We start from the raw sequence: 72089 nt of genomic DNA on the forward strand, positions 1-72089 counted from the left end.
GGACCTTTTTTTGCAACATAAAGTCGGCAAAACGCTTTCCGGTTTTTGAATTCAAATTCCAGATCGCGAGTTCCAAGGAATTCTATGTTGTTCCCCGTGAAGCTTCTAGCGATGACCTTGGGTTTTTCCAGAGTAGGGCCGATTTTATCCGTGAATTGCTTCCAAACATTCTCGTTGATAATCGTGAAGGGAGAACCAGAGTCCGCCATCAGATTGATTGTCACACCTCCCATATTGACATCACACATGGGTTTTTTCTTCTTTGTTGTCGTGAGTTCTAAGACATCATACTCAATGGAGAAGACATAGTTGACATTGTCGGAGTCAGAATACTCCGATTCTTCTTCGGTTGAATCACTTTCCTCATGAATTTGTCGTACTTGTTTGCTCTGTTTGTACATTTTCCTGTTGCACACCTTGGCGATGTGACCAGTCATTCCGCACGACAAGCATTTTTGGTGTAGAGCTGGACATCTTTTAGAGTCGGCTAGATGGGTCGGGGACCCACAGCGATAACATTTGAGTTCAGGAAAATCATTGTCTCTTGTTGTATTGCGTCTATCATCACTACGCTTTGATCTGCTTGGTTCATTTCTCTTGTAATGATCATTACTCATCTCTTTTTTGTTCCCTTTCTGTTTGAATTTACTTGCATTGGAGGACCTAATAGCTTTTATTTCCACAGGTTCATCGATTACTGCTTTGGCACATCTGCCAGTAAGTTCCGCTTTCTTGACAAGGGCAACAACCTCCTTCAAGGAAGCCTCACCATTAACCCAAAGTTTATCTTGGATGTTGGGGTTGCTAGCGTGCATTATTATTTGATCTCGCACAAACTCTTCCTGCAGTGCTCCGAATCTGCAGGTCAAGGCCAAGTTGTTCAGGGCAGCAACATAATCCTCAACACTCTCGTCCTTTCCTTGCTTCCTTCTAGAGAATTTGTACCGATCAACAGCAACGCACACAATTGGCGAGAAGTGATCGTCTAGATCGTCTAGGACATGTTGGTAAACATCATCACCAGTTCTTACCTTCTTCTCTATGTTATTATAAGTCTTAAGTCCACCAGGACCCAAGCAGTACAAAAGGACTTTTTTTTTCTTAATAGCAGTGAAGTCATCATCCTCAACTGTCTCAATGTAATTAATAAAATACTCTTTCCACTCTTTCCAAGGCATGCAAGGTGCACCTTTGAGAGGTAGAAATGCCTGAGGTTGCGAAAGGTTCAAGGAACTGAGAGCGCACATGACGATAGACAATTATGTACAGGATTGAAGATTCAGATGTAACTTGGTACACTATGCTGGTGCGGAGTCTTCAAACAATGGGATTATGCCAAGGTAATTGCACTGTATATTGTGACCTATTTTATTGTCTATATTATAACATGCGGTAAAGTCAACAGATACCTGGCATAGGCCAGGCTCGAACCCTGACTTGAAGAACCGAACAATTTCACTCGATTTTTTTTTTCAAAATGGCCTCCAGCGCTGCGTTCCAGTGACGTCACGCGTCACCAGGCATGCGCAGAAGCGTTCAATTGCTGGCGCGAAAACAGCTGACAGGAATTTCCGTACCGAATGCGCAGGGGAGCGCTTACTCACTGGCAGGAATGGATGAGCGCCAGGAAACCTCAGCCGGAGAAGAGCGTCGAGCACATGCAGGTGGCACACGCGCAGGGGAGTCCCAGAAGCAGCGGTCCTACCTCCGTGTCGCGTAGCAGGCGGTCGTTGCGAGATGCTCACTTCTCACATGAATACCACGGCCACTTCACCCTCGACATCTATGTGGTGCGCTTCCTCGTTCGCCGTGAAGAGAGGCACCAGGATTCCCAGGTGAGAAGAATTTCTTCAATGAAACGAAAGGTTAAGAAAGCCCATCAGCTGTGCCACGGTGTGAGGCTGTAGTTCCGTCGTCCGTCAATGACCTCGTCGCCACTGTTAAAAAGTAGTCAGGACGCTGAAGAAGGGTGAAGTAGGGTTTATTACAACAGCCCCACACGGTGGTGGTGCGTAGGTCAACGGAACTTCTCTAATGACAGTTGGTGTCAACATTAACAGATGGGAGAGGGATGGAATGTGGGGGAACCAATAGGAGGGGAGAGCGAGGGAAGGGTCACGCGCAGGGGAGAGGATGGTACCATGCGCTGGGTTGCAGGAGGGGTGGCATGGGTAGAATACAACACCTATGTAATACTGTATTGCAGGGTTGCCCACGATAAATAGATAAAGTAGTCTGTAACAAGACCACAGAAACAGCATGGCATAAACCATAAATGCAGATGCAGTAAGAGCAATATGGTATATACTACGATTATTGGGTGAGAGGAGGGGCGCCCCAACCAACTCAAAGCTTCACTTCATATGAATCTGGCCCTTAAGAGGAGGGGCGCCCCAACCAACTCAAAGCTTCACTTCATATGAATCTGGCCCTTCTCACACTCAGCAGTGATAGTTAATCTCTATGCATCTGCATATTTGGATCTGGTGATTTAATCTTCGCTTTTTCTACTTATGTACCCCTCCCCAATGGATTTCCTATATTTATTTATTTTGAGTGCACAATTCTCATTTATAGATGTTTATTGCATGGAGTGTTGTTTGCACATGTGTAACATATAGCATGTGCTTTATTATAGTTTGATAGTGTATCAATTTTCCACATATATTTATTCACATGATTTGTAAAGTTTTATGGAATCAAGTGAAGGTGCAACAAATGCTTCTGAAACCACAGATTTTCCACGAAGAGAGAACAAGTAACAGAGCCTTCTCAGGCATTGCACCGAAGATTTGGAACACTTCCTCCAGAAGTCTGTCGAATCTCCTCCACCGCTTCTTACAAAAAAAGAAAGTGAAAAAAAATCCTAACGCTCACGTTTCTGCCATAAAGGCTTCAGGCTCCTAGGCTTCATTACTGCCTTCTATTCAGTTTTCTTGATTGACTTTTGCATGGTTATATACCTGGGAATAACATTATTAGCATGATAGGTACATATATGTGTTGAATGTTCTTCTCCAATTACTGTATCTGCCCAACCCTCATGTGAAGCGTTCTTATATCCACAGGGGTCCTGCACGCACCATGCATATATATATGTAACAAATGTTTTCTTCCCAATATTGCATCCTACTTACCCATAATTGTGACGTGCTCCGATACCCGCATGGGTCATGTTCTCGCTATACAAAACTTTAAAAAGAAATAAATAATACAAGATTAAGCTGTTACTTCATGCATTTAACATCATTTGCTGTGAGTCCTGTCGTTTAAAAAAAAATTGGGAATGTGTATTTAAGTGACGGATAGACAAGTACAAGGCAGAGATTAATCTTCGACTTCCTGGGAGACTGAGACTCTATACGTCTTTTGTGAAGGGCACAAGAAGACACCTCACAGCCAGCCTGGCCTTATCAGCTTGCTGGGATGTCATAGCTACTGAGAAAAGGGAAAGACAACAGTCTTTTTTTTACAGAACAACATTTATGCTGTTCCAATAAGGTATGCAGATGAGAGGCCACCTTATCAACTCACACAGTTTTGTTGATAAGAAAGCTCAACTAGAGGCAAGAAAGGAGGAGTTGGAGAACAGAGACTGCTTCTATTGTTTTTGTGTAGGTAAATTATGAAAAAAGATTAAAATGTGATTTGAAATATTTTCTATATTAGGTTCTTACATTGCCACTGCTTAGCTCATTTTTACAGTTATAAACATGCACATTGTATGCTCTAAGATAAGAAGTTGATTTTGATAAAATCATAAAACATATTGGGGCCCATTAGCATGGCGGGCGGATTGCCCCTGCTGGGCCGGCGGTATCCACCGCTGGCCCGGCGGGGTCGATCCGTCCTCCATCCATACTTGAAAGACCCCCCGCTATATTACTATGGCTGATGGGTCTGTGGTGGACGGCAAGACCGTTCGCCGCTTTTCTGGCGGAAAAGGGGCATGATATGGTGGTGGTATCTGCAAGACACCATGATGCAGGTGGAGAGCAGCCTTTCCATGGCGGCGTTGCCGCCACCGAAAGACATGCGTTTTTTGCTGTTGGGGGCCCATTGTGGGCCCCCAGGATGTTGGGGGGCATGGGGTTGCACATGGGGGTACCCATGTCCCCCCTGCATTTGCATGTACAAGGTGGCAGTCACCGCCCGCCACCTGTCACACTGTGCATGCAAATGCACAACATGCATTTCCTACATTGCGGCGGGTGCTGCTTACAGCACCGACCGCTGCAATGTAAAAAATGCAGGATGCGCCCGCCAGTGTGGCGGGCGCATCCTAATTTGAATGGAGGGACCGCTGCAGCATGGGCGGTCGGCCTGCCATTGTAATAGGCCCTATTGTTTGCGAATTCTTGAGTATGTCTATTCTTGTGGAACTCACTCACAACAAATAATCCTGTGAGCCTCATAGGTCTGAATATTATTTAGAACGCACCCCAGTGGTTCGTGGCCTATAGTCCTCCAGATTTTTTCTTTCTATTTGGTAACAGTAGTGGCTGCTAACGATCAGGCATAATGGGGCGGTGAGTCGGGGGGAATGAAGGAGGGAGGGGGTAATAATATAAAAATGACGTACCTTTTTACCGCCGACCACCGCCACTTCTTTCTCCGTCCTCCTCTCTGCACGGCAGGAAGCACACCGCTTCCCAGAATCCTGCAGTGTTGTGATTTGTCTGAGTGCTGTGGCTCGGCACCCAGGCAGGGGCTGGCAGGTTGTGCATGCTCTCCATCACAGCCTGTAATACAGCCTGCTTGGAGAACAGCAAAGTGCGCATGACTCTATGGCCAGCCCGAGATGGAGGAAAAAGCGTCATGCACAATTTAGGTGCTGCTGATAGAGCAAGATTTCGCATCGCGACTTGCTCGAGTCAAGGACCTCGAAAAATCCATTATAATCTCGTAACTTCAATTGTTTGTTTTACTAATTTTATGTATTTTGAAGGTGCGTGGGTATCATCGAGATGCTTGCTTATGTGTTTTACTAATACGATTAATTCTTGTCCCTAAAATGGCCGCTGCTTGACTTTCCTCTTCTGCGCATGCGTCAGTCACACTCACGTGACTTCGCGTAGAGATAGTTTTGGAGGGAAAGGGTGCGCATGCGTAATAGCCACAAGATGGCGTTTCCCTGTATTAACGTGGTGAAGCTTGTGCTGTTGCTCTCGTGAAATTATATATTGCACTAATATTTAACTTGCATAGTATATTTTTATGATGATAAACGTGAAGTACGAAAATATGACATGTAATGCCTTCAGTTATTTTCATGTATTAATTTGTTTTCGCTTACTTTTCATGTACCACGATAACTGGGGGGTCTGACTGAGCCAAGAACCATCTTGAAGGTCCCTTCTGCGCATGTCATACAGCCCGGGGAAATTCAGCCTTGAACAGTGGAACTCAGCCAGCTGGCAGAGATGGGCAAGATGCTCCTGAGAAAGTGACCTGCGACCCAGCAGGACGGAGTCATCTGTACCCATATTGAAACAAATGTTAACAATTCATTGTATTCCACTGGCTAGTCTCATGAGAACCCCAATCTTGCTAGGCGGCACCTTAGGATGCAAAGTAGGCCTTAGAATAGTCTGTTCTGATTGGTGTGTTAACCAAATCCTACCTTAGGACCAATCCAAATTGGGGATTCTGACACTTTGCAACAATTGGGGGGTGGTACCCTGTCTCAAAACAGTATATCTAGCCTAGGTTTAGCTAGAGAAATGGTCCGACTTGTCTGAATAGCTGACCTGTCACTGACCCAACGCACTCAATAGGTGACTTGATACAGAGGTGCTGCGGAGCTCTCTGTCCGAAATTTGACCATAGACTCTGAGGGTTTTACTGAACCTTAAGTGCTGGCGGAGCACTTTGCTGGGGAATTCGCTGACCCAATCGGGGTCCTGACTGATAGCTGCAGAGAGGGTGGAGCGCAGGCGTTGCTTCCGAACTGCGGGTGCTGGTCGTATCCTGGTGGTCCTGTCCTGATCCGAATCTGGGTTTCCTGTCCTGTCCTGGGGTGTCCATTCTGCACCTGCTGTCCCACTGAGGGTTATCCTTCCTTGAGGGTTTTCCTGTCCTTAACTGACCCGTGGCCAGGGTTGGTTTTCACACCAGTCTAGGTAAATATCGCTCTGAGTTCTTAAACTGCACCTTTCTATTTTTCTGTCTTTGCTTCAATAAAGACATACCCTTTGCATATGTTAATTTTCCATGTTTTTCTCTGCAAATCATTGCATCTCATTAAAGTCATTTACAGTTTGCATTTCATAGCATGTTCCTATGTTCCCCTGCCTTTTTAGTATAAATCTTTCCATACTGTTTATGAATTAAATAATGTTTTACAAATTTCTCTTAAATACTGAATCGAAGTAATAACGTTAGAATTATAGCGTGTTGCACTTTTCTACCCTTCACTAGATGTATAGGTTTCCCTAGTGTCTTTTCTCTCGAAATATGACCTAATGATAAAATCCTAAAACGTGCCTAAAATTTTCCTAGCATTTAGTACCCTCACTCGAATTTCATTTCCGTTATTTCTAAATTCCCTCATTATAAGGTTAGATGGTTACCTGTATACTCTTCCTGTATGGTTATGTGCTCTTCGTTATTCTGATTATAGATTGCCTCATTACTATAAACTGTATGATTGGAGAATCTGAAATCTAAGATAAACTTTTAAACTTCTCAGTTGTCCGTGGTCATTTCATGAAATAAAATACAATAAAGTTGGGTTTGTATTTTGCTGCCTTTCCTTTTACAGCTAGCTCCCTGACCCATCGTGGTCATAGGTACCCATAACGGTGAATGGTAAGTTGGGTACACTGGAAATAAATCGAAAGGGAACTCACAATTATTGATAGTAGATTGTGTGGTCATCTGATCAATGTATATGATAAAGTAAAGTATATGGGCCCGAAGCCAGAAGTGGCGAAATTATTGGTCGGGTGACCCGCGATCTCTAGCAGTAATTTTCTGGTAGCAGAGGATGGTTAGGGAATAGTTAAAGGTTAGGTAGGACTAGTTAGTCTAGCTAAGTCGGATGCTGCTATAAGAGTAGGCGCTTCAAGAGAATTGATCACTCGCTTGAAAATTGTTTACTTTGAAAAATTATGAAATGTTTTAAAATTGTTGTTCTTGTTATTATACTGTTATATGTATTAATCCATTCGTACGTAAACCGTTTTTTATGTTGTTAAGAATCCCCGGGGAATTGAATAGCGAGTGGTGAATAGAATCCACTTGCTTTGAGGTCACTGGCCCAAGGAAAGTTGGTGCAGGTTAGGCAGAACTGGAAGCACTAACTAGGGTTTTCCTGAATATATGATTGAATAAATGTTAGTAACGAGGTTCATTGGCAAAATTCCTACTGTGGCATAACCTAGTGAGGGTCGCACCGGAAGAGTAGCAGGTTCATCGGAGCTCGAGTGAAAGCAAAGGGGTTCGCTAGGGAAACTTTAGGCTCGGATATATCCCGGAAAGGTGGATGAGTCTAGGGGAGTAACAGGTTCTCCAATGCTAGTGTGAAGGGTAGGCAGAAGAGATCTACTCGTAGTGAGTGAAAAGTAAATGGAAGTAGTTTACTTGCAGTAAAACAAATCTTTCTTGTCTAGACACTTGAGCACAGTGGCGAATGTGTATTCGTTGTTAAATAACTAAGCACTGAACACTTTAGAAAGTAAGAAAGTTTCCGTTACCTTGTGAAGGAGGGAGTCAGTCGCGAAGCGGCTCTGACGTCATTCCGTGCCGCGCTGGGATTGGTAGGCGTAGCGAACTGGTAACAGAGCTGAAGAATTGTAAAGGAGGGGCGAGCGCCAGAGCGTGGGAACTGTCTCGCGAAAAAGGCCGCGCACCCATTGGTCGAGATTTTTTGAACTCGTGCATTTCATTGGTCGCACGAAAATAATAGACGCACTCGGATTGGAAGTGATTTTGTAAACAAAATCACTCGTAAAATCGTATGTGGCATTCGTATAGACCGCATACCAGACCTGATCCACGTTATATGGGATTTGAGAACGATCAGTGGAAAGGCGTCAAAAACGACATTATGTACGGAACTAAGAGAAAAGTGTCTCTTGTAAATAAAGTGAAGAATTATTTCAAAAAGGACAAGCCGATTAAAACTAGAGAAGGTGTTGTCATACCGCAACCAAATACTCCCGCATCTTTCATGATGTTCGATAAAGGGTACAACACATGTGTATGGTTGGAGAATTGGGTGGAATACACGAAAGATGACGGAGTATTGGCCTTTCCGTTAGATGGAACATTTAACAGCAGAATTCTATTCAATTTGAGAACCCGAATGAATGATTTACATCCCAGACCTAGATTAACGCAGTATGAAGCGCTAGAGGAATGGGAAATCGAGGCTTTCGAAAGGGATAAGCCACGGATGGATAAAGGGTTAACTAAATTTTATCCAAAATTGAAGCAGGAAGCACGAGTAAAAAGATGAAACAGTGGAGGCAGAACATGATAGTGGAGGGATTGTTTCCCATGCTGCCAGCAGATGATCCTTCTGGGGGAAAGAAACGGTTGGAAAAATCTAAACATTGGGTACCCATCGGAGAGTCGGATGATGAATTATTAGATGACCTATGTACGAGAAGTCCGCCTCCTTATAATGAAGGACATCGACCTTCCAGTGCAGGAGATATTTCCCGAAGACTTCCTCCTCAGGAAGAAGTTAGGTCCGCAAGTGTAGGAGGGGGTTACCACATACCTCCCTATACCGAGAGTCTAGGACCAGTGGATACCAGAAACATTTACCCCAGAATGTCAGCTAGTGGGGAGATAGGATATTCTAATGAAAGAGATTTTTGTTCTCGACCTCCCTACGGAGGCGAGATGAGACCCTCAAGTTCAGGAATGCCGTTATTACAGCCTCAGTATGAGGAAGAACGAAGATCCCTAGGTACAGGAAGTTTATTCCCAAGACCAAATTATGGTGAAGGACCTAGTGAGACTCATCCCACTGCCCCAAGTTATGCTCCCACACTAACCCCGCAGGTGTTACATGACAAATACATAGAGAGATTACTGGAAGAAAAGGAGCGGGAGGTTCTAGCAAAACAGAGAGCTGAGATCATTCAGAAAATGACCCAGTTAAATACCAGTCCTGAAGCATTGACAATCCCAGTAACAATCGGACCCGTAGTTTCATTGTACGGGGATCGGCATGAAAGTCCAAAACCTCCAGTCATTACTCCCGTTATAGCACAGCCCAGACCAGAACCATTAATTATAGATGAACAGACGAGTGAGTGTGAATCTGAGGTCTCACTGATGGATCTGCCCATTAGAAATACAGGGAAAAGGATGCAGAAAAGACATAATCCTTTCAATGCGAGGGAGATTCAAATGGAATCGACTTCGGGTACTAGAAGTGTCACTTTGGTCACACCTGAGGAAATCGAAAGATGGAGTCAAGAATTAGAGAAACAAACTTCGCAAACAAAACCTTTAGACCTCTACAAACTGAGAGTAGAAATAGAAGAATTAATGGCAGGAAACGTAGGATTAGACAGATTAAATACCTACTCTGAAGAAGGGCTGTTGTTTATGTGCAAAAGTCTTACCCGCAATGTCCAAGTACTTCATGAAAAATTGACAGATACTGCTGCTAGTATGGGAATAGACATTTCTAAATCGAAACCCTTGCAGAAACCATACCGAGCAGAATTTTCAGACAAAGATTTGGAAAACCTGAATATATCAGGGAAAAAGGCACAGGTCAAAGAACTATTGACAGTGTTGCAGAAATGGGGAGACGTAGAAAAATGAAAAGCCAGATGGGCTAGGAAAAAAGATGAGGCCAGGTCTAGGCAGGTAACTCCTGAATTTGTCCTAAAGGAGGTAGACAAACCAGAACAGTTATGCCCTATGCGGGAAGTGCCCGGAGGAAAATATGTACATGTTCCATGGTCCCGACAGGATATTGTGTCCTTTACCAATGACTTCCCGAAATTGCGAGAAAAGCCAGTCAATTGGTACCGGCAGGTAGAAAGATTCGTAAAAGTGCAAAAGTGCTTGTGGAAGGACCTGGATGGGTACTTCGACATAGTGGTCCCTGTAGATCTGTGGACTGAGTGTAAGATAGCCATAGCTTGGCCTAGTGAGGAATACCCGAGAGATGACAAAACAGGGGAACCATCGAAGGAAGTGATGAGGAAGTATGAACAAGTAATTCAACATTTGAAAATAAAAGTACCTGCAAAGGAAACTGATTGGACCAAGATAGATAGAACCATGCAGGAAAGGGACGAGACTGTGCATTCCTTTTATGAAAGGCTGTTGCAGGTATTTAAAACATACAGTGGTATAGATAACATCGAGATGAAGGACATGACCCATTTCATTTACAGGTTTGTAAACGGTTTAAGACCCGAAATTTGTCAGTGGATAAAGGATAATAAAATCTGTTGGCATACCAAAAAGATAGATGAGGTCCTACGGTACGCAAAGTACTGTGAGGACGAAATGGCAGAAAAGAAAAAGGCCCTGAAGGAGAAGGTGATGTGGGCTCAAGTAAAGCTCGCAGAACAGCAGGAAAAGCAATTGAGTAAGTTAAACAAAACTACTCAGAACCAAGGCCCTGGGGCAGGGGGTGGAGGAAAACCTAGGCCTAAAATGAGTAGAGAAGAAGCGAAAAAGAATTTTCCCTGCCACCAGTGCGGAGAAATTGGACATTGGCGAGACGAGTGTCCGTATTTACAAGGTGATAATGCCCAAACACCTGATTTAATTCCACAGACGCCGAATGAAAAGCAAAGAAAGACCCAGCAGCAGGTAAAAACGATTCAAGTGCCTCGAGCGCCAAAACCTATTTTTAAAGGGAAGTCACCACAGGGTGATGATGTAGAAATCTGGGGAGGCAATGAAGATAGAAATACAGCAACTTCGCAGTATTTGTTGAACGACACTTTTTTCTGTGATGACCAGTACTGACGGGGCCTGAGAGGGGAGGACGAGGAGTGCATACTTGGCGCCTCTTTGCCGGTAGACCAGTCAGGGCCATACATTGAAGGAAAGGTTGATGGAAATGATGTCACCTTTCTATTGGACACTGGTGCTACCCGTTCTACTGTGAGAACAGTGGACGTTCCAAACCTACCCCTCTCGGGAGAAGCAATCCAAGTAGTAGGAGTATCTAAACAATTGATTAGTACACCTGTTACCGAACCCATGGAGATCTCAACTGGAAACTTTAAACAAATGCACAGATTTGTTGTCTGTGATACCAGTCCGGTAAATTTACTGGGACGTGATTTGCTGTGCAAAATGAATTGTACCATCTTTTGCACACCAAAGGGCGTCGAAATTCAAACCCCAGATGAAGACGGTATCTACAAGCTAATGTTAATTAGACCCGACTCAGAAATAAAACGACTGACTATACAGGACTTACCTGAAGAACTCCAGCAGACGGTGAAACCAGAAGTGTGGGACTTTACAGGAAAGGATGTGGGATTAATGAAAAACATAGACCCCATACAAATAGCCATGAAGGAAAATGCAGTATACCCCAATACCAAGCCTTACAGAATGAGTGCAGAAGTAAGAGCAGGTGTTGCTATTGTAGACAGGGGCGTCCGCCAGGGGTGTGTGCTAGCCCCCACTCTGTTTTCACTATACCTAAACGGAGTGGTGGAGCATCTTCTTAAACTACCAGCAGACGCACCCTCCCTGGCGGGCAGGAAGATACCAACTCTCCTGTTTGCAGATGATACCCTGTTGATTTCGAAAACCCCGAAAGGCCTCCAAACGTTGCTCTCAAGGTTTCAGGAGTTTTGCGACTCCAGGGGCTTGGCCATTAACATCAGCAAAACCAAGTTCCTGGTTTTGAACCCCCCTAGGAAGACAGTACATCCTCCAACCCTTGACTCAGTCCCACTCGAAAGGGTAAGGGAATTCGATTATTTAGGCATCCGACTCTGTGACTCTATGAGTTGGAAGGCGCACCATCAAAAAATCATTCTGACTCATAGGAGGGTCACAGGTGCATTGTTAAAAGAACATCGTGCCTCACCCCTTAAACCCATCGGGGTGATATTAGATATTTATAGGGCAAAAGCAGTGAGTGCAGCGTTGTATGGGGCAGAGCTCTGGGGTACGCAGAAATTTGACACTCTGACCCATCTTGAGAACAAATTTCATAAAGATCTAATGAGGCTACCTCACAGCTGTCCCACTCTTCCTCTCCTACTTGATACAGGCACACGCTCCATATCCGAGCAGGCAAAGCTACGCCCCCTTCTACTATGGGCCCGCATATGGAATGTTCCTGAACTCTCAAGCTACGCAGATGCCCTGCGTGAACTCCTCTCAACCCCGGGCTGGTATAGGATCGGTTGGCTCATGGAAGTAAAGCGCCTCCTTTGCGAACTGGGCCTGGGAGACGCTTGGGCCAATAGATCTTCACCACCTAAACAGCTGTTAAAGAAAATATTCTGGTCGTGGGTGGGAAACGAGAGAGCGAGCCACTCCAACCTATGTAGATCTGCTGCTGAGTTTTTGCTTATTAAAGATCTCCCCCTTAGAGAACCCTACCTGGACCTGATCTCCAACCCGAGAGATAGGGCACTGTATTTTAAATTTAGGGTTGGAGTCCTGCCCCTAGGTATATGGACAGCGAGCTGGAAACCACCCTGGCAAACCATTGCGACTTGTCCTTTCTGTGCCAACAGGGATGAGTCCATCGCCCATCTAATGTTCGAGTGCTCAGCGTATGTTGCACCTCGCCGCAGATGGCTGAAACCCCTTTGCTTGAGGCTGGGCACCCGGTCACACTTGGAGGCCTTACAGATTCTAAGATCAGATACTCACCCCTTGTTTGCTTGCTGCCTGGCAAAATTTCTGGGATGGGCTTGGAGGATAAGATCTGTGAGGAAATTGCTCCTCCAGTAAAAGGTCATCCATCCTGACTCTTCTGGTTTTAGCTATTTTGATGTTGTGTTTTTTTTCTACTCCTCCTAATGATGGTATATGCTGTTTATTGTATAAATGTATTTTAGATGGTTGAATTGCACAATTGTTGCACATTTTAAACTGTCCTGTACTGTATTGCCTTTCTGTATTAGATGGTCGAACTGCACAACTGTCCTATATTTTAAAATTGTTTTTGTACTGTAATGCTTTTAAGAAATGATAAATATTTCGAAATAAAGCTATTCAACAACAAGAGTGCAGAAGTAAGAGCAGGTGTTGCTATTGAAATACAGAAATTGCTAGAAGCAAACATCATACAGGAAGTAATGAGTAGCCCGTGCAACTCGCCCATTATGGGCATCAAAAAGCCTAATGGCAAGTACAGAGTAGTGCAGGACCTGAGAAAGGTAAACAAGATAGTGGTCCCTTGCTGCCCTATTGTCCCGAATCCAGCAGTGATTCTGTATCAGATCCCCTGGGATGCTGAATGGTTCACTGTGATAGACCTATGTCATGCTTTCTTTTCGATCCCATTGCATCCAGATAGCAAATTTATTTTCTCATTTGCTTTCAACAGTAACGTGTATGTCTGGAACAGGGTCCCCCAGGGGTACACAGAAAGCCCCTCTATCTTTAATCAGATCTTGAAAAAATGCCTTGAAACTTTAGTCTTACCGGGAAAATCTGTTTTGGTACAATACATTGACGACCTATTGGTGGCGTCTAAAAGCCATAGGGATTGCGTGGTTGACACCATTGCCCTACTGAATCACCTGAGTGAAAAGGGACATAAAGTGGCCCCTGAGAAATTACAGTTCTGTTCGAAATCAGTGAAATATCTGGGACACCAGATAGAAAAAGGTATCAGAAAAGTCACCTCAGAGAGAGTCAGAATAATTCAAAATATGCAGTTACCCCGTACTCAGAAAGAGATCAGAATGTTCCTCGGAGTTGTAGGTTACTGCAGGCAATGGATTGTGGGATTTGCAGTCCTTGCAAAGCCTTTGATACAAATGACAAAGAAAGGAGCAAAGGACCCAGTTGAATGGAATGATGAGAGCTTAACAGCTTTCACACAGTTGCGAAATTGCCTGTGTACAGCCCCTGCTCTGGGAATGTCTGACTACTCCAAGGAGTTTGGCTTATTCTGTGACACTCGTGACAATTGTGCATTGTCAGTCCTGACTCAGGAGCATGGTTTGACCAGAAGGCCTGTGGCATATTTTTCTGCCACTTTGGATCCAGTGGCTGCTGGACTACCTGGATGTCTAAAAGCAGTAGCTGCAACCTGCACCAGTTTAGAACAAAGTGAGTCTATTATTATGGGACATCCTGTAACTGTGTATGTTCCACATGCAGTTGTAATCCTATTGACTCGTACAAAAACTCAGTATCTCACCCCTAGTCGGCTGACTAAATATGAGAGGATTCTCATGGGTGCTTCAAATATTGTCATTACCCGATGTAACATTTTAAACCCTGCCACTCTACTCCCTGACTCAATGGTAATGGAAGATAAGGGAGATCATGAGCATGACTGTATTGACCTGACAGAGTTTAGTACTAAACCTCGCCCAGATATTAAAGAAACTCCTTTGCCTGTACATGATGAGGAATGGTTCGTGGATGGTTCATGCCTAAGGCATGAACTCGGAGGCCTGAGTGCTGCCTATGCTGTGGTCACGTTAAACAAAATTGAAGAAGCCTCTTATCTATTTGGAGAAAAGTCTGCACAAGTAGCCGAATTGATCGCCCTGATAAGAGCTTGCAAATTGGGAAAAGACAAAAAGGTAACAGTGTATACTGATAGTCAGTACTGTTACGGGGTTGTGCATGACTTTGGCCAATTATGGCTACATAGAGAATTCCTGACTTCCTCAGGTACCCCCATTCGGAATGGAAAGGTTGTCCAAGACCTTTTAGAGGCAATCCAATTACCAAAAGAATTGGCAGTGGTCAAATGTGTTGCTCATAAGAAGAGCCTTGACCCTGTATCTTTGGGAAATGATTTTGCTGATCGGGTGGCAAAACAATGTGCTATGGAACAAATGAGAATAAATCCCAGCAGGGGTGGGGTTGGAAACAGCTGCCAACTTAGAATGTTTGAAGAAGTGCCTACATGGGATGAAGTGAGAGAATGGCAGCATGTGACGCCCTGGGAAGAGAAAGAGAAATGGAAAGAACAAGGTTGTAAACCGAGACGTGAGGATGGTGTCATTGTAGGCCCAAATGGTATGCCTGTGTTACCCAGACACCTGCTTGCCCCAATGGCTCGATTGATACATGAGGGATCACACATTGGGAGGGACGCCATGGTTCTGGTATTTCAACAGACTTGGTACAACAAGAAATTCAGGAAAGTAGCAGAATCTCTCTGCCAGAGGTGCTTGACCTGTCAGCAGTTCAACGCTGGCAAAAGAACAGTAGTTGAACTAATAAAAATTGGGAGATCAGGGGGTCCCTTTGTGAGAATACAAATTGATTTCATTACCATGCCTCGTTGTGAGGGAAAAAGGTATGTCCTTGTCATTGTCTGCCTATTTTCAAAGTGGGTAGAAGCTTACCCTGCCACACAGAATGACGCCATAACGGTAGCTAAGCTCCTACTAAGAGAATTGATACCTAGATTCGGGGTTCCAGTCTATATTGACTCAGATAGAGGCGGACATTTTCAGAATGAAATTTTGGCCCAGCTTTGCAAAGCATTCGGGATCACCCAAAAGCTGCACTGTGCATATCATCCAGAGGCTTCTGGAGTGGTAGAACAAATAAATGGCACTATAAAAAATAGATTGGCAAAAATGTGTGATTCTACTGGCTTGAATTGGATAAATGCCTTGCCTCTTGTTCTGATGGGACTCAGAAGCATTCCAGATCGAAGAACAGGCTTGAGCCCCCATGAGATATTGATGGGAAGAGTGATGAGACAAGCTTGGGTACCAGGATACAAACTGTTAAGCATTTCTGATGATTTGGTACTTGAATACTGCAAGCAACTGGGTGACCAAGTGCGTTCTATCTCTCGCCAGATTGGGGCAGACGCCGTCGCCAACCCGACAACACCAGTTCACAAATTGGTTCCTGGTGACTGGGTTAAGATAAAGAAGCATACTCGTTCGAGTTGCCTTGAACCGAGGTGGGGACAAAAGCGCCAAGTAATCCTGGTCACCACGACAGCGGTGAAGTGTGCAGGCGTTCCCAGGTGGATCCATGCCAGCCATACCCAGAAGGTGATACCCGACGAGGAACCTGGAGCCGAAGGTTGTCCAGCTGAGGGGTCTACAGACGTTGGTCCTGAAGTAGCTGATATCAGACGGCCGAGCACCAGTCCCGTTGAGGGTCCTGTAAGCGTTGGTCCAGAGGTAGCCGATGACGTATGGCCAAGCACTAGTACTGCTGAGGATCGCACAGATGTTGGTCCGAAAGTAGTTGATGACGAGCTGCAGAGGATTTGGCCAGAAGATTGGATACCCATAATCGACCTTCCTGGAGACCCACTCAGAACAAGAGAGCGAATAAGAGAAGACAGAGAGTGGAATAGAGAGGTCGAGCAAGGCACAGGCGAAGACCCTCAGATCATTGAGATTCACATCAAATCTGAGGACGAAGAAGAAGGTCAGACAGGGACAGAACAAGTGATCGATACTCCTCCCCTGACTCTGATATCGAAAAGGGACAGACTAGACATAGTGTAATAGTTCGAGCAGAAGAAAATCAAGGGATCGAAGTGCTCGAGCAGGATCAGGCAGAACTAGGAGAACATGTTCAGGACGTAGAAACAGAGACATTTGAAAACGAAACGCAAAATATACCTGAACAAGGCCAGCTTAGTAACCAGGCAGAAGAAATAGATACAAGACCTGGGACTAGTCAGACAGAAAGGGAGAAGGCAGAAATCGAAGTGCCACAAACAAGTGAAAATAAAAGGACATTAGAAGAAAGCCAAATAACAGTGCCAGCTAAAAGACTCAAGAAAAAGAAGCATATTGAGCCAAGGTATATTAAGAGACTAAAATTAAGAATAAAAACAGTCCAAGAGAAGCTTGCAGACATAAGAAGAAGTCCCTGAATTGCAGAAATACCTGAAGATAGCTCCAAGAGAAGGAGTGAAAGAATAAAAAGACAAAACGAAAAATACAAGGATCCGGAGTGGACCTACTTAATCTTGGAAAACTTTGAAGATCTTGATATCACTGACGAAAGCGACGGAGAACAGATTACTAATTACTCTACAGAGGAAGAGGAAGAACCGCCGTGAAATTGCTCAGCAATAAAAATACCTGGGCAAAGCCACAAAGAGGGGTTAAAATTTTCTTCTGAGCTAAAATGTCTGATTTAAACGTAAGTGGTAGACCTAGCCGCAGTTGTTGCAAAACGTGCTGCAAGGTGTGTATATGTAGTATAGTTATAGTTATATTAATTTGGATAGGATTAACAGTTTTCATACCTTTTATGGTAAGCAAAAATACTAATGTTGATCCTACCAAGACTACTGATACTGAAGAACTGACAACACGAAGTGTAGAAAGACGTGAAAAAGCACTCAGACAGACAAAACGAGACTTAGAAGCATCAGATGAGGAAGGAGTACATTACCACGGAGTTAGAAACCAGACTCATTTAAATGTTTTCGCAAACCTGTTAGTGCATTATGTAGAAACTATGGAAATAGAAGATTGCTATGTCTGCATGAAGCTACCTACTTCTGTGGCTGAAGGCGTGACATATCATCATCTACCTCTGACCTATGGAATCTCCTGTAGTATTTTAGCAAGCTTATTTTATAAAAGAGGACCGTTACAGTACTATTACTCTAACAATGACGTGATCTTTTCTGAACTTCCTATACGTGGAAATCTGAATCCTGTACATACCAAAAGTGACGTTACACGTTATATGGGAGAATATTTTCTGACTATAGGTACTATAGACTTAAATGAAGCACACAGAGACAACTTGACCTGTTCATTACATGAACAAGAAAAGGTATTTTTAAACATGGCAGAGAAAAGAAGGGAGAGTTTCCAAAGAAAGGCAAATGACAAAAGGCAGAAAACACCTAAATGGGCTGAGAACATAGAAAGCACCTCAAATGGCGGGGCAGGACCTGCTTTGTTGCTGGATTTCGAGAAGAAAGGGAAACTCTGTCTTCATCGCGAGAAGACTAGTTATTATAATAACATTTTCATTGGTTCCAGTCAATGTGAGCACAATTATAAGGTAATTGGAGGTTGGGGATTCAAAAATGGGTCAGAGCCTGTGTTTCCTGGAATTTATTATATATGTGGAGACAAGGCTTATTTCAAATTGCCGGATCACTGGTATGGAAGCTGCTACTTTGGCATTGTTTTCCCGAGAATATACCATGTGAATGAAATTGCTGGAAGCAGTGAAAACACTAATGGCTTAGTGCGTAGCAAAAGAGAAAGCGTAGGTGAAATAATGGGTAGTATTTTCAGTGCACTGATACCTGGAGTGGGAGTGGTTCTGAATACTCACAGAATTTGCAAATTGTCCACAATAGTGGATGTGTTGTCTACTGACACGGCTCATGGATTTCTGCTGGTCAATACCGAAATGGTTGCGATCAGATCAATGGTTTTGCAAAACAGACTTGCTCTTGACACCTTATTAGCAAAAGAGGGCGGAGTCTGTCAGATGTTGAAGGCGCAACATTGTTGCACTTACATTCCGGACAAAAGTGTACAGCTCAAAAGATATGTGAAAAACATTACTAATTTGGAAAAGGAACTCAAACCACTCGAGGTTGACAGTGCCTGGAAGAGACTGGTTGATGGTCTCTCCAATGTAGGACATTGGTTTGCTAGTTTAGGTAAAAGCTTATTGCTTAAGGTACTGATGCCAATTGGAGTGATAGGTCTTATCCTATTTCTCATATTCGTCTGTTGCAAATGTCGCAAACACACAAAGAAATACCAAGTGAATGCGAGAGGAGTGAAACGGAGTGCGGATGAACTTGAATTGGAAGAAATGAATAATCAGATTTATAAAAAGGAGAAAAATTCTCACCCTACCAAAACTGAGAAAGAAAAGCTGAATCGCTTGTTGGAAGAGATAGAAATGTACAAAGTATGATTGAAAGAAAGTTGGCATCTGGTTCCATTTTTTGTGATGATAGTAAATATCATCAAAGAGGGGATTGATAGAGCAAGATTTCGCATCGCGACTTGCTCGAGTCAAGAACCTCGAAAAATCCATTATAATCTCGTAACTTCAATTGTTTGTTTTACTAATTTTATGTATTTTGAAGGTGCGTGGGTATCATCGAGATGCTTGCTTATGTGTTTTACTAATACGATTAATTCTTGTCCCTAAAATGGCCGCTGCTTGACTTCCCTCTTCTGCGCATGCGTCAGTCACACTCACGTGACTTCGCGTAGAGATAGTTTTGGAGGGAAAGGGTGCGCATGCGTAATAGCCACAAGATGGCGTTTCCCTGTATTAACGTGGTGAAGCTTGTGCTGTTGCTCTTGTGAAATTATATATTGCACTAATATTTAACTTGCATAGTATATTTTTATGATGATAAACGTGAAGTACGAAAATATGACATGTAATGCCTTCAGTTATTTTCATGTATTAATTTGTTTTCGCTTACTTTTCATGTACCACGATAACTGGGGGGTCTGACTGAGCCAAGAACCATCTTGAAGGTCCCTTCTGCGCATGTCATACAGCCCGGGGAAATTCAGCCTTGAACAGTGGAACTCTGCCAGCTGGCAGAGATGGGCAAGATGCTCCTGAGAAAGTGACCTGCGACCCAGCAGGACGGAGTCATCTGTACCCATATTGAAACAAATGTTAACAATTCATTGTATTCCACTGGCTAGTCTCATGAGAACCCCAATCTTGCTAGGCGGCACCTTAGGATGCAAAGTAGGCCTTAGAATAGTCTGTTCTGATTGGTGTGTTAACCAAATCCTACCTTAGGACCAATCTAAATTGGGGATTCTGACACTTTGCAACAATTGGGGGGTGGTACCCTGTCTCAAAACAGTATATCTAGCCTAGGTTTAGCTAGAGAAATGGTCCGACTTGTCTGAATAGCTGACCTGTCACTGACCCAACGCACTCAATAGGTGACTTGATACAGAGGTGCTGCGGAGCTCTCTGTCCGAAATTTGACCATAGACTCTGAGGGTTTTACTGAACCTTAAGTGCTGGCGGAGCACTTTGCTGGGGAATTCGCTGGCCCAATCGGGGTCCTGACTGATAGCTGCAGAGAGGGTGGAGCGCAGGCGTTGCTTCCGAACTGCGGGTGCTGGTCGTATCCTGGTGGTCCTGTCCTGATCCGAATCTGGGTTTCCTGTCCTGTCCTGGGGTGTCCATTCTGCACCTGCTGTCCCACTGAGGGTTATCCTTCCTTGAGGGTTTTCCTGTCCTTAACTGACCCGTGGCCAGGGTTGGTTTTCACACCAGTCTAGGTAAATATCGCTCTGAGTTCTTAAACTGCACCTTTCTATTTTTCTGTCTTTGCTTCAATAAAGACATACCTTTGCATATGTTAATTTTCCATGTTTTTCTCTGCAAATCATTGCATCTCATTAAAGTCATTTACAGTTTGCATTTCATAGCATGTTCCTATGTTCCCCAGCCTTTTTAGTATAAATCTTTCCATACTGTTTATGAATTAAATAATGTTTTACAAATTTCTCTTAAATACTGAATCGAAGTAATAACGTTAGAATTATAGCGTGTTGCACTTTTCTACCCTTCACTAGATGTATAGGTTTCCCTAGTGTCTTTTCTCTCGAAATATGACCTAATGATAAAATCCTAAAACGTGCCTAAAGTTTTCCTAGCATTTAGTACCCTCACTCGAATTTCATTTCCGTTATTTCTAAATTCCCTCATTATAAGGTTAGATGGTTACCTGTATACTCTTCCTGTATGGTTATGTGCTCTTCGTTATTCTGATTATAGATTGCCTCATTACTATAAACTGTATGATTGGAGAATCTGAAATCTAAGATAAACTTTTAAACTTCTCAGTTGTCCGTGGTCATTTCATGAAATAAAATACAATAAAGTTGGGTTTGTATTTTGCTGCCTTTCCTTTTACAGCTAGCTCCCTGACCCATCGTGGTCATAGGTACCCATAACGGTGGATGGTAAGTTGGGTACACTGGAAATAAATCGAAAGGGAACTCACAATTATTGATAGTAGATTGTGTGGTCATCTGATCAATGTATATGATAAAGTAAAGTATATGGACCCGAAGCCAGAAGTGGCGAAATTATTGGTCGGGTGACCCGCGATCTCTAGCACTGCCACCACTCCAAGCCCTGTGACACGCGGTGAGCCCAGCCCCGCCAGCTTGGCTTCAGCTGCACGCTGATTGCAAAAAACTAAATGATAATAACAAATATTATCATTTTATTTTTTGCGTTTAGCTTCCAGCTGAAGCAGTGGGGCGACACTCCTCACCTCAGTGGAGGAGCCGCTGCTGGTTGGTAAATTGGCATTGAGTCTACACTTTCACCATAGGGTTTAGAAAAACGTAGGGCCAGATTTATATTTTAGCAGACGTTGGTTGTTCCACCATGGGAACAGAGTAGATTTTTATGGAACTATGTGATAAGAGAAAACCCAAATTTCACTTATTACACTATCCATATGTACCCCTGCCAGGTGAAGGGTTTGGTGACCAATCCCCCAGCCCTTTGTCACTAACAACTGTGTAACAACTTACATAGGGACTGATGTATATTTCAGTGGACAGTATACTCCACCACAAGCACGACGGATATCCTGTCTGTCGAATTACGAGTGGATTATATCCTATGGCACTTGTAAAATGGTGGACGGGATATCTGTCACGCTTGTGATGGAATATATTGTCCACCGAAATATAAATTAGGTCCTAAGTCTTCTCCTTTGAGACTCCGTATAGCGTCTAGAGGTAAAGCAACTGAGTAACGATGCACAATACACACATTTGCACCATAACAAAACCTAAATACAAATATCCATAAAGGCTCTTGATACTTTACTTTGTACAACTGTGAGACTTCCTAGGTAGACCTGTCTCAGCTGGTAGCAGTTTAGGAAGTACATGCGCATTACTGTTGAGAGAAATAGCGAGAGATTGAGAGAGCCAGTGTATGTTTGTGCGTAGATGGATTATATGTTCACTTGCGTTCATGTGTGTGCTTAAGGAGTAAGATCTTTGTGAAGGCTTTGTCCAGTACGTCAAACTGTGTGCGTTAAAAGAACACCAGGTAGTGATTTGATGTCCCGTTGCGTTTTTCCATTCTCCGCAATCTGGACAGCACACAGCAGGCTCTCTTGCAGCGCTCTGCTCTTTATCACCCCACGGATTATCATGTTCATTTCCTCTGAAAACTTTTCCCTCCTGCTGGGGTCCATGTACTTTGCCTCATGGCAGTGCACAAGGAAGAAGTTGCAGAAGACCTTGACATCTGTATCTAGCAGCTGCATTGCCTGCAGTGTTGCCTGCCAGGCAAGCACGATGCGCCGGTCCGTGTTGCTCAGTCTCATAATGGACGCCAGGGTGGGGAGGTCACGTGAAAGGTCCGGCAGCTGCTCAACCACACATTCATGCAGGCTGGCAAGGGCTTCAATGACATAGCTATAAATAAGGTTACGTTCAAGTGGGAGGAACCTGCAGAGATGACAAAGGGGAGTAGAATTCATCATGAAAATCAGCTCTACTGCTCATTAATGCACACATTTAAGTAAATCATCCTTAGATCCAGTGACATGACAAAGTAGAAATTACTAAGCTACTGTTGTGAGACATTCTCAGAGTAGGCTTAGAGGCCCCACCACTCACCCAGCCATCTCCCCTGTGTAGATCGTCCCTGCTCAGGCATAGAAATTATGATGGAAGGCAGGGAATTCTGGGCCATGCGCACTCAATTGATTTTTCTATCAATGTTAATGTTTTTCTGGCTACAAACACACCCACAATGTTACCATAGAACTAGACAAGAAAGACTTGGGGTCATTTGCACATTTCCAGACAGCTTGTAGACCTGCCAATTTAGTGGATGCTATGGCCCCTGCTTCACTGGTTGAGTATTGCCTGTCATATTAAGAGAGGCCACAAAGTGTCTCCGCTGAATGCTTTGTAGGTTTGCCAAGCAAGTGCCATGTTCAGGGTACCAGCTTGACAAAGTTTTTATGTTTTCACAACACAAACTCCCAAAGCTGGAGCTTGTCTCTTGACCACAAGAAATTGTAGTGAAGTATATTTTAATTAGAGTCAACAGACAGAAATACTACTTGATCTGTATTTATTAGCCACAGCTTCACCAGTCCACAGGTAACTGACCAATATGGAATTTGCTACTTCCTAAGCACATTTTAATATTCTATATTCCAGTGAGGTAATACTGGAATGTAGCATACATGAGATCATAACAATATCTCTCTTTCTTTACTATAAACAAAATTCAATCACGAAACCTTAAAGGTTGAACGATATTTTGGCTACTGCCCCTTCGTTCAGAAACAGGATGAGAAGAATGACTCGACTCAGAAACGTCAAAAGAGGAAGATGGAGAAGGAACAACATGAGGATGCATTGACGAATTAAATGGAAAAGAAAGATCTCGAGGATGAACATCACGAGGATGCACCTTCACAACTCTTCCTTTATTCCACCATTCATTCCTGCTTGTTCTCACTGCATTCCTGGTCATAACTTCAATTCTGACTGGAGGTTTGAATTTCGACATCCCTTTGGGAACATGATTAGGATCCTTAACACTGACCCAATCACCCACACATAGATCTCTTTCTGTAGATTTGACTCTATGTAAAGTATCATAGTGACTTTTCATTTTAACTTGACAATTCTCAACATTAGGTCTTACAATTTTGTCTACACTTAACATGCGATCACTCTTGGTCTGACACTCTCGCAACCAAGCAGGGCACAACCCGGAAGCAGGAGGGCTTCCCCGTAGTATTTCAAACGGTGAAAGACCAGAAACAGCATTAGGGCATAACCTGTGAAACCACAACATTTTTTCAACAGCCTTACACAAATCACTCTTACTTTGAGCAGCCCACTATATACACTCCACCAGACTGCAGTTATTTTTTTCTACTAGGCCGTTGGCTTGAGGATGATATAAAGCAACACATTTGTGTTTAATAGCATTGGTAGCTAGAAAACTTTTAATTTCTTTAGAAAATAAATTGGACACCATTGTCGGAAACAATCTCTTGGGGGAAACCTTCTCTCAAAAACAATTTTTTTAGAAACTTTATAACACCATGTGTGTTTGGCTCTTCTACAAATTTAACTTCCCACCATTTACTATAATAATCAACAACTACAATGGCAAATGTAAACTTGCTTGCTAGAACAATCAAACGTCAAATGAAATTGCGATTCTCATATTAACATGACTAGAGAATCTGGATTTCATTAACGACACGGAGGCTGACATTATGCATTATTCCTTTAATGCAGTCCAAGCAGCCGCTTACATCACAATATTAAAAGGTTCCAGAATAGAACAATAGCAACACATGACAGACATGAACCATTAGCAATCTGCCTCTTTTAAGTGTGGAGGAAAATAAGTTCATGAAACTTGAAGCATCAAAAAGATCTTCTGATGAGCAGGATGAAGGTGAAGGAAGAACGAAGGTAAAACCAAAGGCCAGACGACACACAGTTTAGGAGCGTTACCTGAAAAGAGAAAGAAGTAAATATCTCTTGAATGTAAAAAATAGTGTCAAGCTTATCAAGCTAAAAGGAACAAGAGATGAAACAAGTACTGTTAATGAAAAGTACAGTAATAAACTGGAACAAAAACAGCATTAAATCATTGTAAGACCACCAAGGGGTGGGATGGGAGGGATAATGTCAGCCTCCGTATCTTTAATGAAATCCAGATTCTCTAGTCATGTTAATATGAGAATCGCAATTTCATTACAAGAACGGAGGCTACATTATGCATGTTGGTAGCTTTGTAAAACAATATCAGACATATGTTCAATAGGCTTGCAATAATGACGTGCAAAGGTGCTAGCATTTGACCAGTCAGCAGCTTTGAGAATGTCGTCCAACTTACCTCCAGACCAGAGAGATTTACTGGCCATAGCACCCCTCTAAGGGAGTGAGCTTGAAATTTCTTGAAGTCAATACCTGCTAAACTCATAACAGTCTTAACCCATCTAGCAATAGAGGTTGAGGTTATGCCTTTGTGGGGTTTAACAAAGGATATAAGTAATTGGTTAACATCCTGAGGGGGAAGAGCAAACATTCTGCGATCATACTCTCTCATGCAGTCCACAACGCAAAGTTTTGGAAATAAATCAAAACGTGGGTAAAAGATTGAATCAGACATAGTCTTTGTTCTTCTATAAATCTCAAATTTGACTCCGAAAATGTTAAAAGATCTATTTGTAATCTCCCGGGCTTTGACATCAGAGACCTTTCTGCATGAGATTAGGCATAGTAGAGTAGCCAGCTTAATGGAAACATTTTTATTTCCATCGAGGAGAGTATTAAGAGGCCAGTTATTGAAAAGATCAAGGATTAGTTTGACATCCCAAAGACTTTCATATTTAGGTATAGGAGGTCTTCTTAAACGAATGCTTATCATCACTCTACAAACAATGACATTTTTACTTACCATTTTACCATTGACAAGGACATGGCCAGCAGAAATAGCCTATCTATAGCAATGGATAGTTCTATAGCTGAGGCCTTTATAAAATTGTTTAACAAGGAAGTTAACCATGTCAACAATAGGTGCTTCCAAGGAATCCAGGTTCCTTTCCAGGCACCAACATACCCAGATTCTCCATATGTTGTTATATCTGTAGTGAGTGCCTGGGGCCCAAGACTCTCTGAGGAGAGTTGCAGCCGTTGCCGAAAGTCCTGAGATTTAATTGGATCTCCTGACACTCTCCAGGCAAGAAGGGTTAAACTCCTGTTCTGAATTAGGCGGTGAACTCCTCTGTCTACGTCTGCAAGAAGATTCTCTAGGGTAGGAATTAGGAAGGGGGGGTTGCAAGCTAGTTGTCTCACTATCTGAAGAACTCTCTGAATCATGGCAAAGGTAGGGAATGCATACACCTTGGCTCCTTTCCAAGATTGTAGTAAGGCATTGACTGCTAGAGCACCCGGGTCGGGCATCCAGCTGAAGTTGTTCTCCAGTTGAAAGGTTAGTCTGCTCGCAAATAAGTTTATCTCTAGAGGGCCCAGATCTTGTTTAGGGTACTGAACATGGAAACATTCAATTTCCAATTGCTGTGATCTAACAGGAATCTTGAGTTCCAGTCTGCAGAGTATTCCGCTTTGAGAGCGATCTTATGTTTCAGACAGAAGAGCGATCTTATGTTCCAGAGAGAACATCCAAACTTTCTTTGCTAGATTAGAGAGGTCCGCAGATTTGGTGCGCACATGGAGGCGTAAAGTCCAACTGTTAGTTCTAAATTATTTATGTGGTGAGATGATTCCTCATGTGACCAGATACCACCAGTGTTCTGATTGAGAAGGCAAGTTCTCCAGCCATGAAGGCTCGCATCTGATTGTAAAACAAACTCTGGTTTTGAACCAAAGATTGCTTTTCCGTTCCAAGCGTCTAAGTTCTCGAGCCACCAGGCTAGTTCCGATTTGGCTTCTTGATCCAGACAGATCCGATCTCCGTACCAGAGGCCAGTTCTTAGGGCTCTCACCTTTACCTTTGAAGGTCCCGATAGTTGAGGGGACTGGGAAAGAGGGCTTGGGTGGAGGAGGAGAGGAGACCCATAATCCTGGCTAGCTCTCTCAGAGATAAGTCTTGCTGTTTCATGAAGTGTCTTATTTCCTTCCTGATTTTGGTAATCTTTTTTGAAGGTAGTAAAAGGAGACATTTCAATGTGTCTACTGTGAAACCTAGGAACTCCAGAGATCTGGAAGGGGACAGAACTGATTTATCTTTGTTTGTGATAAATCCTAAACTTTCTAGGAGATCCATCACAGTCTTCAGGACCTTGGCTAGTTTTGAAGGCTCTTGAGACATTATAAGAATGTCGTCTAAGTAAATGAATAAACAAATGCCCCTTATTCTTAGAGATGAGGCAACAGCTCTCATGATCTTGGTGAAGCAGCAAGGGGAAGAGGAGAGTCCAAAGGGGAGAGCCTGAAATTGGTAAAGGTGATTTTTCCTAGACAAATTGAAGAAAGGGTTGGTGGGATTCGGTCATAGGAATGGTAAAGTAAGGATGCTTTAGGTCTAGTTTGACTAGCCAGTCTCCCTCTAGAGGTAAATCCCTCAAGAGATGGATGCCCTCCATCTTGAAGTATCTGTAAACCAAATATTTGTTTAGTTCTCTTAAGTTTATGACAGGTCTCCAACCTTTGTCTTTCTTTTTTACAAGAAAGAGTGTACTTATAAATCTTAAAGTTTCTAATGGGACCTCTATTATGTCTCCTTTCTGAAGCATAGAGGAGATCTGCTTCTCTATTATTTTTTGTTGCTCTGGAGAGAAAGGCAAGTCTCTTTGGAAAGAAGTTTGTAAAGGAATTTGAGTCCAATCTATCATAAACGATTTAAAGAGTAAACCTATTGGCTTTTGCGAGGGTTCTTTATCCGCCATGACAGTTAGTTTTGGATTTATTTTAGTCAAAATGACTCTTTGTCTTTCTGCATTAATGCTAGCGTTGGCATTACCCAGTAGAATTGATGCTCTCTGGCTCCATCCCCTGATGAGATTGGTGTTGAGAGGGGTGCCATTGATGTGGCTGTCTTCTGCGGAATCTAGGATTCTGGCTAAAGGTCCCAGTACGTTGAGAACACATCTTTAGATGAGTATGGCGAGTCATCATTAAGCTCTTTGTTAAAATCAAGGTCCTCATCACTGTCCAAATCAAGGACAAATTCATCCGAAGGGTCAGGTAAGACATCCTCATTTTCTGAATTAGAGTCTGTAATATAATGAGCACACTGGTCTTTTGTGCCACTAGGGACACCCATGTAAGACATGACGCTGGGGACACCATCGTAATTTGTGCTGCTTAGGACACCGGAGTAAATTGTGCTGCTAGGGACACCTTTCAAATTTGAGGTGCAGGGACCTCCCTTCATGAATGAGGTGTACGACCTCCCAACTCATTTGAGGTGCTTGGACCTCCCATGGTGCTCTTAGTATAAGGCTCGGCATAATTACATTTTTTTGCTTCCCCCCCCCCTCCCCTGGTTATCAACTGGGGGTCGAGACAAGTTGGCCCTTCAGTAAGCTCGTCTTGAAAGGGGAGGGGTCTTTCAGAGGACATACCCTCCTTAAATGTATCTAAAATACAAGATCTCATTTCCTTTGCATTTTGCGACGTGGTCCTGGTGGAACCACTCAGAACCTCTTTGGTGTTTCAGATTTAATGGGGAAAACATTTCTTCCCCTAAGGGGTCAAGGATAATGTCCTTAGAGGATGATGGGATTTCCTCTTATGGATTGTAAAATTCTTGATCATCTTCATCAAGATCAAGGACATACTCATCAGGTGTGTCTGAGGATTCTAAATCATTAGATTTGTTATCTCCCATAGTGTAAAGAGCATTATGATATTTTGTGCTGCTAGGGACACCCAGATGTTTTGTGCCGCTAAGGACACCCAGAAAAGTTGTGCCGCAAAGGACACCCAGATAAGTTGTGCCGCTAAGGACACCCAGATAAGTTGTGCCGCTAAGGACACCCAGATAAGTTGTGCCGCTAAGGACACCCAGATAAGTTGTGCCGCTAGGGACACCTTGGGAGTTTGAGGTGCGAGGACCTCCATTAAAAGTTGAGGTGCTAAGACCTCCCTGAATTGATGAGGTGCTTGGACCTCCTATATTGCTCTTATCAATGTTTTTACTTTTCTTTAGTCTTTTACCCCTTAATTCATTGATCTTGTCAGAGAAGAGGTTTGGAATTTCTGTGATTTTGTCATCAGGGAGTGACCTTTTAGAGGACATGATCTGATTTAAGGTCTCAAACATGCAGGACCTCAATTCCTTATTAACAATTTTTTGCAGGGCTTCGTTGTCTAAGTTAGGAGTAGGGGCGGAAGCCTTGTCTGAGTCAGAGTCAGGCATGGTATATAGGGAATGTTAACTTGTAAAAAGTGGTAAAGCCCTTTAATGAAAGATAATTAGGGAGGATTTCCCTTAATAATAGTGACAAGGTTTATAGATGAAGGAATGTCAAGAGAATAATTCCTCTTTTATTATAATTAATTTTGTTATAGAATGTTGAAAAGGCCATTTAAATGAGGATTCCTGCTAAAACCACTTTTTTATGAATAAGGTTGTAAAACAATAACAACTTGCGGATGAAATCCTAAATAATAAAAGGTAGCGATGCAGAGCCGCGTTGGAGTGCGCAGACTGCATCGGTGAAAAGAGGTGAAAAACAGGAGTTAAACAAAGACATTAGGTAAGCTCATTATGGCATGAAGAAGTAGAACAAGGATGAAATTGAAGAATAACCGTTTACACAAAAAACAAAATATTAAGGTTTGATTAAACATCTAAAAATCTTTAAATATATTCAAACATTAGAAATAGTACATAAGCTGAAAGAAAAGGCAGGTTAATCTGGTCAGTCATGCAAGGATGGGACTAGGGAAGGGGGTGTAGGGAGATCTCCATAAATTGGAGATCGGTATAGAGGCAGTAGGAAGGGGGTGGGGTTAAGCCACACACTAGGGAACTTCAAAATAGAGATAAAATTATTAATGGTAATGAAGGAAAATGAACTTATCTGCTTGGAGCCGCATTTAAAAGAGGCAGATTGCTGATGGCTCATGTCTGTCATGTGTTGCTATTGTTCTATTATGGAACCTTTTAATATTGTGATGTAAGCGGCTGCTTGGACTGCATTAAAGGAATAATGCATAATGTAGCCTCTGTTCTTGTAATGAAATCAATAGCCAGCTTGGACCACACAGATTCAGGTAAACTGACAGGCTGGAGTAGAAACGCTTCAGTCTTGATTCCTTTATCACTGGTAGCACAACACATGCCGGAACACTAGCAATGATAGCAGAATCCATCCCAGGCCACCAATAACTGTCTCTGATTTTCCTTTTAGTAATAGTCTGGCCTAAGCGCCCCTCATGCCCATACGTAATGATCCTGTCTCTCAAACAAACAGGTGGAATAAATGTATCCCTCTGTACCAACATCCCATTTTGTTCAATTGACAATTCATCAGAGACCTTAAAATAAGCTTATAGAGACTGAGGTAGTTCCTTTTCTTTAGGCCATCCATTCATCACATATTTCCTTACATTTTCCAGTTCAACATCTTTTAAAGATTCAGAATTCCACTCTTGTTCAGTGAAAGTGGTGTCATGACAAACATCAACACTTGCAATAAGACGCTCTTCATCATTTTCATCATTATTCTCAGGATAATCAGTAAAACGTAAGGGTGAGCGGGACAGATAATCCACCATAATGTTCTTACCACCAGGAATATGTTCAAAAGTGAAATTATATTGTAAAAGTTTGTAACTTAATCTTGCTATTCTTGGTGTGTGATCTTTAATAACAGAACCACTTAAGATACTTACTAAAGGCTTATGACAGAGAAAACCTTTTCATTTGACCTCAAAGACCTAGAAGCAAAACCAATAGTCACTTCATTTTGTCCCTGCATGTGAGCAATAGAGGCTCCAAACCATCATTACTCGCATCAACCGCGAAGTAGCACTCCTGGCAGGATCGAAAAGGTGCAAGAATACCTGCTGATATCATTTTCCTTTTTTCAACATTTCAAATTCTTCTTGACAATTTCTTTCCCAGACAAATTCTTTCTCTTTTTTCAACAGTTCTCTTAACATAACAGTTTTAGCAGAGAAGTTTTGAATGAATCTGGAATAAAACTCACAAAGTCCTAAAAATGAAGCAACATTCTCTTTACTTTTAGGAGTGGGAGCTCTGGCAATAGCATCTACTAATCCAGGTCTAGGTTCAACCCCCTTCTCGGAAATTACATGACCCAGATACTCAATGGTATTTTTGGCAATCTCACATTTCCCAAGATTGGCAACAATTCCGAACTTTTCTAACCTCTCTAAAACTGCCCGCATGTGTTTGTTGTGAATGGACACATTTTCTCCCGCGATTAAGATGTGATCTTGGAAAGTTACAACACCTTCAATTCCTTCTAAAACATTTTCTAAAACACGTTGAAAAACAGCTGCCCCCGACGCAAGGCCAAAAGGCAAATCTCTTAATCTTAAAGGTACACATTGGCGACACAAAAGCTGTAGGATGACGTCATGACTCATCAATTACTACCTGATGATAAGCAGATCCTAAATCAATTTTGGAGAAAAACTTAGTACCTGAAAATGTACTGATGATGTCATCTATTCTAGGTAGAGGATGAGAGTCAATCCAAATAATCTTGTTAAGGCTCCTGAGGACAAAACTGACTCTCAATTGCGCATTCTTCTTCCTAGCAATAACTAAGGGAGACAACCATAAAGAAGACTCAATGGGTTCTATCACACCTTCATTACACATCTTCTTCAGAATCTTTGCTAAGTCCTCACGCGCACTAAAAGGTAAATTTTTCAACTTGTGTTTTACGTGTGTGACATCGTTTTGTACTTTAATTTTATGTTTAAACCTTTAATTCTACCCAGTTTGTCATCAGAAACTGTGGGCAATATGTCAATCCACTTAGAACTGTTATTAACATTGTCATGAGAACTTTTATTTTCTTCACAATCAGTTACTAATGAAACCTGAACATCTTTTAAAAAAAAAAAAATTATTTATCATTTTCAAATGAGAAAATAAAATAAAACAGTTCCAGCAATAGATCGTTGATGCAGGGATCAATTAACCATGACAAATGAGCAATCATATGTAAGAGCGAGAGCGAGAGCAGCACATATCATACAATAAAAGCATAATAATGGTACGATTCCTGGTTATGTTCAATTAGCGTTACAAATCACGCATCCCCTGTACCCATAAAGAGTGCATTCCAGAGTAATGAACAACACATAAAAACTGAAAGCCGTATCCGCATAAAAGAGCGTCGATCAGCTTGTAACATCTAAGCATTAAATGGCCCTGGAGGATACCTCAAGTGGGATTGAAGCAAGGGGAATAGTACGGGCACCATCAACACATCCATGTTTATAAGACTACCCAACCCCCTCCGGGACAATGGAGCATATCAACTGAGATTGTTGTTCCTCAGTAATCCTAGCAATGTATGAACGATATGGGCCCCAAATGTCAACCGGACGTGATGCAGGTGGGATCTGTGTAGAATATTCTACGCAATTAACATTGCAGAAAGCCATGCTTCTAAGCCAAGATCGTGAACTTGGAGCGCGTCTAGAGCACCAAAGCAACGCAACTTCGCGCTTTGCTAACAGAAATCCGAGGGCAGCTAATTTGCGGACCGGGCGAGGAAAATTAGCGACATAGCCCAGAAGGGCAATCTCTGGGGTGGGAGTTAAGACAATGCCCAGTATATCTCCAAAAATGTGATGCACCTGGACCCAGAAATCATGCAAAAGAGGGCATGTCCAAGCGAGGTGGGAAAAATCAGCCTGTGGAGCCCTGCACTTAGGACAGCAATGAGGTCTGCAATGGTCAATCTTATGGGAAAGGGCAGGAGTATGATACAGTCGTCTCAAAAACTTGAAGTGGATGAGTTTGTGTCTGCTATTGATGGACACATCTTTCGTAGCCCCACAGCACCACGCCCATTGCTCGTCTGTCATTGAGTAGCCCAGATCCAATTCCCACGCAGCGCGTACCTTGGAATCCGAAGAAGGAAGCAAGTCCAAGCACAATTTGTACAGCTTAGAGACCATATGTGCCCCAGACCGGTTCTGTATGATAAACGTGAGAGGTGCAATGTCATCGGGAGGAATCGGAAATGAGGGGAACTCAGCGCGTAGCAAGGACCGGAGTCTAGTCAAAATGAAAGAGTCCATAAAGGTACGGTTGACAAATCGTTGGTCTTCAGTTATGGATTGGTTATGGAGAAGACATGTCCCTCCGGGAACAGGTCGCCTATCGTGTAGAGATGATATTTGGACAGTGTGCGCTGGACCACGGGTTCGCCGGTAATGGGAAGCCAGTGGGCATTGGGCAAGGGAAGGGCGGGGGAATATAATCTGTCCACTTGGAGCAGCCTGCGCAGCTTTTCCCAAGCCCAGCAGGTGGTCGAAACTGTTTGTATATCTTGCGGGTCGCGAGGAATACCCCTGGGGAGAACGGCGTTAAGCGGAACGGGCAACACCAGGTCGGCCTCCGGCTTCAAATATAAAATCCTGGCATCCGGGTGGAACCAGGAATAGGCATAGGAACATTGTGCAACCAAAAAATAAAGAAAAAAATCGGGAACCCCAAAGCCACCCCTCTCATAAGGGAGGGTCAAGACACGCCAAGAAACACGTGGAGTCTTGTCACCCCAAACTAAACACAACAGTAAGGAACGAAGTTGCAAAAAAAAAAATCTTGGTAAGTGGAATTGGGATATTATTGAAAAGATATAAAAAGCGAGGTAGAACAATCATTTTTATTATAGCAATCCGGCCGGCCATAGATAAAGGAAGGCGAATCCATCGTTCGAGATGGTCTTCCAGGAAGTCAAGAGCGCGGCCGTAGTTCAGCCTAATCATGGAAACCGTATCGAGATGTACATGGATCCCCAAATATCTTACCGAGTCGATATTCCACTCCAGAGGGAAGATACAGTTCCATGGAAGAGTGGAGGGGGTGAGTGGAAAGAGAACGGATTTGTGCCAGTTAATGCAGAGGCCCGAGTACTCTCCAAAACTGGTTAATTCCAATACTAAAGGCTCTAGATTAGTCTGAGGCGTTCTGACATACAAAATTATGTCATCGGCGTATAAAGAAAGAAGAAGAGGCCCAGTGCGAAACTGGAGTCCCCGGTGGAGGTGATTCTCTTGAAAATGGCGGACCAAAGGGTCCATTGCCAAGATGAAGAACAAAGGGGAGAGGTGACATCCCTGCCGCGTGCCGCGCGACAACGAGAACTTCTCAGAGATGGTACCATTCAAACGGAGCCGGGCCGTAGGCGCGGTGTATAATAAAGCAACCGTAGATACAAACAGCTCAGGCATGCCCATACGTCTCATAATCGATAAAAAAAAGGGCCATTCTAACGTATCAAACGCTTTCTCAGCGTCCAAAAACACAGCAGCGGCCAGAATGGAGGGATCAATCCTATGCAAAACAGAGAACAATGTCCTCAAATTTAAAGAGGTGGATCGATGTGGGACAAACCCCGACTGTGCCGGCGAGATAATGGATTCCATCAAAAGCGAAAGTCGGATGGCCAGAACCTTAGCAAGTATCTTATAATCTAAGTTCAATAATGAAAGGGGTCTGTATGAGCCACACACGGAAGGGTCACGGCCAGGTTTAGGGAGAAGAACAATAACCGCCTCACAGAGAGTCGGTGGTAGTATGCCAGACTCTAGCGCCTCAGCGTACACCTCCACCAATCTCGGAACCAGCTCCTCTTTGTACGCTTTATAAAAATCAGCAGAGAAGCCATCAAGGCCCGGTGCAGAGGAGCCTTTCAATGCATCGATGGCTTCGATGATGCTATCCGGAGTGATAGGTGCGGCAAGAAAGTCCTGCATGTGTTTTTCGAGATAGACCATGGCGATCTCATTCAAATAAGGACCGGGATCCTTCCGGGCTCCCGAAAGTGTAGATGTGTAGAGAGTCTTGTAATATGACAAAAAGGTGTCACAAACGTCAGGGGTGGAGTAATGTCTTGTACCCTGCGAGTCAACTATTTCCGAGATGTAAGATGTCTGGTGAGGAGGGCGAAGTAGCTGCACCAATAATTTGCCAGGCCTATCACCCTCACCATACTGGCGGGCCGTGTACTGTTTGCACAGGAACCGCAGTTCCCGTTCTGCAGCATCCCGAAACTCCATTAGTAATTCCAAACGTTTGGCTTCACCAGCCTCTGTCGGGTTTGCCACCAGATCTCCGTCAAGTACTGAGATGTCTCTCTCAATCCGGGACAGAGTGGAACGGACGACTCGCAAGGCGCCCGCATGTTTGGAAATGCACACCCCAAGAATAGTGGCCTTGAATCCCTCCCACAGTGTAGCCCAGGACTCAACAGATCCGGTGTTAAGGTCAAAATAGTCCTCAATGGCACCACAGACCTCCTCCGTGAAAACAGGGTCTGCCAAGGCTCTACCGGGGAAACGCCACTGTCTCTCATAACCCCCCAGTCTGGGAATCTGCAGCGTCAACACAATGGGGGAATGGTCTGACAACGTTTGCGGGAGGGTGAGAAGGCCATCCACCCAACCAGCGACCCCAGGGGAGAGGAGCCAGTAGTCAATTCTAATTCTAGTGTTATGGTACCCAGAGTGGTGCGTGTAAGCGGGGGAATGCGAGTGAAGTCGGGCTTCTATGTCAATAAGGGAGAAATGAGAGCAAATGTCTGACAACACTGGGCGGGCCTTGACATCAGGGGAAGGAGAGGTGCTGTCTCTGGTGGGGTTCATCAGCAAAAAAAAGTCTCCTCCTACAACCAGCAAATCGATGTCTGAGCTAAGCAATTTCACCTGTAAGTCCTGAAAAAAGGAGGGGGAGTCTGTGTTAGGACCATAAACACCTATGAACGTAATCTTGGACCCCATGAGCACACCTGTGACCATTACATATCTACCCTCACTGTCCGTGGTACAGCTGGACAACACGAAAGGCACCCGTTTGTGTATTAGTATGGCAACACCTCTAGCATACCTACTAAAATTAGAGAAAACACGATGGGCACCCCAACTCCTAGCAACAGAAGCAGAATCTGAATGTGCCAAGTGTGTTTCTTGGAGAAAAAGTACATCAATATTATGCCGTGATACATAACTGAAAACCTGTTTGCACTTCCTGGTATTGGTGAGGCCACGAACATTCCAGGACATCAAAGAAAGTCTGGAAGGACCAGACTGAAGGCCTACTTTGACCATAAAACAAGCAAGGGGAAAGAAGTGTTGAATAATGCGCTCCTCATATCATTCACAGCTGCATCAAGAGCGTCAACATAGTAAAATAAGCACAAAAACAAAATACACCCAGCCCGCCACCCACCACCCAGCCTCCTGACATCCCCATAGAGGAAACCTGAACATCTTTACCAGGTTTGAGGGTCATGCAAAATGGCCTTGATGGTACCATCCAAGAATGTTAAGACCTTTTTGAGCAACATATACTTTCCCGAACATAGTTTGAGTTTTAAACTTGAGATAACACTCAAAATACCCAGACAATTCAATCTTTCTCCCATCATAAGTTACAGGATATCTGTTGGGTGGAAGTAACTCTTGTTACCCCCAGATCTCAGCAAACAGTTCATAGTCACCATTGTCATTCTGGCAACAGAATCAATGAGAAATCTTAAACTGTTACCATCCACTACAATGTTTTCATAAAGGTCTACACAATTAGACTCATCATCCTGTACAACAACAACCATGTCCCTCACACCTCTCATACAATTTTGTTCTTCATCCGAACTGTCACACAAATCTCAATCTGGAACTGTGTTGACTTTGTCTCTGGGTGACTAGCACATTTTTGCAAAATTCTCAATTTTCCCACATAACTTGCATTTTACATTCTTTGCAGGACAAGGCCGACCATTAGGACCATGGTTAGGGTAACCACACGTAAAACAAACGTTTTTCTGTGAGAAAAATCCACCTTTGTACTCTTTCTTTGGATCACTGACAGAATATTGAGGAGAAGAATCTCGAGCTGCCACAATATCGAGGTAAAAATATCGAGTGAGAGAATATCGACTTCCTATATGCAAACAGGTGAGTACAAAAATATTGAATCCTAAATATTGTTGTTAATAATATAGTTTGCTAAAATATCAACTTTTTTAAATGTTAAAAGTAATATAAAATTAATTAAATGATAAATATAATTAAGTAAAACATACTTAAAAATAATTTTAAAAGTTACCATTAATAAATAAGAAATGTAATGTTAAAAAAATGAATTTTTTATTGTTCATATATATTAACTTAATATTGAGGAGAAGAATCTCGAGCTGCCACAATATCGAGGTAAAAATATCGAGTGAGAGAATATCGACTTCCTATATGCAAACAGGTGAGTACAAAAATATTGAATCCTAAATATTGTTGTTAATAATATAGTTTGCTAAAATATCAACTTTTTTAAATGTTAAAAGTAATATAAAATTAATTAAATGATAAATATAATTAAGTAAAACATACTTAAAAATAATTTTAAAAGTTACCATTAATAAATAAGAAATGTAATGTTAAAAAAATGAATTTTTTATTTTTCATATATATTAACTTAATAATATTATAAAATAATAAATATGTTTATTTATAAAATGTTTAATACATAATTTAAAATATAATTATATATATATATATATATATACCTATAATATAAATATAAAAATAAATTATATATAATAAGTTAATGTTTGTCTTCAACAAGGGGGAGAGAGAAAGAAGGGCAATTTCCACTTACCAGGAGTGGTAAGTCCAGCTTCAGCTTGTGCCCTAACAAAGTAATGAATACAAAGAGAGATGAGCTGTTCCTCAAGTGGGGGGATGTCCATGTCACACTAGTGTCTGGATACTGTTGGTCTCAATGAGTCCTACAGTTGGGCATCCATTTTGTTGGGTGTAATGCCCTCACACACCCTTTCAGGTGTCATGCTTCATCATCTGGGATGCTCCTCGTTGGGTCGGCGGTGCAATACCCAACGGCTCACCTCTAAGAGGAGCACTTTACCGGAGATCTTCTATCCAACAGCCGTTTTGTGAAGTGCGGGTATGGGGCCAGGAGTGTGTAGACGTGAAAGTGAGTTAAAATAAAGCTGGGAGTACCAGTATCAAGTTTATCCTGGGGGTCTCCTGCTCTAGTTAAAATTAGAAAACTAGCCGGTACTCGATGGAATTCAATGTTTCCTACATGAGTTTTAGCTAGTATGTGATCGTGAAGGTCGACATGTTTCTCGCGTTTTTGTTCAATAACTCGCGATTCTTCAGGACCTTAGGGAAAAACAAAAAAAAATTACTTTTCTGAAACTGTCTACACTAAAGAGGATCTACATAAGTACCCAGTGAGTTTGTCTAGATATCACAAAAAGAAAAAAGCGTGCTTTCCGTGTTAATGTACCTGTGTTGCGCTGGATCAACCTATAGAGGAGACATAAGGGCATGTCACAACAGGTACAAACAAAAGACAATAATGTTGGTGACTTTGGGCATTTCTTGAAACACGCTAGTCAGTGTGCGGCTAGCGTTTGATTTAAAAACCATTAAAACCAATGTGGACATAAATCCTCAGTGAGCAAGGTGAACAACATGCCTCTGTGGATAAAAACAGCAGTGCAGATGGTGGTTGTATCATAGGACTCACCTATTGTGTCTAGTTCCCAGGTATCAACAGTACCCTTCGGTCTGTACAACAGGTTGAGGTATCCATAAAGTATGGCTGTATATGGGGGGATAGTGTTAACCAGTAGATAGGTGCTGCAGTCATGGCATTGTCTGACTTCATTCTCTATTTTCTTGTAGATGTAAGGTTGAGTCAATAACCTTTCCTCCACAGTTATCAGATTGGAAATAAAAATGAATTTAAATTTAAAAAAATAGCGTCAAGAGGTCCGTGTGACCGAATTGCCACAGTGTTAATACTTGGTTTGGTAGCTGTCTCTGTTGATACAAGACAAGAACGTGGTTCTTCATGTGGTCGCGTCACGGCAATAAGGCCCATAGTAATGGGTCAAGTAGAGTCAGGGACAGCTTTCCTCTCGATGCATACACTGATAGAAGGGCCATTTATCTGGCGGTCTGGACATCTTATGGGTAGCCCTGTCCTCCCCGGTTTGCGCGGTATTATATTTAGCGGGTCGGGATCGGTTAGGTGTGCTGTGAAATGGGTGGCCTCGTGTGCATGTAACGGCTCCGCGTATTGCCCGTAGAGGATATTGCGGAGCTCCTCATGAGGACTACAAGACATGGTGAAGTCTAGGTGGTTAAATATGACGTTACAAAAGTGGCTTTGTGTGTATCTAAAATAGTCGCTTATTGCCCGTAAAACAATCCTATGGCGCTTCTTATTATCAAATCGAACACTAAAGTGATGGGAATTGGCCCCCCTACGCTGGAGAGCGGAAGCGGTGGGTGCAGCCATGTTATTGTTAGGTGCTTAACGCCTTTTGCCATGCCAAATATTTAAAAATGTATAAAAACACTCGATTACATCTAGTGTTGCAAGTGGTGTACTTACAGTGCTTCCCTTAGATACAAACATGATCCACGTGGCTCCTACTTACCGTTAGTCAGCCGTGTGTTCTGCCAATCAACCTACCCACGCCGCCGGGTCCGGGAGGTACTGATTCACCGGGCAGCCATGGATTAATCGATGGTGTCATGTGATTAGGGGGTGTGTCTTGTTCACAGGTCATGTACAGTGTTGTTAATGCGGCGGCCATTACAGAACGGAGTGTTTTGTTCATTTTTTCAACTGAGGCTTGATAGTCCACTGCCAAGGGGGTGTCCAGAGTGTTGCCCTTAATTAAATATGGAGATAGTTATGTTGTGTGCAGGCACGGCATGATTGAAAAGAACTCTGTATCTTCTTCATTTATTTCTTCATTTAATGTCATAAGGTGTTTATGCTCTATTCTTGGGAGGCGCTACAGGAACCCTAGTTTGCCCAACCACTATTCAGGGTGCTTAATTTCTACCACGGTAGGAATCGCAGGCTTACTGTACATATTGTTTAAGGCCTCTCATAGTGGTTGAGTCAATGTGTGGAGAATTAATTCCAGACTTGAATGTATGGGGAAATAACCAAATCACTTATCTTAAACATTCTGGGATAGTTGTGTTTGTATATATGGCCTATATCATGTTACTCCCTTGCATAACGACCGTGTCAGGGTGACAGGGTAAAATAAGTTAAAACATTAAAATAAATATATATTTTTTAATGCTATTTTACACTACATTAAATATAACAATACTGAAAACGTTGCATAGCGTTGGGGATAAAATTACTATTCCCACTCCAGCGAGTGGTACAGTAGGGAAAGTGTTGGATAGCGGGTGGATAAAAATTACTATTCCCACTCCAGCGAGTGGAACAGTAGAGAAAATATTGGATATCGGGTGGGTAAAAATTACTCATTCCACTCCAGCGAGGGGAACAGTAGGGAAAGTGTTGGATAGCAGATGGGTAAAATTTACCATTCCCACTCCAATGAATGCAACAGTAGGGAAAGTGTTGGATAGCGGGTGGGTAAAAATTACTGTTCCAACTTGAGCAAGTGCAACAGTAAGGAAAGTGTTGGATAGCGGGAGAGTAAAAATTACTATTCCCACTCCAATGAGTGCACCAGTAGGTAAAGTGTTTGATAGCGGGTGGGAATAATGTACTATTTCCACTCCACCAAGTGTAACATTAGAGAAAGTGTTGGATAATTGGAGTGTAAAAATGACTATTCACACTCCAGTGAGTGGAACAGTAGGGTAAGTTTTGGATAGCGGGGGTAAAAATTACTATTTTCACTCCAGCGAGTGGAACTGTAGGGAAAGTTTAGGATAACGGGTGGGTAAAAATGACTAATCCCACTCCAGTGAGTGCACCAGTAGGGAAAGTGTTGGATAGCGGGTGGGTAGAAATTACTTTTCCCACTCCAGTGAGTGCAACAGCAGGGAAAGTGTTGGATAGTGGGAGGGTAAAAATTACTATTCCCACTCCACCAAGTGTAACAGTAGGGAAAGTGTTGGATAGCGTAGGGCACTCATTTAGTATACCACTCCCGCAATATAATTAAAAATGTATTATTTTTTTCAAAATTAATTTACCTCCCACCATTTTCCCCTATAAACGTCACCTACAATATTGTAAAATATTAATAAATTAACATAATTAATTAACAATTAATTAATTAACTAGTAACGATTAACATTACAATTGATAACCATCAAATCTAAATTAATTCACACATTTAACACTATAAAATAACTTTTAATAAATATTATATACAAAATAATACAAATTACATAAAAATTAAATTACTTCCCACCCTACTCCCCTATCAACCCTCAACCCACTCCTAAAAAAAGTACACAATTAAAATATTTACAAATCAATAATTAATACTTAATATTTAATTAATTAATAATTAATAAAATATCCATTATTAAATACTACATTATTAATTATTAAAATATTTAAATAATTAATTTCAAGAAAGTACTTCCCACCCTATTCCCCTATAAACCCACAACCCGCTACAGAATTACATTACACAAAAAGTAATTAACATATAATTGATTAATTCTAACTAATTCTTACAAAATATATTATATTTAAATTACTTCCCACCCTATTCCCCCATAGACCCACAACCCGCTACAGAATTAAATTACGCAAAAATTAATTAACATAAAAGTCATTGCTTAAAAAAATTCAAACATACATTAAAAATAATATATACTTTAAACACATATACTAACTTACAAAGCACAAAAAAAATCGCTATTATTAACAACGATATTACTAACTTCGATATTATAAAATACAATATTTCTTACCTGCATGTCGATATTCTTAACCACTATATTTTTGCAGGTCGCTATCCTGTCCACTCGATATTCACAACTCGATATTTTGTCCACTCGATATTTTGAATTCGATATTCTGACGTTACCTCTTTCTTTTTAGTGTTTTTTTTAATTATTGTTTTGTTTTAAAACTATATTCTCATTCACTACAGACACACTACTATTGTCTTTACGAGTAGGCTCCTTTAAAGCCTTCCTTGAAACCTCAATACCTTTGACTATATCTATGGTTTCTAATAGATTAGGATTTCTCATGGTGAGCAGTCTCTCTTGGACTTTTTTGTCCCAACAGCGTACTAATATCTGATCACGAGTAAGTTGATCTGTAAAATGTTCAAATTCACATTCCGCAGCCAGCATACGTAACACAGCAACATATGTGTCCATAGATTAATCTTGTAATTGCTCCCTAGTAAAAAACGTATGCCTGTTAACAATCAAACTTGGTTGCACATCAAATTGTTTTCCCAATTTTTTAACAGCCTATTCATATTCATCTAGTTCTTTTTGGTCCCATTGGATAGGATACGGTGGGAGATGTTCATAGATAGATTGCCCTTCAAAACCCAAGTTGTGTTCTAATAAAAACCTTTTGCGTTCTGGACGATACCTATTACCTCCAATGGCTCCCAAATACTTGGTAAAACCATGTACCAATTTCTCCAAGATACAGGAGAATCACCAGGAGTTTGACGAAATGGTGGTGGAGTATTCACATTCTGCATGGTAGCCATGCCGATAAATTAAAAAAAATATAAGAAATATCAAACTAGATCTAATGTTAATAATGAATAGTTAGACTTAAAACATTTGACAATAGATAACACATTTGATATCATGTGTACATCATGGGTGCTGAAACAAGATGTACAAACACATGACGAGCATGGTAACCTGTAAAAATATAATCAACTACACATTAATGCGTGTGTGCATCACAGTAGTGTCAGCTCGCTAATACTTATACTTGAATAATATACTGTAGATGTTTTTAGATGAACTAATAATTTTGACTATGTGTGCACATCACAGACGTGCAAGTTCCTCTTTAATAAATTATTCCCTTGGACCGGGTGTGCACATCGCGGACGTGCAAATTTCTCTTTAATAAACTGTTACCTTCGACTGCGTGTGCACATCACGGACGTGCAAACTTGTATAACTTAACTTAATTTCTTCTTGTAGTTAGATGCAATGGTTGACGGTCCTTGGCTGCGCACTTTCTTTGAATGATCTATACTTTAAAACTGTAAATAGATGCAGTGCTGGACAATCTTTAACTGTGCACTTTGTTTGAATGAACTGTATTTTGAAACTTTTCTTACACTGTTCCAAAACCCACTGGATGAATGTCCTGGTTGTTAAAAACACTTCCTGTGACTTTTCTTTAATAAATAGGTTGGCGTTCTAGTTGTTGAGCAGAGCTGAAACTTCCTTTGTAAACGCCTCAACAATGTAATACTTGCCAATACTGGACTTCAACCTAAACGAAAGGACACTTTAGTCAGGAAAGTATTCAAACGCTCCTCTGCGTTACGATTCCGCTCACATAGTCCCGAGCATAAGGTAAGAAGGATTCAAAGACTTGACTTCATTATCTTTGAAAAACGCGCTTGACTGTACCTGACAACGCGCTCTAATGTACGTTATCTACTGCGCTCGAGGAAAAGCATGCTCTGACTAAACAGACACACAGTGCGCTCGTGTCTAGAGTTTGATTGTTCACTGTGCTCGAATTTCGGAATCCCTCATGAGCAGGACCATGCGCAGTGTCCTCGAGAAGTTGATCTTCGTTACGCGCAGCACTTGAATACCAACGATAACATTTTTATCTTCTTTAAAATATTTTTCTCGATAGAAAATACATCCCGCATTCATGAGCGAAATGAACTACAACAGTCTCACACGACAATCAGTCTAGTGCGTAACCTTCAACTGTTGCTTTCAACACGCACGGCTTCCTTTTTTTAAAAATAAATACGCAATAACTTATGTCTCTTTTCCAGTGCCAATAACATGTGGAGTAGAGAACTACTGACAACACAGCGCTTTGATCTTAGTCTTGAAAAATATATATACAGGCCTGATTATTTTCACAAGCACGATGTATACTCCTTCTCTCTCTGGTGGCAGAGCTTCTTTGTAACGTAGGTCCTTGACTGTGGCTAAATCGTAGGCAAATTGTAGTGAAGTATATTGTAATTAGAGTCAACAGACGGAAATACTTCTTGATCTGTATTTATTAGCCACAGCTTCAGCAGTCCACAGGTAACTGACCAATACAGAATCTGCAACTTCCAAAGCACATTTTAACATTCTACATTTCAGTGAGGTAGTGCTGGAATGTAGAGTACATGAGATCACAACAGAAATGAATCCCCCCAAGGCCTGATGATTTTTTTTCCCTGTGGGTGGGAGTCATTGATGAAGTTCCATTCCTGGGAAAGATATTGTTGCGCATGGTGCTTTTAGTGATCACAATCCCCTCTTTCAACTGTTGAGTGAAATAGGCAGTGACCCTAGAAGTGTGCATATGACACAGGGTGTGTTTACCACAAAGATTAGAGGAGGCGTGTTAGATGGTCCCAAGTTGAGCCCACCCAGTTTAAAATCCCACTTTTTGCTGAGTGTAAATGTCACTTTCTTACTTGTCTGGATTTAACCTCCTCGAGTGGTTCAATCTTAAGTGCCTTTGAGGGCATCTACCAGACGGTTTCCACATTATCGAGGGTCCCCCTAAGGCACGACAGGCCCTGAGAGACCAATTGGTTTGATAGCAGTTGCACAAAGGCCTTATCAAAATTGAAGGAAGCTCTAAAGATGGTCCCCAAAGATAAGGACTTAGGGCCACATGACCTCACCCACGAGGGTCTCAAGGTGCTGGGGGGACGGGGAGTAGGCGGCTCCAGTCAGTCAAAGAGCCAGGTCCGAGGATTTTCCTGAAGATGTGCAGAGAGGGGGCACATTTGATATCGATCGGGAGCTCGTTCCAGGTCTTGGCTGCAATGTAGGAGAAGGCTCTTCCACCTGTTCTGGCTCTGCGGATGCGCAGGGTTTCAGCAAGGGCGAGGTCGGCGGATTGGAGGTTTCTCTTGGGTACGTGGAAGGAATGTATCAACCTATTTTGCATTCGCAATCAGTGCAAATCGCTAAATTTGACCGTTTGCGAATGCAAAATAGTCTTTCAAGAACTATGAAAGGCTTTGGCAATGCATTTTAGGTAATCACCATTTTTGGCGATTACCTAAAATTGCGACTCCAAATAGGGAATTGCAATTTGCGATTCTCCAAGCACATGTACCAAACATTTCCTAAATGCAAACTGGGCGTTTAGGAAATGCTATTACCAATGACTTCAAGTTGATGGTAACCACATGCAATTTTTGAAAATGCGCAAAAATTGCATTTTTCTAAGTGCCATGTTGCGCACACATTCGCCCCAGGCATGTGTGCGCTTTACATGTGCACATTTTCTTTGGGGTGCTTCAGGGGGGCCTTAGGCCCTGGGCACCCTTTGTTTTACATTTTCTAATTTGAGATTACTAGTTAGGTAATCGCAAATTAGGTAATGCAAAACCATTCACACCTATTTAGGCCCATAGGATCGAATGGAGTATCATTTCCTAATAGCGATTCCCTAATTGCAAATGCGACTCTGTAGGAATCACTATTGGGGCAACCACTATTTCCTTACACACCATTTTGCATTCCCTAAATAGCGATTACCTAAAATTCGCTATTTAGGGAATGTAAAATGGAACTTTGATACATGTGACACATAGTTATAGCTTGCTGCAGGGAATATAAAATGGAACTTGCCAACCGGAAAGGCGAGACCCTGGGACAATTTAGCCGAAGTCTGTGAAGTGGGGAATAGCGCCCTGTTTTGCCAGGTAATAAAATACCCTAGCCTGTCTAGTAATAATGATCCTGTTGTTTACCACCATATAACTGAGGGCCAGTGGGTGGGGCACTTCAGGGGATCTATAATGGCGAGCTGGTTGTGGGGGTGCCGCCCTGGGTGCATCTTTTGGAGGGCGACCAGATATTGTTTTCACCCTCAAGAAAGGTGTCTAAGGGTCTTTGGGCCCTAACACGTAACAAGGCCCCAGGGACGGATGGGATCCCACCTGATTTATTTCTTGACGACATTGAACTTTGGGCCCCACTTTTGACAATGGTTTTAAATGCTGCAGTGAAAGTAGGTCCACCAACAACATGGGCTACTGCAATAACTGTTCCCATCTTTCAGAAGGGGGACAAAGACAACCCTCAATGTTATCGACTTAGTTCCCTGACTGATGCAGAGATAAAGGTTATGGACAGGATGGTGCTTTATAGGCTGATGAGGTGGGCGGATGAGCACAACATTATCTCTGCTGTCTGGTATGGATTCAGAAAGGGTCGTTCCAGAATGACCCGGATCTATCCATCCTGCCCTCATGGACTTAACAACAGTGTTTAACAGGGTTAACCGCGGAAATCTTTGACGCTTGTAACTTGCGCTGGAGGTTGACTCTAATTAATATTGTTCACCTGTTGAGTGATCTACATGCCCACACAAAAGCTTCTTTTCAATATTCCAAGGGTGGGGGGGACTGTCCACGGCCCTTTGGCACAAGCAGAGGGGTACATAAGGGATTTACTCTTCCCCCCTTTCTGTTTATGTTACACGTTATTGGGTTAGGGCATGCCCTCTTGTGTGTTTGAGCCGAATGCCCTAGGTTGGGGTCCAGATCGCTACCAGTTTTATTATAAGCAGATGACAGGGTCCTGATTGCAAGGATTCCAGTGGGTCTACATTTGCTATTGGATAAGTTTGTTGAGTTTATGGCCAGTGTGGATCTCGCAGTTACTTTCACCAGATCGTGTGTGGTGGTTCGGCGTCTGTGAATTATGCAATCAAAAACATTTAAGGTAGCTTTGCACACATTAGTCAAAGTTCCTGCTTTTTGTATCTCGGGATTTTGTTTGACTGTCACAGTAACGTAGCTTCTAGTTGAATGTAAGAAAATGGAGCTCATTAAGGCATCTGCAACTGTTCACAGATTTGCACAGATATTGGGATCTCACCCACCAAGTACCTTAATTAAGGTGTATCAGGCCAAATGTGCCTCCAAGTTACTATATCTCAGCGAGGTGTGGGAATACAGAAGAATTGATAGAATTCAGGAGGCATATTAGCAAGAACGTAGTTAAAATTATTGCAGTTTTAGCGGCCGGAAACTGCCGCTAAAACGGCGATAATGGGCTTGCTAATATGCGTTATAGAATTCCAATAGAAGCCCAGGATAATTAACAATTCACTCAAACTGAATGGGGAGAAGACCGAAGTTCTGGTCTTTGGTGGAAACACCAACATCTGGACGGCCGAATGGTGGCCTCCTTCGTTGGGAGTCTGCCCTACACCTACAGATTCTGCTAAGAATCTGGGAGTAATTATTGACCTGGATCTCTCAATGGCACAGCAGGTCAATAGAACAGTCGCTACTTGTGGGGGCATTATTAAAATTCTTCGCAAAATTAAGCATTACTTGTCCCCGCAGGCTCGCAAGCAAGTCGTCGTTGCATTGGTGGCTTCGCGACTTGACTATTGTAATGCTCTTTATGCTGGTGCTAACAAAGGTTTAATGCAGCGCTTACAGACAGTCCAGAACGCGGCGGCCAAATTCTACTGGATGCTCCTAGACTATCTTCCACCACGGCTGCCAGGAAAACCTTACACTGGCTCCCCATTGAGACTAGGATTGCCTTTAAGACTCTTTGTGTGACCTATGGGGCGCTTACCGGTAATGGGGCTGAGGGCGTGAGGAAACTGCTGCATCCATATGTACCGGAGAGAGCTCTCCGTTCCTCAACCAAGAGTCTGCTGGTGGTCCCCCGCGTTTGTAGAACCAAATGGGGTGGGAAGGCGTTTTCAACAGTAGCCCCCAAACTGTGGAACAGCCTTCCTCTCGAAATTAAATCCCAACCGTCAGTCCAGAACTTTCGGAAAACCCTAAAAACGTGGCTATTCTCCAAGGCGTATCCGTAGTGCTGGTTAAACTGGTTATTTTGATCTCTTTTTTAGGCGCCTGATGCCTCCGGGCTTAGTAGCGCAATATAAGACTCCTTTCATTTCATTTCATTTCATTTCATTTCAGGTTAAATGTGCAGGACATCTAACCTGGGCTTCTATTGGAATTCTATAACGCATATTAGCAAGCCCATTATCGCAGTTTTAGCAGCAGTTTCCTGCTGCTAAAATGACGATAATTTTAACAAGGTTCTTGCTAATATGCCCCACAGTCCTTGAAAAACCTGTTTTTAAGGCGGGTGTTGCAGGTTCCCCATAGTACATCAGCTCTTTCGGTGCACGATGAACTAGGAGTCCAGTGTATAGCTGATAATATTGCTCTCAGGCCACTGATATGTTGGCTCAAGGTGTGGACGGGAATGGACTCACAGCTGAACAGGATGGTTCTGAAGGAATGTTTAACCTCGGATCATGCCCCTAACTAAGATCCCATGGATTGCCTATATCAAGGTTGTCTGCAGTAGGCTGGGGAGGCAGGATTTATTCTGTAGCCTGCAGGCTGCGAGCACTGGGGAGGTAAAAGGTCAGGGAAAAATTCTTTGAATGGAAGGCACTTTTAGAGAACAGACTGAACTATTCAAACCCATGGTTAGGCGGCATATGTTATTAAAAACTGTACGCTCCTTGGAACCATACCTGCTTAGCTTGAGGAGTGATAGGGACAGATTTTTAGTGACTAGCTTCAGATTCAACATGATACATCAACTTTTGGACTCGCCAAGGGGTTGGAGCCCGCCTGACGCCCTGGGTCCCTGTGGCTGCAACCATCAGACTTCACAGGATACCCCTTCAGTTTGTTTTGTTCTCCAGTTACTTTACTGAACCTAGAAAAGTGTTTATTGAGGCTTCACCGAAGTACCATAATTGTAGGCAAGCTTGACCGGTCTTGATGTTTCTCCATCTATTATCTGATGATCATATTATTTTTCAAGTGTGCTGCTTTTTAAGAGCTGTATTGAGACTAGGAGATTCCATGCTTGATTACTTGTGCTGATGGCCTCGACTTTTTTTTTTTTTTTAAATACATCCGAGGGTTGTTTTTAGAGCATTTTGTTAGAATTTTTACTCATTAACTTTGTACTGTGTATTTTAACTTCTTTGTACGTGTTCTATTTATGAACTGTTTTATATTTATATGTATGTGCTTTTATGGTGTTAACATAAGCGAATAAAGACTATTTGATTGATTGATTGCTATACCTTGCATTGCAGTCCCTGGCAGGGAACTCTAACGAGGTAGCCCTGCTCTAAAGTTGGTTGGGGCGTCCCTTTCTTATCCCTGGTTATCCTAAGGTGCAAAGGCTGTCATGCCAATGGTTTACACTGCCAGTGCCACTGAAGTCTCTGCCAGTAGAAACACAGCAGATCGCCCAACAATAAATAGAGTGCAGGAACCCAGAGTTTGCCAGGGTGGGAGCACTACTGGTGTATCGTATTTATGATTTATGAGGGTTCTCACGCTCTGCCAGCCTCTAAATGAGATCTCCAAATATTTTAGCAATCCTGTTGACTTGTATATCACCAGGTTTCAAGTATAAACTGTAGTATCCATTAGTTTTAAAAAAAGTTTTAGACTGCCTCTGTCTTTCCTATATTCTTTGTTTCCAATCTGACTGTACAAAACAGAAAACATTTCTTAGCCAAGGGAAATGTTGGCTGTCCAATGTGTCTATATAATGTTCTTATTCCCATTGCAAGCAATAACAATGCTCCCTCAGGATTTGTTCAGAAAGATGCCAACAAGTCTCTCATGATGGAAAAGTGGTCAACAATTTTTAAAAGAACTCAACTTATCTGAGATATATTAAAAATGGCACTAAAGTTTGGATTGTGCACTAATACTGTCTCAGTTTATTTTACATTGACATATTTATGCAGCAAAGAGGCGGGAAAATAGACTACGTGCAATGTCCCACCGAGTAGGGTACATTGAAAACCAGGTGTGTGAAAAATATGAAATATAATCAAAACCCCAGTTTTGTGTTAGCACCGAGGACAAGGGTTACCAGCATACTGGTGTAGATTTGAGGGTTACCTGTGTCTCTATTTTAGGGCTTCCAATCCCGCTACTTAAATCCTTCATCAGCCAATAATAGTAGAAGTCATCTTTACAATAAATTTCAAACATTTAGGGGGATATTTGCAAGAAAATGTCGGAGCGCTGTGTTACCCCAAAATTAGTAAAGCCGCGCACTGACATTTTTAAAATGCAGGGATGCGCCGTATTACAAAAATACGGTGCGCCCCGGTGTTTCCCCTAGCACTGGCACTAATAAAGCTGCCTAGCACCAGCACAGGCACCCTTGAGCCATGTTGCAAGGGTGCTAGTGCTACAAGGACACCTTCCTGCACATAAACAATCTTGAAAGGTGATATGCTCTTTCTATGTGTCCTGCAGAATGCAGCTCACATGGAAAGAGCAAAAAATTATGAGAAATGAATATTTTCTCCTGGCATCGCCAGTCTAAGACCAGGTATTCCCTGGTCTTAGTGTTTTGCACTGCCCCAGCCTTGTAAATATGGGGCATCTTCAAAAAGAATGAGTGTTGCAGGGGCATGCCCACTGCAAAACCCATTGCATCGCTAAGTGAGGCATAAAAAAAGCCCTTATTTAAAAGGCGTTAAGCCGCGTAAAGTGGCTTTACGCCACTGTGCAAATAAGGAGAAGGGGATATTGCCACCAGAACATCGCTAAAAAGTGACATTCTGGTGGCGATAAACCCTTGTATGAAACGCTCCAAAGGGCAGAAGACAAGTCTATAAGACAACTTCTTTCTGTCCCCCAATCTACTCCGACTTATTCGATTCACAGGGAGCTGGGCATAGAGTATGTAACAGACAAGCTCAGATTAGCCCCCCTAACATCTTGGTTAAAAATATGGCTAAACAACGAACTAACTCTTAACCATGCCATTCTGAAAGACCTCATGTCCCTTGACCACAGGAAGAGAATTCCTTGGCTGGAATATGTGAGACAGACTTTTGAACAGATTGGGCGCCCAAACTTATTCTATTCGCCATCCTCTATTAGAATGGAGGATATTTCTTGGGTTAAAAAACACTTGATGGAAAACATGAGTTTTGCTCGGGAGGAATTAGAATAAAAAAAAACAACAGTTAGATTACATTATATGCTGTTATCCTCCCCTTCTTTGGAGCCCTACCTCGTTTCTGTAAATAAACCCTTACATAGACATTTGTTAATTAAACTTAGATTTAATTTAATCCCATATGTGTTGGGTTGTTTCCAGTCTTGGAGTTCACCGGAAAAAGGACCTCCATGTAAATGCAATGAATTTTCCATTCAGGACACTATGCACTTTATGATGTTTTGCACTTTATATAGGGATCCGAGGATCAAATATTTGTTACCGATTTTAAAAGAAGCAGGGTTTACTCAAGTAAGGCCAGCTTTGATGTACCTACAGTCCCTTGGCAGTATTCGTATTACATACTCTGTGGCCAGTCTTTTGGTGGCAGCATATAGAATTAAAACAAGGACTTCGTCTGCCACTGTTGTTGTAGATCAAACTTAGGAAACAATGTGTATTATGATCAGTTAAAATTATTTGCAATGCCTATTTTGCACATTATGTATATAAAGACTGTTTTCATGAACTATATACAACGAATTTGGATGTTTTAAATTGTATATAAATTGTTGCTGTTTTTATGGCTTTTATGATTTTATAACAAATCGAATAAAGTGTGTTTTGACTGACTGACTGAAACCCTTGTAAATCTTCCCCGTTAATTTCTCTACCATTGAAAGTTGTCAGCACTGTTTTGACCATAATTGTTTTCACTCCAATTGCAAAAAAATATATAGCGTCTTTCCCATGGACGTATTTACTTCCCAGTTTCAAATTCAAATTCAAAGAAAGCTTTATTCGATTTTTACAAGCTATAAAATCATTAAAGCTACATATATATATAGACATCATCATTTCATAAAAACATTAAATAGTCATCAAACATTAAAAAGATTAAGAAGACATTAAATCTGTACATTTATCAGAATAAAGCATTATTTGAACCACACCATAATAAATAATTAATCTGTTAACATTAATTTCCGCTTCTTCAGAATACTTTTTAAGAAACCTGTCATGACCATAATACATTTATCATTTCCTAATTGCAACAGGTTTAAGTACACTGGTCTACACTGTCGCCAGTAGCCCTCTCTCAGATATTGTTTGAACCACCTTCTCCGTTCTTTTCCGTAGTATTTACAGAATAATGTCAGATGGAATGTGGATTGGGTAGACTGATTATCACATGGGCATGATACCAAAGTTCTTGACAAGTCGTTCCTTTCTGGAAAAGTTACTAAACGGAAAAATAGTTCAAATCTGAACCTTGTCCGTATAAAACGATCAAAGCCCACTGAGCAAATTGATAAATAGGGTTGCATCATCTGAGTACACAACATCATTTGATGTTGGGTTACTGTACTTTTCAGGAATTCACTTGTTGATCTTAGCATTTCAAAGTGGGTCATACATGTTCTTTTGAGGCACTTCCTCGAAATTCCGCAATTCAATTCAGGGTTACTATAGAGTTCTGGTCTTTGTAAATCAGTAAGTGTATTCTTAACATAAGCTAGCGACGGGATGTTATTAGCTTTGTCCAACGCCATCGCATCCTTTATAATATCCCTATTAAAACACAGGACTTCCACCATCCATACCCTATGTCAAAGTAGAATTGGCTGCACCCTGATTAGGTCGGAAATATATTCCAACCCTTCCTCTGCATGACAATTAGATGTAGACACGCCCTGGGGAAGTGATAGCAAATATCTTAGAAACGCGTTCTCGACTATTTGAATGGAGGGTGCATTCTGGATCCCCCAGACTCCAGCCCCATATAGGGCTATACTCCTGCATTTGGCCATATATATTTTTAGCAGGATTTTGGGTGATCTTTTGCCTAGTTGTTTGGCAAAATTCATTAGAGCAGCTATTGATCGTTTAAATAGCAGGGTCCTAGATTTTATGGCTGCCACCCATGAACCTGAACCATCCAGTAACACCCCTAAATAGGAAAAACTCTTGGTGCACTCAATTGAGAGTCCGTCCGTCTGGATTACCTTGTTTTTAGCACGGTTTTTCCTGCATTTCATCACAAATGACTTTTTGGCGTTAATTTTTAGCCCTCTTTTTCCCATAAATTGATTATATATTGATAATGCTCTTCTGGCACTTATCAGAGTGCGGGCCATAAGCACTGCGTCATCCGCATAAAGGAGTGAGACAGCCTGCTTCTTCCCATATCTGGGAGAATCAATTGTGCTGGCCTCCAGTTCCTCCTCCAGATTGTTCGTGTAAATTGAGAATAGGAAAGGGGCCAGCACGCAGCCCTGTCTCACACCCTTTTCAATGCGGAAGGGCCCTGTGCATTCTCCCTTTTTTCCGTATCTTACTCTAGCTGTAGCCCTGGAATACAGCTGACGTAAGAATATTATTATGGCTGGATCCACACCTATGTTTTCCAGTGTTTGCCACAACATTGCATGGTCTACACAGTCAAACGCCGCTGTGAGGTCAACGAAAGATTCTTTCTTTCCTCGAGTGTATGTCCCCTGGATAATTACAAAATTAAGGACCTGTTCCACTGTCCCCATTCCCTCTCTGAAGCCATATTGAACAGGACTCAAAATATTGTTGTCACTTGTCCAAGTTTGGAGTTTCTTTAAAACCACTCTGCCTGTAATTTTCATAAGAGAGTCCAGTAGGGAAATTGGTCTGTAGTTAGCTGGACTCTCTCTGTCTCCCTTTTTGTAGATCGGTATAATTACCGATTCAGACCAGGTTTAAATGAAACCCATTGCACAACAAGTCCACAAGACACGTGTGCAAATCGGGGCCCAGAGATCGGTCATCGTTTTGAATATATCATTAGGTATACCGTCTGGGCCTGGGGCTTTACTACTTTTACTCTTATTTATTGCCATTATGATTTCAGCATGTTGGATTTCTAAATCTATCAGTGTGTGTTCCGTTATGGGTACATCCACCTCAGGTGTTACATCCGCAGGGCCGTCCTTTCCCCCCTCATTCTTTTAAACCTTAGAGAAGAAGTTAATCCAAGTGAGTTCATCTATCGCTATTTCTATTCCACAGATGTCTTCCTTTTTAAAATATGGGGCTTTCACTGCTTGCCAAAACAATTTGGGATTTCTGCTTTCTGACGCATTTACCAAGTTTTGCCATGCTAATTCTTTAACCTCTCTTTTCCGACGGGACCTTGCTTGTTTATATGCCCTTCGGTAGTCCCTTATTAGCTCATTATCTCTGGGTTTGGCACTAAGCGCATTTTTAAGTTTAACGTAAGCCTTTGTGCAGTGAGTGTCAAACCATCCAGTGGTCTTATCACGGGTTTTGTTATTGCTTTTGGTGAGAGACTCCTGGATTACCATGGTGATTTGTCCAAAAGCATCTAAAATTTCTTAATGTGTGGATTCCTCGTCTAGGCAGACCAGAATATGTGGAAGTGCCTTGGAGATTATTCCCTTATTTGTTTTTACAGGGTCTAATGTACTCCACTTCAGGGCAAACCCATTTCGGCATGCCAGTGTTACATTTTGCGTTCAAGCCAATGACTCAATAGTCGAAGATTTATTCCATTCCGGTAAGGATAAATAGAGGCTAATCGGCAGGTGATCACTAAGGTCATTTACATGCGTCACGAACTTCTCAACCCTATTAGAGTGTTTATTAGGGACTAATATAAAGTCAATGACCGATTGAAAGCCCCGTGATACAAATGTTGCACTAAACTCAACCATTGGTGAGGACATCATATTTGCAAACCCAAGATCCAGGGTAGCCATGATATCATTATTTTTTTCCCCTTTCTCCGTGTGTGTAAAGTGATTTATACCACTAATTTCTTCCCACTCATATTCTTGAGAGTTACAGGTTAGTGACTTACATATGCTAGTATTAAAATCCCCTCCCCATACCAATATTACATCTTTCCTACTGACAAAATTAGCACGAATTAGGTCTTCCATAAGCTTGTTTATTACCTCCATATAGTTCCCTTTATTGGTGTTACTGTAAAAATGTACCACCACCAACTCCAGGCCCGCCAGTAACTGAATGAGACCATTTGGTAATAGGGGACGCTTTTCACCAGAGACTGTTGCTGTTTGCTGCCGAGGTTTGAGGGCACTTCTGGATCCCTATTTTCTACATACAACTTGCGGAACCCGCTTCGCGGGTCCCGCTGCGCTCCAGTGTGACCAGGGAGCAGGATTGTGAACGCGTGGACCGGACCAGGGCTGCGAGCGCGCGGAGCAGGACTTCAAGGACCAGAAGCCTCTGCACACCGCGCCCGCCCACCAACACCTGGCCGCTCTCCCTGTCCACCACGCCCCACCTGCATTTCTACTTAAGGGCAGAGTAAAGAAGCCGCCGTGGGACGCTTTTCACCAGAGACTGTTGCTGTTTGCCCCCGAGGTTTGAGGGCACTTCTGGATCCCTATTTTCTACATACAACTTGCGGAACCCGCTTCGCGGGTCCCGCTGCGCTCCAGTGTGACCAGGGAGCAGGATTGTGAACGCGTGGACCGGACCAGGGCTGCGAGCGCGCGGAGCAGGACTTCAAGGACCAGAAGCCTCTGCACACCGCGCCCGCCCACCAACACCTGGCCGCTCTCCCTGTCCACCACGCCCCGCCTGCATTTCTACTTAAGGGCAGAGTAAAGAAGCCGCCGTGGGACGCTTTTCACCAGAGACTGTTGCTGTTTGCTGCCGAGGTTTGAGGGCACTTCTGGATCCCTATTTTCTACATACAACTTGCGGAACCCGCTTCGCGGGTCCCGCTGCGCTCCAGTGTGACCAGGGAGCAGGATTGTGAACGCGTGGACCGGACCAGGGCTGCGAGCGCGCGGAGCAGGACTTCAAGGACCAGAAGCCTCTGCACACCGCGCCCGCCCACCAACACCTGGCCGCTCTCCCTGTCCACCACGCCCCGCCTGCATTTCTACTTAAGGGCAGAGTAAAGAAGCCGCCGTGGGACGCTTTTCACCAGAGACTGTTGCTGTTTGCTGCCGAGGTTTGAGGGCACTTCTGGATCCCTATTTTCTACATACAACTTGCGGAACCCGCTTCGCGGGTCCCGCTGCGCTCCAGTGTGACCAGGGAGCAGGATTGTGAACGCGTGGACCGGACCAGGGCTGCGAGCGCGCGGAGCAGGACTTCAAGGACCAGAAGCCTCTGCACACCGCGCCCGCCCACCAACACCTGGCCGCTCTCCCTGTCCACCACGCCCCGCCTGCATTTCTACTTAAGGGCAGAGTAAAGAAGCCGCCGTGGGACGCTTTTCACCAGAGACTGTTGCTGTTTGCTGCCGAGGTTTGAGGGCACTTCTGGATCCCTATTTTCTACATACAACTTGCGGAACCCGCTTCGCGGGTCCCGCTGCGCTCCAGTGTGACCAGGGAGCAGGATTGTGAATGCGTGGACCGGACCAGGGCTGCGAGCGAGCGGAGCAGGACTTCAAGGACCAGAAGCCTCTGCACACCGCGCCCGCCCACCAACACCTGGCCGCTCTCCCTGTCCACCACGCCCCGCCTGCAAACCTACGGCCTATCTACATAAGGGAAGGCCAGTACCCGCTAGCGGGAGCGTGCGGGAGCGTCCCGGGAGAAGCCCGGGACAAGGGCGGGACCGTCTGTGGCCGTCCGGGGCCGCAGGAGGCCGGGCTGGGCCATCCTCCTAACGTTTTCTCCCTACTTGTAAGCTTATTATTTTTTCCCGTGTCTTGTACTTTTAAAAATGACTTTAAGGTCAGGCAAAGAAAGGCAAGTTCAGGTCTCCACCTCCAATGGTACTTTTACTGGGACTATTGATCAATTTTTTAAACGTTCTACTGCCATATTGGAGAAAGAGATCGCCTTAGCTGAAAAACGCCTCTCGCTTGACATTATCACAGGCAAGCGCTCTTCCCTTGGCAAAATTAATGAGGCTGTTTCCCCTGTCCCACTTTCCTTGTTGACCACAGATAGCCATGATGTTAATGCAGAGTCAGAGTTGGCATCAGTTCCCGAGATTTACACTACGGAGCTAGTGGGGACAAACCAAGACAGTGCATATAATACTGTACACGATAACTTGCCAATTGGTGGGATTATTCATCTAGACCAGTCTAGTGAGAAATCTGGTCTTTCAGACTCGCCTAATCTTAATACTAGTACTGAACAAATGGATTCCCTTTCCCATTCACAATACACACCTACTCATAATCCTGGGAAACGCAAAAGGATAGCAACACCGGAAACAGAGGAACAAACCGAGGGTCTGGGAAACCCTTTTTTATCCCCTTCACAGCTATTTAACACAAATGCGGTTGTTCAACCAGAGGAACACAACGCCACACTTAGCATTTCAGAAGGAATATTTTTGGCTAAGATAGAGTTGCTAATCAAATCATTACTTTTACCGGTATTCGAAAGGACAAGATTATTAAACACAAAAATGGATTCCTTAGATAAGCTGGTGAAAGACAATATAGCGACTTCCAATAAAATCCTTGCCAGCTTAGCACCCAAAAGATTGACCCCCTCTATCCCAATCATCCCAAAGCCTACTACCATGGTAAACAAGGTAGGGGGTAATAATTCTAAAGCGGGACCCCCTATCTCAAAGATCCCAGAGCAAAATACTGTCTCTGCTCCCAAGAAAGCAACTATCACGGAGAGTTCCTCAAGGACTAAACCTATAAAAAATCCCCAGACTCAGAAAAACCCCACTTCCATTAGGGGTCATGATCTTAGCTATCAGCCCAACCCCAAACCTATCCCTAAGAAACAATGTGTGAACCTCCCCCCGGAGTCAGTGCCTTATTCCATCATTTTAACTGGCGTGGCTCCCCTTAGCGATAGTAAGAGGGAATCACACAAGGATCTTTATAATAAGGTCATATTTTGGCTTAACAAACATCGCCCGCTCCCTCCCAATCTAAATCCTGAAATCCTTAATGTAAGGAGGGTGGACTGGGTAGGTTTTGGTAAGAAAGATCTTGAGGGGGATTGCGTGGTAATTAGCTTTAGAGAACCATGGGTGGCTGAACTTATTAGTAGGGAACCAAGATTCGGAAGAGTTGGGGACGTGCAAACGCTATCGTTGCATTATTTTTATCCAGCTTTATATGTCAATAGACCCCAAACCCCGCTTCATCATTCTAGAAGGGACAGGCCTAGAGGAAGATTTCATTTTGATACCCCGATCTACCCAATGTTTTTTCCCCACCTTGTGAACCGGTTTGCCCCGCTATCCGGTCTGGAAGGTGTGGATTGACTTGACAAAGAACCCTTAGCCACTGGGCTGTCTGGAGCTGTAGTGAACCACTCCCCAGACAACCTAAGAGCCCCTAGGGAAGAGACTGTTTCATGGTCTAGTGAATCAACACACGGGGTGTTAGCAAGGGAAACACACTTAAATTGTACACCTAGACCTTTGATCCCTGAAGAGACTGTGAAATCAACTGTTAACATGGAAGAGAAATCAACTCACACCCTCACAGTATTGTCGTGGAATATAGCGGGTTTAAAGGGGAAAATGTCAGAGGATGATTGGGGTTCCTTTATGGATTTACATGATGTAATTATTCTACAGGAAAGCTGGTCAACTGACGCTATTTACCGGGTTGGCTATCTTAATTACTATAAACCTGCCTGTAAAGGTCCGAAAGGACGTCCTTCGGGAGGTCTGGTTATTTGGATAAGACAATCCTTAGCCTTCACAATAACAGACTTTCCCACCTTAAGCAATGACATCTTAGCCTTGAAACTATCTGGTAAAAACAATCAGGACTTTTTCCTGATTAATATTTACGCAAGAGGGCAACCAGGTGGGAAGCCCGCGAAAGCGGCAGATGAACTAGATTCCCTATTGAACAACATTAGCAGAGACAAATGTGTTATGGTGGCAGGAGATCTCAATTGTTCTTTTGAACCGTTTCCCAACCTTGAAAACGGGGGTTATGGGGAGATTGATCAGATTTGGAATATTCCCCACTTATCTATCCCTCCAGTTAAAAAAGTCACTGAGGCTGTTATGCAGTGGTTAGGTCTTTGCCTTGAATGGGATTTGCGTGCAGCGAATGGTAGGACCAAATCAGATTCGATGGGAAAGGTCACATTTGACAATTCCCAGCACTCGAGCCGCATCGACTACTTTTTGATAAGATTAGAGTACTGGAATATATTGGAGGATATGGAAGTAGTCACGAGACCAGAAAGTGATCATAATCCTCTGGTAATAAAATTACTAATGCAAGAGGGTTTTCTTATGGATTCTGCAACCAATATCGTTACAGCAGATGCTGGTCTTACGAATGATTGCAGAAGGGTAAGATGGGCTAGGCTTTTAGACAACCCTACTATTATTAATAAGGTTGCTATCGAGGTCTCAGCTGTTACAAACTTGATAGCACCCATATTGGATGAAGGAATCTCACTTGATCAAATTGGGGCGATCCATGAGTCTCTTTTTAATAAAATCAAATCTTTTTTTATTGAACCCGTTAAAGGATGGAAAAATGGCCCAGCACAAACTAAGACCAAATGGTATGACAAAACTTGTCGCAGTGCCCATAGCTCCCTGTTAACTGCTATCAAATCCAAATCAACTGTGGAAATAAGGTTAGCAAGGGTTAATTACAGGAAAGTACTAACAGTGGCAAAAACTAAATGGGATGAACAGCGTTGGTTAGACTTATACCAGGCAAGTACCTCATCTAACCAACAAAAATTCTGGGAGGTTGTAAAATGGGGAGGAACAGGTGATCTGCATGTACCAGTTAATTATGTCCCAGTTGAGCAATGGGTCAAGCATTATGAGGCGCAGTTCAGTGACACGGAACGGATCTCCCTTATTATTAGGGAAGATGCCAGTGTACAGTCTGCGGTGCCCTCTCTTGATCACATTGTCTTTACTGAAACGGAAGCTATTTCCGCTCTTAAACAAGTGCAGAATGGTAAAGCCCCAGGTATGGACTGTATCCCTGCGGACCTTTTTAAGTATGACCAAGCGCATTGGGTCCCGTACATAACAATTTTAGCGAATGCGATAGCCAGAGGGACTAAGATCCCCAACTCGTGGAAAGGGGCTGAGATCTTGCCGGTGTATAAAAAAGGGGACAGAACTGATGCGGGGAAACTACCGACCCATCAGTCTTATTGATGCCTTACAAAAGGTAATAGCTAGAATGTTGCTAGGGAAAATCCACTCATGGATGACAGAAGCTGATATTCTGTCTCCACTGCAGGCGGGTTTTAGGGCATATATAAGCACAGTTGATCAGACATTAAGATTCGTCATGATCTTTTGGAAAACTGTGTTCCTGAGAGGTGGCACGATATTCGCTGCATTTGTGGATCTCAAATCAGCGTTTGATTTGGTCCCTAGAGGGAAGATGTGGGCAGCCCTGAGGAGGATGGGTGTTCCAACTGCACTCCTAGATCTTACCATCAGGATGCATGAGGGGAATTTCGCTAGAGTTAGATGGGGTCGGCAGGGCCAGGTGACAGATTCCTTTCCCGTGACCCGTGGAGTGAGACAGGGCTGTGTCCTGGCCCCCACCCTATTCATACTCTTCATTAACCAAGTGGTTAAGTTCCTCTCAGATACCCCCACTGATGCTCCTTCACTGGGTGGGACTAAATTTCCCCTTTTAATATTCGCAGATGATACTCTTATACTGGCTAAAACACAGAAGGGCTTACAGGTAGCTATAAACAAATTCGTAGACTTCTGTAATGAGAATGATCTAGAGATTAACATCAATAAAACTAAGTTCATGGTCCTGACAAAAAGTAAACCACTGCGGGGCCATGTATCAATGAATGGGTCTAGTCTGGAGCAGGTTGAAGCAATGACATATCTTGGTGTCACAATAGATTATAGGTTAAGATGGAAAGAGCAAATCGCGGCGCTTAGTTTGAAATTCGCTCGCCTGTCCGGTTGTCTAGCGAAAGAGCAGCGGTGTTCTTTGACCAAAAGAGTATTGCCCGCTCTCAAAATTTATAGTGCTAAAATTAGCTCAGCCATATTATACGGGGCTGATATTTGGGGTTGTGTGGACTTGGCTGTCCTAGATAGGATTCAAAACAAATTCTTTTGAAATCTAGTCAGTCTCCCTCCCTCAGCACCAGTCCTACCACTCTTGATGGATATGGGCTTTTACTCCATCAAACATCAAGCCCTTTATAGGATGGTGGCGTTATGGAGACGCATATGGTCCACCCCGGAACTTGCCATGTTTGCTCAAGAACTACAGGATGTGAAAACGCAACAGGGGGCAGGTGACATACCATGGTTTAAGCAAATTAGGAACACTCTGATTGAAATGGGTCTTCCCTTGCTTTGGTCGGAGCCGGGCTCTCATACCTTTCCCACAAAGAAAGATTTTAAACTTCTCTTCTGGTCTACGGTAAAAAAAGAACACGTTGCTCTTTCGGAGAAACCGAACTTGACAGGCCAGTTCTTGCTCCACAAAGCAGTCCCCCATACAGAGACCTATTGGGATGTTATCCTTAAAACATTAGATAGGAAACTATACCACCAGTTTCGCGTAGGTACACTGCCACTAAGGGTTTTCACTAGTGGCTGGCAGAAGTCAGAGTCATCCAACTGTCCCTTTTGTACCGATTGCAAAGAAACATTAGGTCATTTTCTATTTGTATGTACTGCTTATCGTGAACCACGATACAAATGGCTAAAACCGATATGTACTAGACTAAACACCCGAGTGAGTAGTAATGCATTGCATATTTTGAGAACTAATACTGCTGAATGGTTAGCCATCGGAATGGCCAAATTCCTTGGGTGGGCCTGGTTAATAAGGGCTAAATCAGTCCGTAGTTCCTTGACCAGAAAAACCTAAATAGTATGTTAGACTAGAATAACCTAAATAGCTTGTTAGCCCATTATATTATGATCTGACCAGCATTGATGATCTGCTTTTTGCTTTTTGCTTTTTCTTATATAAATATATATTCTAATGTTTTAAATTTTCCTTTGACGTCTTTATACGTATGTTCAATTTGAGATTTTTAACTATTTCTTGTAAGTCTTTGGTTCAGTCTGTTTATAAATATTTATGACTCTGTTTAACTAATTACATTTTATTTTATGTAATTTTGTTCATATGTTTGTCTTTTATGAAGAGTAATTCGAAATAAAGACGTTAAAAACTGAAACTGGTAATAGGAACAGAATTTCATCATTTTTATCCCCAATACATTCAACAAATTGGAGACATACACACAGCTACCTCCTTTGTGTCTGCCATGCGTGGAGGGCACAGCTGGAATGTGGAAGGTCTTATATCCATCTATATGTGTTTCCCTAATTAGCCATGTTTCCTGTATACATAGGATATCAAACTCCTGTATAAACTCCGACCACGCAATGTTACAAATCTTGCTCCCCAGGCCACATATATTCCAGAACATAATTCTTACTAGGCCTTGTGGTTTTGCTACCTTTGTTAACTGCAATTTGGTGTTGTCACATGAAGGCCTCGATGCATTTAATGTGGCTATTGTAGCTGCATCCCCTTTTTTACTTGTTGGATTATCGTCACTTATATTATATGTTGCATGTGCACTATTGATACAAGTGGGGTCAGTTATCAATTCTTTTTTATGTAACTGTATTTCTGTTGGTCTTTCTGTTAGTGCATTCCCTTTCTTTCCATTCTGCGGGGTATTACTTTTTTGTGCCATGCACTGCCTTAAGATACACCGTGCATTTTCCCTTTGTTTCCAATCGGATTCCCTCATACTACACAGTCAGTCACAGTCATTTAGACCGGACAATGTTGCAAATCTATTTTGCCCTATAAACATGGTGTTGCCCTGCCGTTCCAGATTCTGTCTCTCTCTGTGCCCTTTCCACTGTCGAGCCTGATTTTGAGGTGCTTCCCACACTTGCTGCCTTTGATTCCAGTTATCTGTTCTTACTTGATTCCTGGGACTATAGAAAAAGGCTAATGGTAAGATCTCAATACCAAGTCCCATAGGACCCCCCCTATACCCCACTTCCCTCATGATCCTATCAACGGGTACTGTGCTGTTAAAATTAATCACAATAGAGTCCCCCTTGTTTGTCTTCCTTAATCTACCAACCCAGGACACCCGTCGAGCTAATATGATGTGTTGCCCTGCCAATCTCCCTTCTACGGTGTTACTTTATTTTTTAGCTGTCCGTAATCCTCTGTAGCTCCCTCCTTGAGAATTGGTACATTTCCTAGAACTAGGGCCAGGGGTGCTGACTGTGGTGGTAAGTTGAGCCTCTGTAACTTGACCCGGGAACTGACAGGTTTATCCTCATGATGATTTGGCCCCGACACTGGAATTAGTTGAGGGATTTATCCTGGCCTTTTCCTGTTCTTTGGTGTGCTTGCTCTGGTCTGAACCCACTTTTTTCCCTAATTCGCCCTTAGTTTTATTTGATTCTAGTTCCTCCATTGTGCTGGTTTGTATCAAACATGGTGGTGGTTGACTAGTTTTACCCTGCTTACTTGGTTCTGTTGCCATACCTCCTCTTTGTTTTTTGGGGGCTACATTCACTGCCCCCAGTCTACTACCAGCAACTACTTGGGCCAGGTTATCTACCTTTTCATTTATGGCCTTCAACCCTGCAGTAATTGGTAATGTGAATGATCTTAATAAATGCTCTAGTTGAATTAGTGTACCAGCCTCCTCCCTTGAGGCCGGTGTTAGTAGTTGGTTAAGGGTTATGGGCGAGGTTTTGTGAGGCATTGGAGAAGATATACGGCGAGGTAAGGTGTGTGATACTTCCGCTGCTTTTTTCAGAAGGGTCTTTACAAATGTATTAGATGTTCTGGGAATTTTTGTTTTTCTACCCGCCTGCCGCCTCCCTCCCCTCTTAATTTTTCCTATTTTCTTGGGGCATACTAAACTACTCTCACTAGGCACTATTTTATTGTTTGGTATAATTGGGCAGAATTCCTCCAAGGAGATGCTATTACCAAATGATGAATTGTCATCGCTGGTGGAAACGTTCACATCTAAATCCACTCCGGGCGATATTAAATTAATTTCCGGGTGGCTTTGTCTATCGGCATGTTCTGGGGTAACCGCTAATCTTATTGCGCCCAAAGATGACCTTTTAGCACCACCAAACTCCAAGGACAAGCGCTTTTCAGCTCTAGCTATTTCCTTTTCCAGCACAATAACCGCTTTAGTAAAAAAGCCGTCCAAAGTCCCTGATTTGCTACCCCCAGGTGTAGTTAGTTCAGTTTTCTTGCCCTTCCTTTGGGTATGGGCCATACTGCTTTCAAGCGCTTGAGGAGCAAATATCACAGTCATGCACTTCCGTGTTTTTACTCGTTAAGTTCTTACCAGTATTTCTGGTGCCAAGCTTTAGGGGGGTGGCCCAGTCCAGTCTTGTCCGGCCTTGGACGGCCTTAGACGGCCCACCCTTTGCCCGGGCGTGCCGATGATTTAAGCGCCTCACGGGTGCGGAAATGGGTAGAGGTGGGCGGGGTCAGCAGCAAAGACCTCTGGGGGCTGTAGTCCCCCCGCACGGCGGTCGCGAGATCTTCCGGTGCGGCAGCGGGGGGGACCAGCGAGCACCAGCAGTCACCAGGGAGCTCAAGTGGCAGTAAGTCTATGGCCTCCAAAACGCAGCACAAAGTGCAAGGTTCCCAGTTTATACATTCCTACTCGCAGTGACTACACCTTCCTTGCAAGCTGAAACGCTCTGGTGGAACAAGGTTCGCCATACGAAGCCCAAGATACTGGAACTCCCTGCCTCTAGAAATCAGATCCTGCACAGACCTCATGAGTTTTCGTAGACTCCTAAAAACATGGTTATTTAGACAGGCATACGAGTAACATCTCAGACCAGCACCCTTAGAGCAGTGCCATGAAACCAATCTGGTGTACGTGCGCTCTACAAATAAGTATAACATAACATGACATATGTCGCAGCCACTGTTCTAAACAAGAATTAAAACTAAAGGTCAACTTTGGTTAGCAAGCATTTATCAACACACTGCTGTAAATTTTTCCGGGAAAGAACACCTTGTAACTGACCACAGAAGGGGTGCCCAACCTTTTAAGTGGGGGAGGGGGGAAGGTTTTCGTCTGCAATCAGGCAGTCTAGAACATCACGAGAATTGATGTCACATCAGGAAGTAATGTGACATGACCTTTCCTCTGCCCCTGAATGGGTCACGATGCAGTGCAAATCATTTGTGTGTGAAGGGCACCCCAATGCCCCTCCTCCACATTTTTAATTGTGGTGCAATTTTTTACGTTTCAATAATTTTCACTGAGCTTTTACATATGATGACACACACGTAGTACTTACAATAGCAAACAAAACACAAGGGAGTCACCCTAATACAAAGAAAAGGGACAGGGTGTCTATAAACAAATAACAAAAAAAGGGATTCCCTTTTCGCCTAAAGTATTAATAAACAATTGTTATCAAAAACCGGTAGTAAACAGGACCCACCTGTAAATCAAGGGCCACTAATCTAAAAGACCTTAAAGATAAAAAAAAAGCATTATTTCCATCAAAAATAAAAAACAAGTGAACATAAATTTAAAATTCTGAAAAGCCATTATTCACAATGGAACAGTTATGTTTTTAAACATATATGTAAATCTTTTATTTTTAATCTCAGTTAAAAATAGGTAACAACGTCGTACCGGCCCATCTCCCTTATTCATTTTGAGCCCTCATTGCTGGGGAAAGTCTTGTCTGACCGCCTCCGGACATGTGTGTCAGATTTATTACACCCAGACCAATCGTGCTTCATGTCCCATAGGGCCTCTCGTCACAACATAGGGAGAGTGCATAATGCTATAGCGATGGCCCCTACATTGGGACGCCCCGCTGTCCTCCTCTTGGCAGATATAGATAAAGCGTTTGATTCGCTCAGCTGGATCTATATGTTTCAATTACTGGAGGCAGTAAACTTTGGCCCTTGCTTCATAGCATATATTAACCTACTCTACACTAATCTCACGGCCTCCGTTAGGATTGCCAGCCATCATTCTGATCCCTTTCGTATCCATAGAGCACAAGGCAGGGATGCCTGCTATCCAGGGCCGGACTGGTAATTCCGGGCACTGGGCAATCCCCCGGTAGGCTGGATGGGGTGGGGGCGGTTTTTTGCCAGGGGGACGGTTTTGATGCTGGGGCCGATTTTCGGTCCGTGACCGCGAGTGTCAGTTAAGTAGTCTGACTGTCTGTCCTCCACATCGGGCTTTACTTAGACTATCGCATTTCAGTGTGATCCTGCAAATTACCGCACTGAAATGCATTGCTTTGTAGTATCTGATTCTCAGCTACCCTGTGACACTGAAGTGCTGCCTAACTGTTAAGTATTTATGGCAGTTGGCAGCATGCAACCCATGGCGTGCGAGTGCTGCTCCAGGCTTGTGCTAATGCTGAGGCTGCTGGCGCCTGGCAGGCCCACACTCGCACCTTAGTGCAACATTGTATCATTCTTGTGAATTCCTGCGCTGTGGCGCCTGAGGCCATTGAGGGCCCTGTCAGGTTGTGTCCATGCCAGCACTATGGGGGACGTCACATCCTGCTGCAGAAGCTGGGAATTTAGTTTGTTGTGATCTTGTGGACAATGAAGGAGGCTTGGCTACTGGTTTTCAGGCAGCGCCACAATTTCAATCAGCTTTTAATTACCCCCTGTGAATCGGAGGGAAGTCAGCGGCCGCCAGAACACTCTGTCACTGTAAGGTCCTGCTTGTGACTCTCCCTGGACAGCCTGGACGAACGACTATCACTGGATGCAGGCCGGGCAGCAAACTCGAATTGCCAAGCCCCGCGATGGCTCCCAGCCTGCAACCAGTCTTGCATACAGAGTGTGAATGTCCTGCAATTAATTATTGGAGCGCCACCGTCCTCCGGACTCTCATCTGTGGCACCAAGTAAGTACAGCCTGTATATAATAATACACAGTGGTCGAAGAGAGCAGGATCGGTTGGGCACAGCGTGCCCTAGCCCCCTACTTCTTTTATTAAAAAGATTCCGTTCCCCTGATGGAGCAGATTTCATCTGCAGTCAGGCATTGTTCTATTTTTGTGCTACACACAGACTGCATTTAAATTGCCACGCACATTTTGGTGCAAGTTAAAACCATGGCAAATGAAAAACATGAAAGTGAGGCCTATTCAGTCTGAAATGCTTTTGCTGAATTAACATGTGGTTTTTTGCAATGTAGAGAAAAGTGGCCTTTTTAGCTTTGAAGATGAATAGAATGTGTTTCTCTCTTCCCAGCTCATCCCTTGTAATCTAAATCCATATTTCTGTCTTAAAAGACTTTGACTTGTTGCATATTTTGATAAACATTTTCAGTTAATGACACCTCTTTTTATAATGTGTGTGAATTAATAATGCACCAAACACTACACAGGGGACTAAATGCTTTTTTTTGCATGAAAAGCTATCTAAAACATTAAAGCATGTTGTTGTGTGTGCTGTATTAACGGTGTGCGCTATATTAACTGTGTGTGCTTTTAAAATTTACACTAAAGCATGAAAATGCTATTTTGCACATTGCACATTTTTGCATGTTGTACACAAATTAGAAAAAGCAGCTTTATACTAATAGCTTGGCTAGGTAAACATTTATAAGGGGTATTAGTATGGAGTTGGGAAACATAATGGGCTGATTTACATGAAATTAATATTATCTTTGTGTTTGTTTTATTTTTGTGGCCTACAATTAAATGGCTGCCTGTGAATCCAGCAAGGCTATGGCTTGCATTAAAGAGAAGAGAGCATGCGCAGACACCAGCTTTCCTAAAGAAGTCAAGGACATCTTGAACTGTACATTCTTGTGATTCTGCCAATGTACCAGTGTTAGTTAAAAGTGTCCATCTGACTGCGCTGAGAAGGGAAGGAAGAGAATTAGAATGAAACATTTTTCCTAGTAAATGTTGCAAATGTTTATAAATGTAGTTATTCATGTATGCTTCTTTTGTTAAAAACTGGTAAAGTCAGGATTTTAGAATGAGTCAGGGTAGTGAGAACTCATGCCATCATGACTGACCAATCACGTACAGGTTTTCCTGAAAGGTGCTACATCTTTGGGTAGTCTGCCAATAATTAGAGTATAAAATAATGTCCTCTCTGGATGGGGGCTGGCTTTTCTCAGCTCAGCTGGCTTCTATGGGTTAGGAACGCGAAACGTCCCGGGAGATTGCTGAAGGGGAGGTGCGTCCGAGGAGAGTCAGGGGGAGGTTTCTTGCTTCCACGTCATATCTTGGCACTGCAGGCCACATTCCTTTGAGGTCTGGTGAAGGGCGGGCTGTCTCCCTCCTTTTTGCTCTTTAGACACAGAGATGCACAGAGCAGCAACAGATAGAAAGGCTCTTTAGATTTAGATGCTAAACTTTAAGTTTATGTTTTGACTAATTAATTAGGTCTAAAAAGATTTATTTGTTTTATGCATTTATTTCTCTTAATGGGAGATTGTTGCCAACTATTTAATTATTGATTAGCTTTGCAAGACTATTTTTCTTAGAAACTCTTTAAGAATTGTGACTGAAATTTTGCGCCACATTTTCTTCCCTACATGTTATGCTTATATGCAGACTGTAATGTGTTCTTTATTAATGCTATTTTTCCTGTTCTCCAAATTCTGTAACCTAATTGATATTTTACTAATGAATAAAGGGTCAGAGAAAAACTTAACTTTTGACTAGAAAATAAAACCCTTTAAAACACTCAACAACTCTCTTTATTGGCTTGAATAATAATTGCAGTTTTTACTGTTCATGATTATTTAAAATCTCCTGAAGGTAATACATGGTGTGAAGGGCCCGCTCCATCAGTTTTTGGTAATCAGAGGATGGTCATTATTGATTAGTTTGGTGATTAATGATTATTGATTTCACCATCAACTATTCAACTAATGGATCATTGACCTTAGAAGGGAAGTAAAATAATTGCCCAAGTTAGATAAATGTCCAAGTCCTGATTCCTGACTCCAATGCTCAGAACCTGAAGACTGGCAAAGCAGTACTAGAAGGTGATGCAAGAAGTGGTGTGAGTATCAATAGGGTTGTGAAATGTTGTTAATATGCTAGCATGTATTTTTTGAAGTGTTGAAAATATTAAGTTTTTTTATTGTTGGTGAAATTTTGCTCATTTTGAATTGATGGTGTTATTGATTATATTGGTAATTTCATAGGACATACTTTTTTGGTTATTGATTACATGTTTTAACTCTTCATGTTAAGTTAGTGTCTTGTTCTATGTTGTCTGGAACACGCAGGTATGCACACCTGTGGAATCCCGGGAAGGAATAGCGGGTGGTAAATGGAAGCCACACTGCACTGAGGTTACTCGTCTGTTGGAATAACACTGAGAAGCTAGGTAGGGCTGGCAGTGTTAAATTAGGGACAATTTTCTGTGTGAGTGATTAATAGCAAAGAGTTCGCTGGTGAAACTTTGGTCTGATATCACCTAGAAAGGGTCACACCAAAGGAGTAGCAGGTTTTTCTGAGCTTGATTGACAGCAAAAGGGTTCGCTGGTGAAACTTTCGACTAAGATATATCCTGATGGATAAGTCCAAAGGAGTAGCAGGTTCTTCTGAGCTTGAGTGAAAGGTAAGCGGAAGGGATTTACCTGTAGTGTTTGAAGAGTAAACGGAAAGTCTTACTTTGTGAAGGGTAAGCGGAATGTGTTACTCGCAGTGAATATAAATCTATCCTTTATTTAGCACAACAGACAGAGTAGCGAATGTATTTATGTTGTTACTAACAGAGTTATTGATTAAGAAAATATTGCAGTAAGAGTTTGTGGAGGGTCAGTGGTAGGAGTAAAACTGACTAAAATTGAGACTGACAGCTTTGAAAAAAAGAAATTGCATTGAACTAGTGCAAAAATGAAAATGTTTGAAGGTTTAAAGAAGCCGTTAGGAGGTAAAGTGAAAAAAACGTTTTTTATTGGTGATGTTCCTGAAGGAACACCTGTGCATTTTATGTCTACCAATTTGGGACAAAATACATGTATGTGGGTTCACCAATGGTGCAAGATTATTGAAAAAGAAGGTGCTTTGGGGTTTCCAAAAGATGGTACTTTTGAATTGCAAATTATTGACAAATTAAGGGAAGTATTATGTGAAATAAAGACACCATCTAAAGCTGCAAAATTTGAGGCCTTAAGCATGTGGGAGAAGACGGCAAGAGAGAAAGCAAGTGAGGATAAAAAGGTAAAGCATCAGATACAGGAGAAGGGAATTAATGCTGACAAAGAGCTTCAAATAAATAATAATTCAGGGGATGAAATAATGGATGAATTGTTAACTGAGTGTCCACCACTTTATGTGGTTCCCATGAAAAAGACTGAAAATAGTGCACCAGTAAGTACTACAGGAGCTACTGCTTCTGTTGAACAGAGAGAAATACAGACTGAGAGAACTGTGCAGACATTTTATATTGACCCATTACCTGTTGATTCAGTACTGACAGTGATACCTCCAGGTGTTACTGCTTTAAATGTGACTGATTCAGTCCAAGAATTGCAAACTGCAGATGCACAGATAATGCCTAGAAAAATTATGACTGTCCCAATTAATATGGTCCCTACTGAAAAGGTTCAAAGAGCTGCAGAAAAAGTGATTATGGAAGGGTTTATTTCAGAAGCTAAGAATACACAGATTATTGAACAGAAATTACCCCAAACACTGAAAGGTGAGGGAAAATGGTATTTACAACATCTGAAGCCCAGTATAAAATGAATGTAATTGAAAATGGGATTTTTCAAACCTGCTTTGAGGAAGCAGCAGTGATTAAAAAGATAGAAAACATGGGAGAACATATTAACACAGGCCCTGAAAAAGAGAGACAGCTTAGTGTTTTAAACATGTAAACATGAAGAAATTAACAGTCCCTGCTGTTTAAATAATAAAAATGTGAACCAGTGTCAGGAAAAAGAATTAATTTCCCCGAGTAAGGAAACAGCTGTATGTGCATTAACTACACATAATGGACTGACAGATTTGGCTCAAAAATATGAAACTGATGTTTCAGGAAGATTTCCATTTCAGAAAAGTTTTAGGGTACACATGGAAGAGGAAGCAAATGAGAAAATGTGTTCTTCAGGAATGCATTTTCACATTGCAGAAATAAAATATATTTTCAAATGCAATGGGTTTGAGAAATTAGGATACAAGTGGGCAAGAAAACATGAGAAGAAAAAGAAACCACCAGACCTAGCAAGGAAACTGGATAAGGAAAAGAAGCCACCAGATTTAGTTGAGAAAAATAATAAGCAGAAAGAGGGAGAAGCTTTTGCTTACTCATTGAGAGAAAAGGTCAGAGAAGTGCATGTTCCTATGCCACAGAATAAAAGTGAACTTGCAGCATTTCTGAAAACATTCCCACAATTGAAAGACAAAATTATGCTGTGGTACCCACAAGTTGATGGATTTGATGAAATATTGAAAGAGTTGTGCATTAATTTGGAAATGTTCTTTTACATTGACTTGCAGACTAAATTGTGGTTTGAATCTAAAGTTGTGGAAAGGCCAAGTGAAGAGACAATGAAAAGGGTTTGCATGAATGCACCATCATTTTCTGTTGTTATGGAGGAAAATATAGCAGTGATTATTTTCCTGAAGGGCAGAGTGCCAGCAAAGGATGTTGATTGGGTACAGATTAAAAGAGCACAGGATGGAAGTAAAGGTGTTTTGGTTTGTGCAAATTTAGTTATGGATGTTGTACTGCTGGAAAACGTGTCCATTTGCCATCTTTATAACAGATTTGAGCATAGGAAGAAGAAAACTAAATTTAAACATGATGCACAAAAACATGGAGAAATGCAGATGCAAAATATGCCAGTTAAGCAAATGCAAATGTCAGTTCAGAAACAGGTACCAATGGCAGGAATTGTTAAAGCTCAGATGGTCCCACAAAATATGGAAAATGCTAAAATTAATTTAAATAAGTTGTCCAGAGCAAATGGGAATTATTTCCAGAGACCAAATCAGAATCCAGTCCAACAGGTTGCTGTGTTTGCAAATGAGAGTTTTAACACTCACAATTCTGAATTTACCAATTCCATTGTGAAGGCAGTGGAAATTCCAGATTTAGTTGCAGGAGTTTTAAAGAAAGAAATTACGAACCCAGTATCAGAAAAATGTGCACCAAAATTAGGCCCATTTGAGGAAAATTGCAAAACTGTTGTCTGTGACTCAGGCCTAGCAGGAAAACAATTATTTTGCAAACTAAGCAGCACAGATTACTGTACACCAGATAATGTTAATTTTTTAGATTCCTAATGAGGATGTACATTTTAAAATGGCCCAACAAGAGACAGCTGTAGCATTATTTTCAGAAAAGACAGTTGAAAAATTACCTTCTGCTTTGAAAAAAATGTTAAACACAGAAATAAGAGAGTTCACAGAGAAGGATGCCAGGTTAATA

At 42.5% G+C, this 72089-nt stretch overlaps 1 protein-coding gene across 1 annotated transcript; it reads right to left on the minus strand.

Moving 5' to 3' along the window:
• Positions 1-22071: 22071 nt before the first annotated feature.
• SMCO1 (single-pass membrane protein with coiled-coil domains 1) lies at positions 22072-27909 on the minus strand. Its single transcript, XM_078665479.1, has 2 exons — positions 27713-27909; positions 22072-22580 (listed from the first exon to the last, which is right to left on the minus strand). Exons 1-2 carry the CDS (start codon positions 27907-27909, stop codon positions 22148-22150), a joined length of 630 nt encoding a protein of 209 aa, XP_078521605.1. The 3' UTR covers positions 22072-22147.
• Positions 27910-72089: the final 44180 nt, after the last annotated feature.

Source organism: Lissotriton helveticus, chromosome 11, assembly GCF_964261635.1.
Source record: "Lissotriton helveticus chromosome 11, aLisHel1.1, whole genome shotgun sequence".
NCBI lineage: Eukaryota > Metazoa > Chordata > Amphibia > Caudata > Salamandridae > Lissotriton > Lissotriton helveticus.

Excerpts from the sequence above, each read along its gene's own strand:
- SMCO1 (XM_078665479.1), bottom strand. The coding sequence starts at position 27,909 with ATGTCTTACATGGGTGTCCCTAGTGGCACAAAAGACCAGTGTGCTCAT. Across the intron at positions 22,581-27,712 it reads TCTAAAGATGTGTTCTCAAC|GTTCCTCCCACTTGAACGTA; the intron begins GTACTGGGACCT and ends TCATCTCTGCAG.